Source organism: Arachis ipaensis, chromosome B3, assembly GCF_059453495.1.
Source record: "Arachis ipaensis isolate K30076 ecotype BB chromosome B3, ASM5945349v1, whole genome shotgun sequence".
In the NCBI taxonomy this organism is placed as follows: domain Eukaryota; kingdom Viridiplantae; phylum Streptophyta; class Magnoliopsida; order Fabales; family Fabaceae; genus Arachis; species Arachis ipaensis.
Window position 1 is genome coordinate 146,625,465 of NC_142438.1, and position 72,089 is coordinate 146,697,553.

The 72,089-nt window shown below is 33.8% G+C and overlaps 7 protein-coding genes across 7 annotated transcripts in view; 4 read left to right on the forward strand and 3 right to left on the reverse strand.

The window, feature by feature from the left end:
* Nucleotides 1–6,722: 6,722 nt before the first annotated feature.
* On the forward strand, nucleotides 6,723–8,740 carry LOC107634811 (E3 ubiquitin-protein ligase AIRP2). The gene is made up of 5 exons (XM_016338224.3): nucleotides 6,723–7,482; nucleotides 7,608–7,770; nucleotides 7,874–7,940; nucleotides 8,033–8,258; nucleotides 8,360–8,740. The coding sequence occupies exons 1-5, from the start codon at nucleotides 7,403–7,405 to the stop codon at nucleotides 8,565–8,567; spliced, it is 744 nt and encodes a 247-aa protein (XP_016193710.1). The 5' UTR covers nucleotides 6,723–7,402; the 3' UTR covers nucleotides 8,568–8,740.
* Nucleotides 8,741–12,638: 3,898 nt separating this feature from the next.
* Nucleotides 12,639–15,464, forward strand: LOC107632023 (two-component response regulator ARR11). The gene is made up of 5 exons (XM_016335645.3): nucleotides 12,639–13,291; nucleotides 13,523–13,675; nucleotides 13,757–14,158; nucleotides 14,256–14,332; nucleotides 14,428–15,464. The coding sequence occupies exons 1-5, from the start codon at nucleotides 13,159–13,161 to the stop codon at nucleotides 15,265–15,267; spliced, it is 1,605 nt and encodes a 534-aa protein (XP_016191131.1). The 5' UTR covers nucleotides 12,639–13,158; the 3' UTR covers nucleotides 15,268–15,464.
* LOC107632024 (stemmadenine O-acetyltransferase) lies at nucleotides 15,457–17,338 on the reverse strand. The gene is made up of 2 exons (XM_016335647.3): nucleotides 16,690–17,338; nucleotides 15,457–16,218 (listed from the first exon to the last, which is right to left on the reverse strand). The coding sequence occupies exons 1-2, from the start codon at nucleotides 17,314–17,316 to the stop codon at nucleotides 15,508–15,510; spliced, it is 1,338 nt and encodes a 445-aa protein (XP_016191133.1). The 5' UTR covers nucleotides 17,317–17,338; the 3' UTR covers nucleotides 15,457–15,507.
* Nucleotides 17,339–20,047: 2,709 nt separating this feature from the next.
* LOC107632025 (17,18-epoxy-17-hydroxycur-19-ene N-malonyltransferase) lies at nucleotides 20,048–21,494 on the reverse strand. Its single transcript, XM_016335648.3, has one exon. It carries the CDS (start codon nucleotides 21,452–21,454, stop codon nucleotides 20,156–20,158), a length of 1,299 nt encoding a protein of 432 aa, XP_016191134.1. The 5' UTR covers nucleotides 21,455–21,494; the 3' UTR covers nucleotides 20,048–20,155.
* A 23,338-nt stretch (nucleotides 21,495–44,832) lies between these two features.
* LOC110269550 (akuammiline synthase 1) lies at nucleotides 44,833–46,394 on the forward strand. The gene has a single exon (XM_021117491.2). The coding sequence runs from the start codon at nucleotides 44,911–44,913 to the stop codon at nucleotides 46,234–46,236; it is 1,326 nt and encodes a 441-aa protein (XP_020973150.1). The 5' UTR covers nucleotides 44,833–44,910; the 3' UTR covers nucleotides 46,237–46,394.
* Nucleotides 46,395–55,052: 8,658 nt separating this feature from the next.
* On the forward strand, nucleotides 55,053–56,460 carry LOC107632022 (epi-neemfruitin B synthase L1AT-like). The gene has a single exon (XM_021120000.2). The coding sequence runs from the start codon at nucleotides 55,078–55,080 to the stop codon at nucleotides 56,401–56,403; it is 1,326 nt and encodes a 441-aa protein (XP_020975659.1). The 5' UTR covers nucleotides 55,053–55,077; the 3' UTR covers nucleotides 56,404–56,460.
* Nucleotides 56,461–70,868: 14,408 nt separating this feature from the next.
* The window catches only part of LOC107632021 (serine/threonine protein phosphatase 2A 59 kDa regulatory subunit B' eta isoform), a 3,587-nt gene continuing 2,366 nt past the window's right edge, over nucleotides 70,869–72,089 (reverse strand). Inside the window, exon 3 of the mRNA XM_016335642.3 lies at nucleotides 70,869–71,612. Within this exon, the coding sequence (XP_016191128.1) occupies nucleotides 71,301–71,612 (312 nt within the window). The 3' untranslated portion in view covers nucleotides 70,869–71,300. The remainder of the gene's footprint in view (nucleotides 71,613–72,089) is intronic.

The following is a 72,089-nucleotide window of genomic DNA, read 5'->3' on the forward strand; positions in this document are numbered from 1 at the left end:
TGTTAGATGATGGTGGTGATTGTAGATCAGGGGCGAAGCTAGGTTAAAATTGAGGGAGGGGCCAAAAATTAATATTGTAATAGAAAAAAAAATAAAATAAAATTTTTAAGAGGGGCTAAAATAAAATTTGTACACAATTTATAAAGAAAATTTGAAGTTTGGGAGGGGCCATTGCCCCCCTTTTATTATATGTGGCTCCGCCCCTGTTGTAGATGGTGATAGTGGTGGTGGTAATAGTGTTACTGATGAGGGTAAATTTGGTATGTTGATATGAATGTAAATTAGTGTATTGTTATGTATATTGTTATCAAATATAATAAAAAAATTTGTGTATATTTATGTCTATGTATTGTTATGTCTTTGTGTCTCTGTCCATTACTTTGTGTCTTTGTTACCAAACGGAGCCTTTGTGCACAATTTGATCAACTTATAAATCAAATGCAGGTCCACAAAATACTATATATAAGTGGTTAAGGTATTTGCTAATGTATATCATATTTTGCATAGAATTAGTGAGTGAAACTTAGAGAAAAAAGTAGTAAGGTCTCTCATGTATATAATCTCTTTGCATGAATTTTCATAATATGTAAGAGAGTATTGTAGACTTCTCTATATATTGTGAGAGATTGTAATTTCACCACTTTGTCATATTATTTTCACTATTGTCTATATTCTTATTCAGTTCTATTTCTTGTTCGCACATTTTAGTTGCGTTATTTTGTCCCTATTAACTCTGGTACCTAACAGTGGTATCAGAGTTTTAGGTTCTTAATCTTCCGCTGCAAAAAGACAAGTTAATGTCAAAACCATGGCAACAAAATTTAAGATCGAAAAATTCAGTGTGAATAACTTTTTCCTTTGGAAACTGAAGATTAAGACAATTTTGAAAAAAAAGAATTGCTTAGAAGCAATAGAAGGCAGGCCTACCAGTACTCTTGATGACAAGTGGAAAGAAATGGAGGGAAACGCCGTTGCCAATTTACACTTGGCTATGGCAGAGTCTGTATTGTCAAGCATCTCCGAAAAACAGACAGCAAAGGAGATTTGGGAGGCACTCACTAAGTTGTACGAGGTAAAGTTACTTCACAACAAGATATTCATGAAAAGGAAGCTCTATACTCTTCGTATGAGTGAATCCACATCAGTGACGGATCACATCAACAATATTAATACTATATTTTTACAACTGACATACATGAAGTGTCAAATTGTAGAAAATAAACGTGTTGAACTTCTTCTCCAAAATTTACCAGACTTGTATGGTCAGCATCACAAATAACAACATTGTTGATCAACTTCGATTTGATGATGTTGCTGTCGCTATTCTTGAAAAAGAAAGTAGGCGCAAAAATAAAGATTATCGAACGAAAAGTTCAAAACAAGTAGAAGCTTTGTCGGTGATGAGAGGCGGATCAACGGAACGTGGCTCTAGTAGGAGTCAAAGTCGTGGTAGATTAAGGTCTTGAAAGAAAAACCTTACTTGTTACAATTGTGGCAAGAAAGGACACTTGAAGAAAGATTGTTGAATAAATGACCATTTGTACCCATGAGAGATGAAAACGCTGATATTTGTATCCATGATATCCTGAAACTAAAGTTATACCCATGATAGATGCCCTCCGTGTGACAAAAGTGTCCTGGCCTGGATCTGAGCTTGGTTCGTGGGAATCCGATCCTAAGTGGCACTCCAAACCCCCCAAATCCATATCTTAGTTGTCCATCTTAGGGTATTCCAAACTCCCGTGGCCGCTAGATCCAGAAGACCTTCAACAACATCAAGATCACCATCCTCTGCGGTTTCGTCACCATCCTTGTCCTTCGCGGTACCATCGGTGTCAACCTCTCCTCCTCCGACACTGATGCCGTCAACCAGAGTCTCATCAAGGAGACCAACCGCATTCTCACTGAGATCCACTCTGACTCTGACCCCGACGACAACGACACCCCTTTCAGTCCTAACGCCCTGCCGCCTTCTCCTTAGTCCCCAAGATCTCCGATTGGGATCAACAACACCAACAATGGCTCCAGCAAAACCCTGAATACCCAAATTTTGTGAGAGGTAAAGCTTGAATCTTGCTCCTCATTAGTTCACCACCAAAACCCTGTGACAACCCAATTGGTGATCATTACTTGTTGAAGTCGATTAAGAACAAAATTGGTTACTGTAGATTGCACGGGATTGAGATTGTGTACAATTTGGCGCATTTGGATAAGGAACTTGCTGGGTATTGGGCCAAATTTCCAATGATTAGAAGGTTGATGTTCTCACACCCTGAGGTGGAGTGGATTTGGTGGATGGATAGTGATGCTTTCTTCACTGACATGGTTTTTGAGCTTCCTTTGTCTAAGTATGATGATTACAATTTGGTACTTCATGGATTTGAATACCCTAAGATGGAAAACTACACCAATAATAACTAAGATATGGATTTGGGAGTTTAGAGTGCCACCTAGGATCGGATTCCCACGAACCAAGCTCAGATCCAAGTCAGGGCACTTTTGTCACACGGAGGGCATCTATCATGTGTATAACTTTAGTCTCAGGCTATCATGGGTACAAATGTCAGCATTTTCATCTCTTATGGGTACAAATAGTCATTTATTCAAAGATTGTTGGTTCAACAAGAAGAGCATGGAAATGTCTTGTGCATCAAAGCTGCTATTAGTCATGAAGACAATAAACCACTAGCTGATGTTTGGCTATTGGATTGTGCAGTAACATATCACATAACTCCACATCATGAGTGGTTTAGCACTTATGAACCTATTTCAAAAGTATTTGTACTCATGGGAGATGATCATGCCTTAGAAATTGTGGGAATTGGTACCATCAAAATTAAGATGTTTGATGGTTCCATCCATACAGTTCAAGGTGTAAGACATGTGAATGGCCTGAGAAAAAATTTGTTATCTGTTGGGCTATTAGATTCTCAAGGGTACAAGATTAATATTGAAAGTGGATCGTTGAAGGTGACTAATAGTGCTCCTGTGATCATGAAGATAAAATGGCTAACAACCAATCTCTACATGCTTTCTGGAGATACAATTTGAGATGCAGAAGCATCAGATGTATCTGCAAACCAAGAAGACACAACGATGTTGTGGCATCACAAATTAGGCAATATGTCAGAACGTGATCTACAAGTTCTTGCAGAATGTAATCTCCTTCCAGGGATTAAAATAGTGAATATATCTTTCTGTGAGCACTGTGTGACAAGCAAGCAGTATAAATTAAAGTTTGAAATATCAACTGTTAGAAGTAAGCACATACTAAACTTGATTCATTCTAATTTATGAGAATCACCAGAATGATCACTAGGAGGAGCAAAATATTTTGTCTCCTTCATAGATGATTATTCACGAAGAGTGTGGGTATTCCCCATCAAGAAGAAGTCAGATGTGTTTCCAGTATTCAAGGAGTTTAAAGCGCGAATAGAGCTTGAAATTGGAAAGAAAAATAAAGTGTTTGATGGCAGACAATATAGGAGAATACACTGATGGTGATTTTATTGCATTTTGCAAGCACGAGGGTATTCAGAGACAATTCACAGTTGCATATACACCTCAACAAAATGGTGTTGCCGAGTGGATGAATAGAACTCTTCTAGAAAGAATTCGAGCTATGTTACAAACTGCAGGATTAGCTAAGTCTTTCTGGCCAGAAGCAGTTAAAACAGCCTGCTATAATTGGGTTGAAAACTCCAATGGAGATGTGACAAAGTAAGCCACCTGATTATTCTTCTCTCTATATGTTTGGATGTCCTGTTTATGTGATGTTCAATACCCAAGAAAAAACAAAGCTTGATCCTAAATCAAGAAAGTGTATCTTACTGGGCTATGCTAACAATGTAAAGGTGTATCCTTTGTGGGACCCCAATGTCCACAAAGTTATTATCAGTAGAGATATTATATTTGCTGAAAACGAGTTGTAAAAAGAGCAAGAAAACAACAGTAGCACTGAAGAAACTACTACAATACATGAATGGTAAGTCTAGAGAAAAAGACTCTTCTGAAGCAGAACCTGAGCAAGTTGAATAAGGACCAACTAAAGCTCGCAGAATTGAAAAAAACCATCATTGCATGCCGACTATGTCATGACTTGCCATGATGCATATTTTGTTATTGAAGCTGGAGAACCATCAACCTTTCAAGAGGCTATTGAAAGTCTAGATTCTTTTTTATGGATGACAGCCATGCAAGAAGGAATGGAAGCATTATGCAGAAACAAGACGTGGGAGCTTGTCCTACTCCCGGACAAAAGGAAAGCAATTGGTAACAAATGGATTTACAAAATAAAGTGTGACAATTACAATCAGATAGAACGTTATCGTGCAAGACTAGTGGTGAAGGAATTTGCTCAGAAAGAAGGTATTGATTTCAATGAAATTTTTTCTTCAGTAGTTAAAATTTTTACATTAAGAGTAGTTCTTGCTATATGTGTTGTGTATGACTTACATCTTACATCTAGAACAACTAGATGTAAAGACTGTCTTTCTTCATAGTGAACTTGAAGAAAAAAGTATATATGCTCTAACCAGAAGGCTTTGAAGAATCAGGAAAAGAAAACTTGATTTGCAAGTTAACCAAAATTCTGTACGGCTTAAAGTAGGCGCCGAGATGTTGGTACAAGAGATTTGATTCCTTCATTATTAGCCTTGATTACAATATACTTCAGTCAGACTATTGTACTTATTAGAAGAGGTCTAGTAATGATGATTTCATCATTCTGCTGTTGTACGTGGATGACATATTGGTGATAGACCCCAACAAAGATTATGTCCAGGAATTAAAGGCTCAGTTGGTTAGGGAGTTCGATATGAAGGATATGGGGATGCAGATTTGCCAAGACAGAAAAGATAGGAAGATTTGGCTATCCCAAGAAAATTACTTGATGAAGGTCTTGCGGCGCTTTAACATGCAAGAGTGTAAGCCAATATCAACCCCACTTCTTGTCAATTTTAAATTATCTTCTGAGATATGTCCTAGTAGTGAAGCAGAAAAGATAGAAATGTCTTGAATGTGGGAAGTCTTATGGTCGGCAGATTCATGACAAATCCAGAAAAAGAGCACTAGAGTGCTACGAAGAGGATCCTGAAATATATCAAAGGAACCTTTAATATTACTTTATATTTTGGAGAATCTGAATTTACCATAAAAAATTATGTTGACTCTGATTTCGTAAGAGATCTTAACAAAAGAAAATCCACTACAGGCTATGTGTTCACACTTGCAGGAAGTGCAGTAAGTTAGTTATCAAAATTACAAGTAGTTGTAGCATTATCAACTACAGAAGTTAAATATATGACAACTACGCTATCTTGTAAGGAAGCAATTTGGTTGCAAAGGTTAATGGAGGAACTCGAACGCAATCAGGTTATGATTCTAATATTTTGTGACAGTCAGAGTGCCTTGCACATTGCAAGGAATCCAGTCTTTCACTCAAGAACGAAGTACATAGGCGTTCAATATCATTTTGTTCGTGAAGTAGTGGAGGAAGGAAAAGTGGATATGCAAAAAATCCACATCAATGACAATTTTGCATATATCATGACAAAACTAATCAATACAGATAAATTTAATTGGTGCAGATCTTCTCTTGACTTATTGAAAATATGAGCAGTATGAATACACCAAAAGAATAATTTTGAGTGGGAGATTGTGAAAAAGAAGAAGCAAAATTCTTCTTTTGGTTTAAAGTCAACAAAAATAGCTAGAGGTTATAAGTGATACAAGTCGAGCATGATGAAGTTTCAAGAAAATTAAAGAACATTATAGAACTAAAACTTGGTTTAGAATCTTAGAAAACTCATGAAACTACTTGTAAGTTGTCCAACTTGCATAGTCAAAGTTCTAATAAAAATTTACAACTTGAAGATAAATTAGTTTAGTTACAATTTTTGACTTAGTCTAAGAATGAGTTGTTACATAAGTTAATATTTATCAACTTGTCATACAACTTGATAAAAATAAATGTACAAGAAGACTCTAGTACACACACTTGTGCAATTTGTGCACAACTTGATCAACTTATAAATCAAATACACCTCCACAAAATATTTTATACAGAGAGTTAAGACATTTGCTAATATATGTCATGTTTTGCATAGAACTAGTGAGTAAAATTTATAGAGAAAAGTAATAAGGTCTCTCATATGTATAATTCCTTTGCATGAATTTTCATAATATATAAGAGAATATTATAGACTTCTTTATATATTGTAAGAGATTATAATTTTACCATTTTATCATATTATTTTTATTATTATCTATATTTTTATTCAATTCTATCTATTTCTCATTCACAAATTTTAGTTGCATTATTTTGTCCCTGTTCATATATCATCTATGTTCCTGGTTGCCTACACGGTTATCTGTGGCCCATACTTTTAATATTTGGCAGAATATTTAAAGGGTCAGCCAAACACGCCCCTTCTTGGTCACGCTTTTGGGCCTTAAGACTTGTGGAATAAGGACAGGCCTATAAACTGGACCGACAGTGATATACTGATATGCATTTATGTGACCCAATTTATCTTTTTCTTTATTTATTAAAAAAAAAAATCCTTTCTAACTGCATTGTGCCGAGTCAATAATGCTCTATGATTCTATGTACTTGACTCATTCATGAACAGCCTCCACAGATTAAAGTAGGTAACCAAAATATGAGTAACAAATGTACTTATTAAATTTAAATTAAAGGCTTGATGTATATAGATAAGGTCAAGAGCCAAGACACTTTAAAGTAGAGGATGTAAATAGGTGACAACTGGTTTCAACAAGAAAAAAAATTGTTGCAGCCGCGCATTATTAATGTCCCTTATGCAAGAAAGATGAGAAAAAGAGAGGGAGGGAAAAGTTTTTGAGAGGACTGAAACCGAAAGCACAAAATGTTAGACTTTAGAGTAGGGGAGTAAATAAATATGATACTATACAATGTGTCTTGCTATGAGACTCTAACCAGATTAGACAATTATCAAAGACAAATGGTTAAACACGCTGCATTGCAGTTGACCACAGAGAATTGAATTAATGCGCAAGAAAAATAGGTAACAAAGTGAGAGAAGGCATCCTTTTCTTTCCTTAATAATCCTTATATGGTGGCCAAGTTTGAATATTAAGCTAACTTCTTTTCTATCTATCTATCTATCTATCTATCTACCCTCTCACAACAAGGTCTCTTTCTCTCTTTCATCTTCCTTCTTCATCTGCTTGTCTTCTTCTTTATTTAGAGATACCCCTCCTTCTAATCCATGCAATAATCAATATTCTCTTTGTGGTACAACAAACAAATTAAAATAGCTCCCTTGGAGTAGCAACAACAACATAGCTTTCTTTTACTATATCACCCTTTTCCGTTTTCCCTTCTATTTTTTGTTCTTTTCTTCTTCCTTGTTGGGACTTAATGGTGCAAATACAATCCAATAGTTCTTTCAGAGAATCTCTCAAGGCTCTTGAAGATGATATCCAACATGCCAACACACTGTAAGAAATTTTCTTTCTTCTTCTTAGATATCAGTTTCAAAAACTATCACAAATATCAATTTTTTTAATATACCATTTTGTCCAAATTGACTGCTACATAAATAAAGAAAAATTCAAAATTGCAGGGCATCAGCACTCCCTAGAGATTATAATGGGAGCTATATCCAAATGAAATTATGTTACAGCCCTTTTGCTCCTCTTTTCTTGTCATTGATTGAGTGGTTGGATTTTAGTTGCACAGATGATATTCCCCATTGTTTGGGATTACTCCACATTCTTATATCCAATGTGAGTCATCATATCATCACCATTTTCCCACTTTCATGCCCTTATTTTCCTCTTTTCTACATCTAGTTTCAATGAACTTGCTGCATACTATGTTTTTATATAGGTATACATTGATGGAATGCCATCTATTTCCTCAAAAGAAAGGATAGCCTCTCTAAGAGAATTCTATGGTATGTTATGTCTTCCTTCTTGCCTCTTTAATCAATTTTTTCACTTCAATTATGTGATTGACTTGTTTAAAATGGTGAAAATTCTCCTGCAGCTGTAATATACCCTTCGCTCCGATTACTCGAAGGCGAGTTCAATGTGTCCAGAATCAGAGACCACAGAAGCAATTGCAGCCAAATTGTGAGCAGAAAAAGGCTTGAAAAGTTTCTTGATGAAGACCAAGAGGGAGATGATGAATGTGACATATGCATGGAGAAGAGCAGGAAGATGGTGCTTCCTAATTGTGTGCATTCCTTGTGCATTAGCTGCTTCCATGATTGGTACACTCAAATCAAACACTTTGATACACTTGTTCTGTTCTCAAATTAAGTGTGGCCAATTATTTGATGTTGCTAATAAAGTGTGACATGAAATCTTGTAGGTATTTGAGATCAGAATCATGTCCATTTTGCCGTGGAAGCCTCAAAAGGGTTAGTTCTACAGATTTATGGGAGGTTATTGGAGACAGTGATGTAATTGACCGAGCTACACTTGCAATGGATAATATAAGACGTTTCTACCTTTTCATGGAAACTTTGACACTTAATATCCCTGATGCACATGTCTATGCATTTAACTACATGTTATGAATTGATTTGAATTCAATGTAAATTGGAAGATGATTACTACTTGTAAGAAAATTTTGAAACTTGTGTAATCTGTAATGAACATGTTGAAGTGCCCTTCTCAATTATGAATTGTATATAGATGTAATTAATCAAAACAAATCAAGTGCTGATAAGCCTAAGATTGTTGTTGCCAATTGAAGGTGCAATAAGGTTATGCCAGTTTAGTGTTTTACTCATTTTAAAAAAAAGATTTAATATGAGTTCTCATAAGTTGGCAAAAACTGTAATGCCTTGATCAACTAGGCAAGTGAACAATGTTGATTCTATCAAATTGGAGGACAGAACTAAGACTAATTTTCTTCTAAATGCTTTGCTTGTTGCTCACACTAATTTTAGTTCCTCAAGATAGCGTTTATTTTCATCGACTGAAACTAAGATGGGAGAGTAAGATTTAGTATTGTGTTTGGTGGTCTGGAACTAAAATTTTAGTCCCTTCAATATCTCCAGAAATTGGAAATACAGAGGACTGAAATTTTTTGGGATGGAAATTGAAATTTTAATAATATTTCTTCTCAAAAATATTTTTATTTAACTTTTCAAATTTTAAATCTACCATTCAATCTCTATATTTATCTTAAATTAGACATAATACTGACACATAACTCAATTTAGTATATTTTACACCAAACACAATATAAAGACTCAATTTAATTTCTGTCTTTCAGTCTCCATTTTCCGGTCTCAACTCTCAATCCCTGTCTTTTTTTCAAATGTAGCCTAATAACTTTCATCATAGTAGTCCCATGCCACACTGACATGTTAATTTACCTGTATTTGATTATTCATACTGTCTAGTTCATACTTCGTCCCTATAATTAAAAGGATTGTTTGACAAAAAAGTTAAAATAAAAATTTTATGTTCAAAAAGTAATTTTTTATCCTATGGTCTTATCTATTAAGTCTGGAAAAGATAGATACACACAATTTTGTTAGAAGTTGAACATGCACCTCGAATTACAAGACAACAACTTTAGCATTATTCCAACTTCCAAGACTCACCTTTGTTATAATCTCCATGTTAAAGAGAGAGAGACACAGAACCTAAAGTCCTTAAGATTCTGTTTAAGAGATGAAGTTCTAGAAATGACCCTGTGATATCCCAAATGGAAAGTGACTCAAATGATAAGTAGAATGGATTACAGTGTTTCAGCAATAACAATAGGACCACATATATTATATTACTTTGTTCTCAAAAAAGTATTTGAAAGCAAGTGGTTCAAAATGATTAGTTGCAATCAAGCATACACTCTAATTTCAATTCTTATTGCATTACACAACATATTCTCATATAGTCACAGACAGAATAATGAAAAAAAAAAAAAAACCTTGACAATGAAAAAGTAAATAAATTCCAAAGAGAATAAGCCAGGTAAAAAGAGCTACTGAGGAAAGCATCATAGAGGGAGAACAAGGCAGAAACCATTTTCATTAACTTTGAATTAAATTAATGAAAAGCTATATTCCACTTAGCATAAGTTGCAAGGACTTGATCCTATTAACTATTTTTTATGTTCATTTTTTCCAATCATAAGAAGCCTCACCACCCTCTCTTTTAAGTAAATAATTCTCTCCTTATCATAAAAGAATTTCCTAGTGGGAATTTTTTGTTAGGTTCATTCACTCATTTAATTTATCAGTTTTTTTTTTTTTTTTGGCTTATTACAATTAGTTTCCTTTTTCCTTTTCCTAAAACTTCTTCCGTACCCTCACCCCACTACACAAAATGTATGCCTTTGAATCCAAAACTTACTTTTCTACAAAGACAAAAAGAGAAGAAAGCTAGTTAACTATATGAACAAAAAGGTCTCTATTTATTTAAATATGAATAAAGCTTGTGACTAAGGTTATGGAATGAAATCAATCTCAATCAATAGTATATAGAAAAGGAGTGGGGGAAAACAAGAAGAAATAAAAAGAAGCAAGAAGTGCATATTGCTTTAGCTACTACTGTTGGTAATGGAACTTAATTAAATGATAATTGGTTGGAAATAAATGATTATTTAAAAGAGGTTTATAAAAGATGTCACATTTGAGGGTGTGTGTGAAGTGTGAAGTGTCATGCGGTGCAGATGGAGCTATCTTGGCCTTTCAAATGTTAAGTTGGTTTGGTATCGTGGCCTCTATCAATGTACATGATTAACTACATACCTATCTATTATTCCTGGATCCTAGAATTGTTATCCATTGCATGCTGCTCTTGTAACCTTTTTTTTCTTTTATTTTTTGTATTATTAGTCACATAAAAATAATTTCACGTCTAAATGTATTAAGTAAAAATAATAATTAAAAATTTTAATTTAATTAAATACTTCAAACTATCTAATAATTTTTAATTATTATATTCATATAAAAATCAAATCAGTCAATGAACACTTTAGAATATAAAAAGCAGGATAAATATTCGGTATTAATATAAAAAAATATTGAAGTATTATCAGAATTTATTATTTAATTATTAATATTTAAAAATATAAACTAAAATATGTTGTTAGATTACTAAATTAAAAGAATTGAATTAATAATTAAAAGTGATGACTAAAAATAATAAATTTTGATGACTTTTTAATATTTTTTTGATATAATATTCAAAACATTATGTTGAAGATGATTTGATGAATCAATAAAAGCTTTTCCTTAAAGTAAATTTGGATCAAATGCTTATAGAAATGCAACAACCAATAACTTTTTTTTTTTTTTTTGTGTTAATTATATTCTTTGAATCGTCATTTCGGTCCCCGCAAACTTTTGCCATTGGACATATTCATTGTGGAGCACGTAACGGTCTATTCATCATGGTGGCATAATTGGATCCTTTTAGAAATACTTGAGTATTATATAACCCATTGCTCCTAATTAATTTATAACCACATATGTAATTTCTAATTTTAGTTTACTGCTTGGACTCCCCATTGAAATCTATTTCCACTTGTCTGCTAATTCCTATTTTCATTTACACTTAAGGGTTCATTGTGTTAAGTGTTTATGACACTGATGTTTTGTCCCTCTGCGATTGGAATTGTTTTGTGTTGGTTAGAGTTAGAATTAGGTTGTCTCTTATTTTTTGTTCTTTAGTAATTTGTTTTCAGGTCCGTCGTTACGTGTCGGAAAGCAACATAGTAATTAATGGATTCCAAGACCTAATAAAGGCTCCATTTTACGACATACATAGTAAGTTGAAAACTCGTATGCAGTTGTTTTAAAATTTGGATCTTTTAAATTTTAGATTTTTATTTTAGAGGATAGAGTGAGATCTCTCATTATTGAATATTTTTTTTCTCATATTTTCTCTTGATTCCATGAAATAAATAGTGATAGATCATATCTTACCTTCTAAAATAAAATTTAGAGAATCCAAATTCGATGTTTTATATCTCAAGTTAATATTTAAAAATTATTAAATAATTTGATAAATTTAACTAAATTATTATCTAATAATATTCAAGTATCAATAAAATAACTGCATTTTATTATATAGAAATTGTACTATTTTTTTAATAATAAAAAAAGCTCTAAAATAAGGTTATAAGTACGGAAAAAGTTGCTTTAAAGTTTAAAGGGATAAATACGTTATACGTGACATAAATGGTTTGGTTAGGAACACTACTTATCCAAGTAGATGTGGTTTACCGGGTGTCATACTTTATCACGATGACATTTAAAAAAATAAAAGAAAATAGATTAATCTTCAAATATTGAATTATCTATAGTCACCAAAAAAATATTGAATTATCTATTAATTTAAATTCAATTAAGAAGAGAAACAACAATGCTTGGTAGCAATATTCAATTTAAAGTATATATTTTCCCACTTATTTTCTGAGTCAGTAATCAGAAGTGGGATTGTTGCATACAAAATAGAGACCATGGTGTTTATGTATAATATATTTCATGTCACCTTTCTTTTTTGTTGCTGAATTCCATAAAGAAAACGGTTTTGGATTCTCAGTTGATTCTTACTCAGCTTATATATAGACCGTACATATGTTCAACCTCACAAGCAACATAAATATAAATTTAAAAAAAAAAAAAAAAAAAACCAACCCGCCATTATAATATGTTGTGTATTGTTGGAAATTAAGACTTCCAAAATAATATATATTAAGTATAAACTACACTTAGAAATCAGAATACTTGTTAGCTGCTAAACCAACATTATTAGAAGCATGATGACTCTTTGAAGTTAGAGAGGAGTATCAATCTTCTAATCTTATGTTACTGCTAAACTAACTCAGTGTTTTTCAGCTTCTTGATTAATTAAGTAGTTAATTATATCTCCTGTTGAGTAAATTAATGTTTGCCACTTGTTGCCAACTTAATTTTCATCAATCGTCACATCTCAAACATTTACTATGACTTGAAGTGTTAAACTCAAAGGAGACATAATGCACTAACAAAACATGTGATCCACTTGGACAGTTAATATTCCCTTACTCTTACCCTTACCCTTTCTCTAATCTCTTCCTTTTTTTATTTTCTCCATCAAAAAACCAAACCACCATTGTTCTTTTCTACTGGAACTCCCAAAAGAAGTGATCCTAGCTAAGTAGGAAGCATGGATAATAATGGTTGCTTGCCATGTACACGTCGTGAAGGTTTTCCAGCTGGACTGAGAGTTCTGGTTGTTGATGATGATCCAACATGGCTTAAGATCCTTGAAAAGATGCTCAAGAAGTGCTCTTACCAAGGTAACTACTAACTGTTTCTTTTACTCATCATATCATTGCTATGGTTTGTTGATATTATTAGGGTCCAATTGTTAATATGATAAGGGATGATGTTTCCTTTCCTTTTCTTTTCTGTTTTAGAATAGTTACAATTTCTTCTTGCTGCTGTGTGTTTATACAAGTGACTCTTACTGCAAATAAAACAAGCATATTTTATATATGCTACTCTGAATCCGATCCCTTGTTTTTCAGTGACTACATGTTGTTTGGCAACGGAGGCTCTGAAGAAGCTTCGAGAGAGGAAAGATGCATTCGACATAGTGATCAGCGATGTAAACATGCCTGACATGAATGGATTCAAGCTTCTTGAGCATGTTGGACTTGAGATGGATCTGCCTGTCATTAGTATGTTATCATTCAAGTTTTTAACTTCATATGATATATATGATTATAACAAAACTAAACTTGATAGTTTAAACTGTGCAGTGATGTCTGTTGATGGAGAAACAAGCAGGGTAATGAAAGGTGTTCAACATGGAGCATGTGATTATCTCCTCAAGCCTATAAGGATGAAAGAACTGCGAAACATATGGCAGCATGTCTTGAGAAAAAGGATTCATGAAGGGAGAGAGTTTGAAAGCCTAGAGGGCTTTGATTTTGAGGGCATTCATCACTTGATGAGAAATGGACAAGATCAATGTTGTGATGATGTGAGCCTCTTTGCATTAGAAGATTGTATCAGTTCAACAAGGAAAAGGAAAGATGCAGATAACAAACACGACGAAAGAGAATTCGGAGATTCTTCTTCAACCAAGAAAGCTAGAGTGGTTTGGTCTGTGGATCTTCATCAGAAGTTTGTCCAAGCAGTGAATCAGATTGGATTTGATAGTAAGTCTATCTCTTAATCAAATAATACAAAAATTGTGATTGCTGACCAAATTAAAACTTTTTCACTATGTTAATAAGACTTTTCTTTGTTTCACAGAAGTTGGTCCCAAGAAAATTCTAGATTTGATGAATGTACCATGGCTTACCAGAGAAAATGTTGCTAGTCATTTGCAGGTAGGTATATGATGATGACTTTCTCTTAGGTGGTAGTGATAATAACCATGAAAGTTCTACTTTTTTATACTAATGAGGGAATTTTTGTCCTGCAGAAATACAGGCTCTACTTGAGTAGGTTGCAGAAGCAGAGAGATCAGAAGAAATGCTCCTCAAGTGGAATAAAGAATCCGGATTTGAATCCGAAAGATCCCGGAAGCTCTAGTATTAAGAACTCTATGAACAAGCAACAAAATGTAGTTTCAATTGACGGCTTCAGATGTCCAAATAATGGATTAGTGCAACTTCATGAATCTGATTTCACTGTGTCAGAGCTTAATAAAACAGAACAAAGAAGAGCACTAGCTACTAATAACATTATTCCGGATCCAAACATGACAAAGGTTTCACAGATAGTCCTTAATCAAACCTTTTCACCTCTCAATTCAGAAGGAAACATTGAAGTATTTGATTGCACCATACCAACACAGTACACTTGGAATCAAGTCCCCAAAAGGAAACTCCAAGATGATCCTAAATCACAATCAATTGCTTCAATGGTATCCAGTCCCTCTGCTGCAAGCTCAATAGCTTCTTCTGCAGTTGACAACATTATTCCGGTTCAGTCCAAAAGCCTTATGGTGAATGATCAATCTTCAGTCACTTCAAATCCGGGCTTGAAAACACAGGAATTTGATGCCAGTCTCATTCCTGAACTGGAATTTTACCAGCAAAACCTACTCTGGGGTGGCGAGGCGGCTTTTTCGCCTTTGGAGGAGGACTTGAATTTCTTTTTGCTACAAAGTGAATGCTACAATGACATGAACTTTGGTATGCACAACATAGACACGTCAGACTATTATTACGATCCAGGGCTTATTGCTGATGTTCCAAACCATTTATTATACGATTCAGCAGATTATTCAGTAGTAGATCAAAGTCTATTCATAGCATGATGGTATGAAATTAAAGAACAATTTATTATTGTTACTATACTTTTTTTTTTCCCTTTTTTGTTGAAGAATTTCAAATGTAATTGACTGATTTGGGGTATTCTTTTCCTCCCAGCATGTATAGAAGAATTAGATGATGTGTGATGGAAAGGCATTATTGTTGAACATATCAACTGAATATATTTAGATCAAACTTTGCTTAACTTGTTATTTATTTCTTAATATTAGAGTACACACACTTGTTCAAGAACATGATGAGCATGTCCAACGGTTTGGTTCAAGAGAAGCATAGCGAAGAAGATGAACGTGACGCTCAAACATGGCCATGTCTTTGTCAAGCATGCACACAACCGCTTCAATCCCTTTCCCATCTCTCGTATCCATCAAAACCACGCTGTTCTTCACAGGACACAAAACAGTGGTCACCCACACTGGCCTCCCCCACCCAAAATCCGCTTCATACGCCGAAAACCTACACCACCCAGAGAAAAACATCATATCTTTCTTCTTCTTCTTCTCCCCATCCTCACAACTACTCTTATTATCAGTAGTAACAGCTTGTCCAAATGTTACGAACTCCGACACGAATTTCAAGTCCCCAAAGTTTCTTACATACTTGTCACAAAACAAAGCTAGGCCTTCTCTTGTTTTGGTCACCAACTCGTGCAACTCCACTTCATCATTGTCCATGGAGGAAGCATAGAAGCTCGAAACCAAGTTCCCTAAGGACTTGTCCGGCAGCGGAGGAATCATTCTCTTGCGGAAGTTGATGGCAGCACGCAAGAGCGTGTTGCTAACACTCAATCCCAACGCCGAAACAGCACACTTGTAAATCAGTGCAACCACAACCTCAAACCTAGTAGGGTTCTCCACCTTCTGAGAAGACGACGACGACGAAACCAAGGCCTTAAGGGAATCAATTTTGGAACCTTCGAACACAAGCCTTCTACACACCTATTATAATAATAATAATAATAATAATAATAATAAGGAAAAGTATAAGTAACCAACAAGATTTTTGAACAATGTGAATTAATAGGATTAAAAGAGTAAATTTAATTAACATTAAATTAGAATGTAGTGTATTTTCATTTGATTGGTGATTGTTCATGTTGTTCAAAATTTTCATTGTTCTCCTAGCACTACCCTAATAATAATAATGCATAAATATATCTATAATTTTTGTATAAAGACTATTTTACCTATATTCATGTAAGGTGGATACTACTATGAAGATGTTACAATTGTCTTTATGTGAAGATGTATCTTTTTTACCATTAGATGATGAATTGAAGGGTTTGATTTTGATATGTTACAAAAATATTATCTTTCTCTAAAGTGTGGCCAAACAAATAAAGCACACTTTTAACAGAAGACTCTTTATAAGAAGATGTTTTTGAGTAGGTACCTTCATGTAATACGTACCATGTTGTGGTGAGGGACGAAGGAATATTGGCGGGGAAGTGGGAAGTGGCTTTGTGGGAAAAGCGAAGCTCCAACATGGGGTAAGGCTACTGTGGTGTGAGGTTGTTGGGTGAGCGTTGACCAATCGTTGAAGAAGTTGAACAAAGTGGAAGCGTCACCAACCTTGTGAGACATGCATACGGTTATGGCCATTCCGCCGCACGCGAAACAGTTAATTTGAACTGCCAACAAGCTCGACTCCAAGCCCATATCCTTCCACTGCAGCTCGTCGGGGAACAAGGGGCTCAAGAGGGCGTCCGTTGGGTTGCGGAGAATGTTGGAGAGATTCTTGGTTTTGATTCTGGTGACCACAAGGGAGACGCCTTCATCGTTGCAGTGTACGGAGGTTGGATCTTTGAACCTGCCGGCAAAAGGGTAGTATATGCATAGAGCTTGGGATAGGGATTTCTTGAGAAGCGATATTTTGGCGGCTTCGTCGGGAGATTCTTGAGGGGCATAAAAGTAAATTAATGGGACTGAGTTTGGACAAACGGCATTGTCGAACAAGGAGAGAGGGTAGTTTCTGAGGTGAGTCGGAGTGGGGGAACACGGTTTGATGCTTTCTCTTGATATCACTTCCATTTCCATCCTTCCAAGTTTTTTCAATGGGAGTGAGAGTCACCGCCATCAAATGTCATTTTAAATATAAATAAATTTATATATTCTATATGATAAAAAAATATAAAATAAACTTAATTAATTAAGAGTTGTGGGTAATAAGTATTATAATTTCAAGATATCTAATTTTATTTTCCACAATATGTTCTAAAAGTCTAATTAGTACTCTAATAACATGAAGTACTATATCTAATTAAAATATAAATTAATTTCTATATATAAGTCATTTAATTAAACAAGTCTAACTAAGTCATTTATACTCATGCACACATTTTTTTTTTGCGTCTTTGCTGCATGTTCTCTTTCTCCTGTTCTTCTTTCTTCGCCACCCCTATATACTTCGTCTTCTTCTCCTTCTTTTTTATTATTTGCTGCATGTTCTCTTTCTCCTGTTCTTCTTTCTTCGCCACCCCTATATACTTCGTCTTCTTCTCCTTCTTTTTTATTATTTTTTTCTTTCGTTATCATTGTTACCAACATCACTACCTCCTCCTCCTCCTTCTCTTTCTCTTTTTTTTTTATTGGAATTTCTTCTCTTCCTTCCTTTTCCTCCTTCTCCTCCATCGTCTTCATCATCACGATGATCATCATTATTATAGTCATCGTCTTCTTCTTATACGTATTGTCGTTATCGTTATCGTTGTTATCGTAGAATTTTTGTCATGTTGATGACGTTGCTTGATTCAAAATCGATTTGGATGTGTTTTTGTTTATTCTTTAGTCATTTTTGTGTATTATTTTTAAACTGAGTTTGTGTGTCGCAATTATTAAATAATTTTGGTTAAGATTAAGATTAACTTATTTAATTTGAATTTGTTTGTCAAAAAAACTTATATGTAACAGAGCTGTTAAAGTATGCATGAGATTGAAAAGATATTTTTGCATTTTAATTAAGAGAATGATATTTATTTGTAACATTTTTTGCAAATAATTATTGTATATTTTTTATGGTATGAAAAATAACTTGTTTTCTTTTATTTCTTATTATCAATCATTTAATTAAACTCACCCTAGCCAAAGAATAAAATATAGTAGTGTGTACTTCATATCTCCAATATTTTATGAAAGTAGCTAGTCCAAGTCCATCCCTTTCCTATCTATATATCATTTCAGAAGCAATCACTTCCAAATAATTGTCCGATCCCACGATTACATTATTAACTTTTGTATTTATGTTATATACTTGGGCAAATAATTCCAGGACCACTTCAATAGCTTGTATATATGTTAATGTATACGTTCATATATACAACAAGGACTGATGACCAACTAATTATGGCAACAACAACATGGCCTATATAATATCTTTTGATGCATGCAGCACAACCTTCCTGACTATATATATATATATGCCTTAAATATATATTTTTTAAAAGGACGAAATGTTGTCAAATATTGTCATGATTGAATTACCATAGAAACCAGATTTAATATCAGTTTTTTTTTTCCTTTTCACTGAATATTTGGATTGGAATGTCAGATTTATGATTTGAATTCGGTGGAGGATAATTTTACTTGCCACAACTGTTCTCATTTTGCTTATTAATTTAACTCGCTCGTTTGGAAGAAGTGATGAATAGCTTGTTTGGGAATAGTTAGTTGGTCATAGGATTATTGTTATGTTACAACAGTTAATTAACGTTCTAATATTCGGTTATTATTTGTAATATATAAAACTCATATATAATTATTTTTATCTAAATTTTATAGTTAAAAATTATTAGATAATATAATTTAGTTAAGTATATTAAATTATTTAATAATTATCATCTATTAATTTTACACAAAAATAATTATATATAAATTTTTATTTTTCTAATATATATATATATATGGAAGTTTTATAAATTATTAATCAATTTATTTAAAAAAAAAGTCATTTACTGGCAGTAGTTGGTGAAAAATGGTCACTGCCAGACAAAAACCTTTTGAAAAGGAAGAAATGATGTCGGACAAATAAAAATCAGATAATGAAATGGTGATACTTTTTCTTAGAGGGTGTGAGAAGAAAAAAGACCGGGAAAAAGGAAAGGTATGATAATAAGACAACGAAAGTAATAGACATAGAAGTTAGGGCGATATATGAAGGAGACGGTAGTAGTTGTAAACTTGTAATTGGTTATTTTGTTACCTATGTGAATAATTTTTTAATTAATTTAATTAAATTTTTATTCTTTATATTTTTTAATTAATTTTTATTATACTAATAAATTATTAAACCAATCTAATTATCAAAATGACCGAATAATTTTGAATTCTTTTACATATAATATAGTTGGCACACAGAATTAGATCGGTCCATTATTTATCCAGCATAATAAGATATTACTGCACTTTTATATAGTACCACGCATGCTCACCATAATGGTAAAATTAAACCCCAAAGAGTGTTAGGGCCAATAAATTTTGTAATGGACCCTAGATTTTTTCATTAAACTGTAGTGACCTTGATAACAATAATAATAAGCATTCTTCATTATAAATCGAGTATTTAGATGGTAAAAATTTATGTACAATTATTTTTATATAAAAATTAATAATAATAAAATATAAAATAATAATTTAATTAAAAAAATATAAATAAATATTTTTTAATTAATTAATTTTAAATAATTAAATAATTATTAATTATATATAAATATAATTTAAAAATATTTATTAATTTATTATTAATTAAATTTTTATTAATAATCTAATAAGATTGATTAATTAAATTTATTAAATTATTTAAGGATTTTCAACCACTAATCTTATAGGACTGAATTTTCATAAAAATAAACACCACACTTAAACACATAATAACGATGGTTCATGCATGAACCTTTGGATTAATAGAAGCATATTGAAGGAGCTCGAAATCACGCTGAAAGACCACCAAATCTTGCTCCTCCATGCTGACAAGAGCTTCAACACCATTCCCATCTCTGGCATCCATCAAAACCACACTGTTCTTGACCGGAGACCCAACACTCGTCACCCACGCCGCCTTCCCCCATCCAAAATCCACCTCATACGTCGGAACCCTACACCAGCTCGCAAAGAAGAACACTCTCTTCTCCGATCCAATCGGACTACTTCTCCTCGCCGTAGTAGCCTTCCTTAGGAACTCAATCACAAATTCCTTATCCCCAAACTTCTTCACACTCTTCTCGCACAACTCAGATAAACCTTCCCTCGTTTCTTCCACCAACTCGTGCAACCCTGCACCTTCCTCCTTTTTCTTTGACACTACGGGGAACGACCAGACCCAGTTCCCTATGGACTTCTCCGGAAGCGGAGGAACCATTCTCCTTCGGAGATTCGCGGCAACAAGCAAAAGAGGCGCGTTAACGTTGCCGCCAAGCCCCAAAGCAGAAACGGCGCGCTTGTAGATCATTCCAATCACAACTTCAACCCGCGACGGGTTCTCAACGCCGTTGGATTTCACCGTTTCCTTCAGGGACTCGATCTTGGAACCCTCGAACACGAGTCTTGCACACACAGTGTTTTGCTTCGTGAACGAGATTTCAGGAAAGACCGGCAAGTCCTCTTGCGGGAATAGAGAAGATCCCGCAACAAGATCCGGCGGGAAAGGTAGTTGATTATTGGTTCGGTTGATAGTAGCCCAGTCATTGACGAAGTTGAAGAGAGTGGAACCGTCGCCGAGTTTGTGAGACAAGCAGACGGCAATGGCGATTCCGCCGCAAGAGAATTGGTTGATTTGGATGGCTAATATGGTGGCATCTGAACCCATGTCCTTCCACTGAAGGCCATCGGGGAAGAGAGGGTTCAGAAGCGATTCGGAGGGGTTGTTGAGAATATATGAGAGGTTGGTTTTGACGTTTGAAACGAGCAATGTGACGCCTCGGTCGTTGCAATGGATGGATCGCTGGTCCCTGTAGGTACCTGCAAAAGGGTAGTATATGGTTAGAACTTTGGATAACGATTTTTTGAGCCTTGATATTCTGGTTGTTACGTCTTCTTCGTTGTTGTTCGGGTAAAAGTAAATTGCCGGGACGTAGTTTCGTGCAACGATGTGGTCTATGAAGGAGAGGTGATGGACTCTGTGGTGCCAAGGTGTAGGTTTAGAGGGTTTGATGCTTTCTCTTGATATTAATTCTCTCTCCATTCTTATTCCCCTGCAATTTAATCGCTCTAATAATTCGATGATGGATGATCACCAATGCGTGCACCAAACTTGATATATATATACAAGCTAAACAGTTATGAATATAAAATATATGTTAAAACATAAATACAAAAATAAATTAAATTATACATGTATTTATATATATAAATATATTAATAATTAATTTTAATGGTTAATTTTAGTGTATATAAATAACATTTTTATATATTACAAAAATACATCTCTTATGTTCACATGCTTACTCCTTGGCAGATCATAACTCAATTCTTTTATAATTTAACCTTTACCATTTATAATTATTCAATTATTTCAACCATAATAAAATAAAATAGTTGTATTATTTTCTAAACATTTTTTGTTGTGACATAAATTTAATCAAAGTAAGAATCAATTACTTTTGAATTAACACATCAACTGATTTTTTTTTTTTTTTTAAGTTATTCTTTCACACATTTTCATTATTTTCTCCTTCTTATATATGTCATATTCACATTAGCTCATGTATTTATGATAAAGGCTGACTAATCCAAGGAATAACCAAATTATTAATTAAACACATATGTCAGTGTATATATATAGAGTAAACCAAGTGATTATTGATTAAAATTATTTCCGTACAAGATTACTTTTTATATTTAGATATATTAAATTATTAATGGATAGAACAAAATCAATATGACTGGCTATGAATTGAATATAGAAAGAGATGTTTATATTGAGGAGTGTTAGGGCCAGCAATTTTTGTGTTTTGTAACCATTAATTGACTACCAATAATGGTTTTAATGGTGTGAGATTAAATTCAATGGCGTGGGATCGTTCAATTTTTTTTTATGGTTAAATGCTGGCCAACTTTTTAAAAAATTGCTGGCTCGCTAAACTTTCCCTGTATATAATAAATAAGTACAGTGGGGAGAACTTGATAAATGAATTGTAGCGTTAAAATAACACACCAAAATTGAACTACTTTTGTTGGACCACATAACAATTAACAAATTGAAATTTTGCGAAAAACAACAATAGCTGATGATAATGATAAGTGATTTGCAGTAATAGTAATCATTTAAATTGTTAGATTCCTAAAAATAAAGAAAAAAGAAACTTAATTAGTTCAATTATTTCGGAGAAAAATAGTCTGGTGATAGCTCTCCTCTATAATAATAAGAACATAATCTTGATGACACATTGAAAATTAGTCGGACATGGTTACTTCACAAATTCTTTTCATATAGATTTCATGGACCACATACATAAGCGAATTGAGATTTATATTAAGGAAATATAAAGTTGCTGATCATTGTAAATTTGGATTGGTCGCTGGTCTCGATCTTTGTTATCTTAATAACAATAATGCATCAACAACAACAAAATGTTATTCTATTAGCTAGATGAGATTAACTACATACACCAAACAAATAACATTGTTATGTCCTATCATGTATTATATTTGTCTTAAAATCGTTTATAGATAGATTTTATTTTGACCACTTCATTCAAAAAAAATTTACGTCTTTCTCTTCTATTTTATTCAAAATCGTTTATTATTTTTGTTCGGTTGTTCGTTAGATCACTTGAGGAAATGATAATTGGAAGTGAGGGTTAGGACCCTAATACGAGAGCTGAGATAAGAAATTGAGCATGTAAATCCTCAATTGATCGGTGGGTGCGGTCACCTATAAGGACAATTTGATGCTAAAATAAGTGTTTATACGATAAAACGGTTAGATTAGGGTTATGGTGACGTACTTGTAAAAAAGGGTAGGTTCCTCTCTTTTATTTCTCTTTTTTTGGTGGACCCTCCTGTTTGAGCCTAGTTGTCTGGAAATTTCTATCAGTTATCCAGACTTCTACTGACAAGATCATGTAATGTGATGGACACATTGTTGCTCGGATGGGTTGTGGACCTGTCGGGTCGTCGCAGGTTCGTTTATTTGGTGGACCTTCGACTCTTGTTAGGTTGGGCCAGAATATTGCCCCTAATGTGTGAAGTCGTAGAACTTACGATTGTTGCATTAGTTTAGTCCGTGTTCTCGTGTGATATAGTCTTTATCTAATCGCGACTTCGCCAATGGGACTCACGCTTTTAGCGCTTTCTTTGTGTGCGTGAGTTGCCCCAATCGTACTAAGACATCGCTTCGATTTCTGTACCCGACGAAACATTAAATGCCTTTTAAGAGTGATTTGAAAGCGCGTAAAAAAGTCAATTCTACCCTTGACCTTTCGCGCTTCTCCTCCTTCAGTTACAATTACTTCCCCCACTTCATTCTATCATTTCTTTTCCTCTTTCTCTTTCTTTCACACAAATGCCATCACCACTCTTGCCGTTCCTCATTTTCTCTGCCGCGACACCGCGACAACTACCGTTGATATTACTTAAGGATTTTGCTTTTCTCTTTTAATTGTTAATATTTTCAATAATTAACGTAGAGAAAAATAGTACTAGAAATGTTTTTGTTTTTCTCTTTTAATTGTTAATATTTTCAATAAATTTTAATGATCATTATAATATATGTGTAAAACTAAAAAAACACACTTAATACAAAAAGTGAGAGTATTTATTTATCTTTTTTTAACTAAAGGTAAGTTATTTCATTTTATAAAAGTGAAATATAGAGTCCACAATTGGAGAACTTGATACGGCAAAAGATTAGAGTTCTTCCAACACAAAAAGTGCATCTAAGATTGGAATTTTCAAAGCAAGCAATATAATAAAAAACTCAAACAACTTATGACTAAGAAAAGAGAAGAGAAGAGAAGTATATTTTAAACAGAAAATTTATTTTGAAGAAGAAGGTTGAGAGGAGACAATGGTGAACTCGTGTACAAGGGTTCCTGCCTGAGCCAGAATTTTCTCAGGAGTCAGACATTTGCCTTAAAAAATTTACAAATTCCGAGCCAGCCACAATTTTCAGAGAGTGAATGCAAACTGGGTTTTCATTTTGGTGAAGTGAGATCTTAAATTGATTGCTTGAAAGCTTGAATCTAACCATATTTATAGTGGTTGTGCATGTATAGGGAGGAGGGAACGAGGTGTTGGCCCAATTTTGCCTACACTGTTGTCGCTGTTGGACAAGAAAATAGACAACGGTAGATCGATTGTGGTGCTTGCTGACATTATTGACATTGGCTTGAGATGTGATTCATCCTTGAGTGGAGTTTCTTTATGGTAGATAAGACATTGTGACTCAATCTCCATAGAAAAACTTTTATTTTTAGATTGTACTGAATATTTCAAATTGAGGTCCATAGTTTTCTGTTTCTGATTCTGTCATCAAGTTGTTGTTCATGAACTTAAAAAAATAGTAGGTTAGCTCATATCCTGATATTACTGAATAGTTCCCATCTTTTTCCTTACTCCAAGTCCAACAATCTTTACCCTGCCCTATAATTGTGTTGCATATTATTCTGGCTCTATGATGTACGGACACTGACTCGGATATGGGACATGCCAACACACAAATTTTAAAATCTTATAAAATACGGGGACACACACACACACATATATATATATATATATATGTAATTTTTTTTAAAATAGTAATAATACTTTGATATTTTATTGATATTAAAACATAAATTAATTTTTTAATTATTTTTAGTATCTTATTTTAATTATATAAAGTATTTAAAATATTTTTTATTTTAATAAATAATATATACTATTTTTAAATTTATTTCAAGAATACATGTTCAGAATAAAGTTGGACATGCTAACACGTGATAGTATTTAGGTGTGTCGAAGCATATCCAAAGAATTTTTTTATTGAGAATCGGTTGGACACAACAGACACGCGTGTCAAACGAGTGTCGATGAATATCGTGGCCAAAATATATCTGACACACGGACACGATAATTCATCAGGGAACTTGACTATTCCACAAGGCTCTCAAATGTGGTGCCTGTGAAGAAGGCAAATGGGAAATGGAGGATGTTTGTCGATTACTCAGATCTCAACAAGGCGTGTCCCACAGACTCGTTCCTTCTTCTCAACATTGATGCCCTAGTAGATGCGGCGGCAGGATACAAATTTTTTAGCTTTAGGGATGCAAATTCGGGATACAATTAGATTCCAATGCACTGACCTAACGAAGATAAAACGGCATTTATAACGCCAGTAGGGACCTACTATTATAAGGTCATGCCGTTTGGATTGAAGAACGTGGGGGCAACTTACTAAATACTAATGAATAAAGTTTTGAAAGACTACATCGGTAAGTCGGTAGAGGTTTACGTGGACGACATACTGGATGGTGAAGACGACCGAACTGAATAGCTTGGTAGCTGACCTGAGCATCATCTTTGACCCACTCCGAAAGCGCAATATAAGGTTGAACCACCTAAAGTGCGTGTTTGCCATGGAGGCAGAGAAGTTTCTTGGATTCATGATCACACAAAGAGGGATAGAGGCCAATCGGATAAGTGTGAAGCCGTTCTGTGAATGATAAGTCCTGGTTGTGTGAAGGATGTGCAAAGGCTGGCAAGGAGACTGACGGCCTTGTCACGTTTCCTCGGTGCATTGGCAGCCAAGGCGCTGCCTTTCTTCAACCTGATGAAGAAAGCGACGGCCTTCGAGTGAACCCCGGCGTGTGAAAAAGCTTTTAATCACTTTAACAAAATCTTTTCAGAGCCACTGGTTCTCGGTAATCCAAAAGAAGGAGAGACCTTGTATTTGTACCTTGCGCTGACGGAAGAGGTTCTGGCAGCTGCCCTGGTCCGGGAGGAGGACAGGATGCAACAGCCTGTGTACTTCATAAGCAAAGTGCTCCAAGGAGCGGAGCTGAGATACACTAGGCTAGAGAAATTAGCCTACGCCTTGTTAATATCCTCTCGAAGGTTACGACAATACTTTCAAGGACACCTGATCACGCTAAGAACCGACCAAGCAATCTGACAAATTCTACAGAAGTCTGACCTGGTGGGGCGAATGGTGACTTGGGCAATAGAGCTGTCCCAGTTTGATATTCGGCATGAGCCCCTGCACGCAATTAAAGAATAAGCCATGATTGATTTTTTTGTTAAAGTGACCGAAGATGTTCTTGAGGATCCGAGCGTGCGGTGAAAATTTCATGTTGACGAGGCTTCCAACCAAGCGTTCAGAGGAGCCGAGATCATTTTAGAAAGCTCAAAAGGAGTAACTTATGAGCAATCTATCAAATTTGAATTCCCGGTCTTAAATAACCAAGCCGAATATGAAGCAATAATTGGCGGCTTAATTTTAGCCAAAGAGGTTAGAGTAACAAAGCTTGAAGACACAACAGCGACTCACAGGTCGTAACCTCACAAGTCAACGGGACATTCCAAGCTTGGGACCTATTATTGCGAAAATATTTGAAAAAAACTAAACAGTTGTGCAAGGATTTTGAGGAGGTAGCGGTTCAACATGTTTCCAGGGAAAGAAATGCTAGAGCGGACCTTTTATCAAAATTGGCGAGCACCAAACCCGGAACAGAAAACCGATCTCTCATCTAAGGCTTGGTGAAGGAGCCGTTGGTAACCCTCTGTTTGATTCAAGCTCAAGAGCCCCTTTCTTGGATCAGCTTGATCCAAAGTTTTCTAGAAGGAGGACTGTTGCCAGAAGACGACAAAGAAGCTAAAGCAGTAAGAAGAGAAGCCGCTAAGTACGCAGTACTACAGGGACATATATACAAGAGAGGGCTCAACCAACCCTTACTAAAATGCTTACGGCGCAACCTGACGGAGTATGTCCTAAGAGAAGTGCATGAAGGATGTTGTGGGCACCACATTAGGGAAAAGGCTTTGGCTCAGAAGCTCATTAGAGCTTGTTACTATTGGCCTTTCATGATGACAGATGCTCACAAGTTCGTGAAGAAGTGCAAGAAATGCCAAGAAAACATGAATTTTCACAAAGCACCAGCAGAAGAGCTAAGCTCCATCCTGGCCTCCCGACCTTTCTCCCAATGGGGAGTTGACCTCTTGGGTCCTTTCTGGGTGGCTGCCCCAAGACTGGTCAAATACCTCATTATAGCCATTGATTATTACACTAAGTGGGTGGAGGCTGAACTATTGGCAAGTATATCATCTGTGAAATGCTAAAAATTCCTATAGAGACAAGTGATCGCTAGGTTTGGGATCTTGGAGATCGTTGTATCGGATAATGGAACACGATTTTTCGATAAGAAATTTGGGGAGTTCATAGCAAGACTTGGAATCAAGCAAAAATTTTCCTCTGTGGAGCATCCCCAGAGCAACAGGTAAGCCGAGGCGGTGAACAAGATTATCCTCAAAGGACAAAAGAAGCACCTGGATCAGAGAAAGGGCTCCTGGACAGACGAGTTAGTCTCTATCTTATGGTCTTACAGGATAACACCACAATCCTCTATCAGGGAGACGTTATTTCATCTTACATATGGCATCAATGCGCTGATTCCCGTGGAGATCGGGGAACCGATCCTAAGGTTGCTCCTTGGCGAAAGCGATGAAGCGAATGAAAATAATTTGATAGATGAAACCAGAAAGATAGCCCACTTGTCGGAAGCAACGCTGAAGCAGAGGTTAGCGTTGTGTTACATCGTAAGGTGCAAAACAAGAGAAGGCAATATCGGTCCGCAACCCCCGGAGAAGGCAAGCCTCGCCTAATTGGGAAGGACCTTACAGGGTAAAAGAAGTGCACGAAAAGGGCACCTACAAGTTGGAACGGCTAGACGAAAAGGAAGTTCCGAGGACTTGGAATGCAATGAACCTCTGAAAGTTTTTCTCCTGAAGGCTTGACGACCTCTCGACCAACCGATTATCCTTTTCCTTTGTTTACTTTAACTTTCATTTACTTTGTTCGTTCTTTCTTTAATTTACTTTGTTTAACCAAAACACTTGTTTTATTATACATTGTTAAAGAGGGGGTACTCTTTTCCCATGCCCTCAGAGCGAGACAACGGCAAGGAGTTTTAACGAGGCCCATTGTTGAAAAGCGATTACGTGTTGATTTTAAAACTTATTTTTTGCTTTGATTTGTTTATTCATGTGTTATCAAGTTATAAAGACGGGTTCCCGGGACTGATCACCCTGGGAACTATAATGCCACGACATACGGATATCCATCGAATTATAACTTGCCGACCAAATGGAAAAAAAAAACAAGAAAAGCAACTAAAATAATGTAAAGATTCTAAGAGTCTCAATCGTTAAAATGGTAGCATAAAAGAGCATCACACATGCCCAATCATGACAAAGTATTTTTCACAATTACATACCAAAGGCATCACATCAGTCCGATAACAAAAACAGTTCGAGACGAAAATTCAAAAAATTACAAGTGACAAACCACATCACTTCCTTGGGATGTTGATCACCTTCCCATACTGGATCATCTTAAAGGCATCGATCGCCGAATTGTCGAAGTCAGGAACGAGGAGGGAAACTTGAGTTTTCATCGTCTCCTCGGTAACAGTAATTGTGTCCCGGGCGTCCTTCAGGATTTTCTTATTTTTCTTCTTCATGGTCAGGGCCTCCTGGCGAGCGGAGTCTGCCGACTTCATGGCCTCAACTAGTTTCTCCTCCAACTCTTTCACTTTACCCTCTGATGCAAGAGCCCAACCCCGAGTTTCATTGAGCTGTTTGGAGAAAGAGAGGTCCCGTTCCACAAGGCAGTTGATCTCATCGGTAGTCTCTTTCAACTTATCCTCCTCTTCGGCAAGCTAGGTCTTCAAGGACTCCTCTTGGGCCTTGTGGTTGGTGATGTCTCTCTGAGCAGCCCTAAATTTTCCTTCTAAAACCTATCCCTGTGCCAACATGGGCTCCACCTTTCTGGCAATGGCGGCTGCCTAGAGGAGACTCCCGTACATCCACCTCGCCTGGGTGACCAGTTCTTCTTCATAACAGAGGGAATTTTTTTCATGTTGGAGTTTGTTTTTCTCTTCTTGGGGTTAGAAATAATGATCACCTCACCTTCGGGTTCAATCATTACTCCCTTACTCCGCTCCGCTTTGTCAGTAAAAATGTTCTCGGTGGGTACCTCGGGAGGAGAGCGTGATTGAGCTTCACCCTCGCCGGCTGTAGGACCTCAGGCTCAACGGTGGGGTCGTCGAGTTGTCATCATCACTGTCATTCCCCAGGAAGAGATGAGTGATCAAGCGGGTCAAATTTGTGTGCCTGGGAGCCATCCCAACAACAAAAGAAGCAAAAAGCAAAATAAAAGCAAACTTAGAAAATCAGAAGATAAACAGTATATGAAGTCGGAAGCAAAACAATAATGTGCAAGTCGGAAGAGCGGGAAATCGTCGAGGAGAGAATCTTACCTACACATTCACGACTGGATTCTCGGTCGCCCATTAACATATGGGGGCTAAGATTTTTAGAATTAAAAATCGCTAGTAAAACATCGGCGATCTTTTGGTTCTCCTGACCTAGTCCATCATTGGTCATCTTTATCAAATAGTTGGAGCCAGCTTCGAAACTCCAATAGGTCGGTATCCGCCTTTATCCTTCAAGGGTGAGTCAAAAAGGGCGGCAGCCCTGAGCCGGTCTCACCTTAAATAAGGTTTCTTTGAAACCATGGAATGAATCCTCGAAGAGACTGAAGATCCGACGATTCTGTACAGCCCGGAAGAAAAGGTACCCTTTCTTATGCTTTCCTTTTCGGGAAGGGTTGTAAGCAAGAAGAAGTAGAGAAAAACGTTGACGGAAGCTGGGAGCTCCAGGTATTCGCATACCTTCTCGAAACATCGGATGGCAACCCAACTGTTGGGGTGAAGCTGTGATGGGACAACATCACACCGATTTAAGAGGGCCATGATAAAAGGTAAGAAGGGGAGGCAAACGCTCAATGTGGTGAACATGGGCTTATACACCCAGAGCCAGTCGAAAATCCGAGGAGACAATAAATTTAGTTGGCAGATATGCTGCTGGGCTCCCGGAACAAATACATCATAGTTTGCTTCCTTCGGACCACCCCCGCACAATGTCCCGAATTTTGAAATTCTTGTAGATCCTCCTGAATTATCCTGGAGGATGTGCTCGTTACGTCGAAAGTAACCCAAGCATAACAATTTATAAGATTTTGCACCATAGACTGCTGTGTCATACCTACAGTGGGGGCACCACTTAAGTAAAAAAGAAAAGTGAAAAACTCGGAGAAAGTCAAAATTGAACTACGTTTTACTACATCACTATCCTATGCTATTCCACATAATTTCACGCCTAAATCAGGAAGGAAACCACCTATGGTACCCTCCCTAAGAGCTAACTAACAATGGCGAGTTCAATTCAAGCAAGTAGTAACCAAACGCAACGAATAACAACAAAAGAAGCATTAAAATGAACAAAATAAGCACAAAGATTCACTTACTAGTAGGTAAAGCAAAAGGAAGCGATGGAGTGGGGCAGATGTAGTGAAATACACAGCAGGCAGAAGGTGAAGTAATAGTTGAGAAGTAGCAGTTATGGAAGAAATAAAAAAGGAGAATGAGAAATGAGAGAGATGTGAAAAAGATATGAATGTTGGGATGGTAACCGTCAAAGGGGAGCGCGAAAAGATAAGGATAAAATGGACTTTTTCCTTTGCTTTCAAATCAGTCATAAAGAACATTTAATGTCTCAGGAATGGAAATCGAAACGACACCCCAAACAATAGTTAGGGGCAATTCACGTGCACTCAAGACATGTCCCACGGGTGGGGTCACGAGTAGAGGGAGACTGTTACACGAAAAGATCCTTGCAGGTGGTCCCACCGTCGATCCACCGACGATTGTGACAGCACCTTTTCTCGCAAAGCTCACACCCAGGTTCAGATACTTTTCTCTCTCTAGTAGTTGCTCTCAATCCAACACTCAACCAACCTCTCATTTTATTGAGCAATCCTCTCATTTTATTGAGCAATCGAATAATGTATAATATTTTTATTTAATTTATTCACATTTTTTGTCATAATTTCTTCAATTTTTTTTGGCTCTTTCTTTTAAGTGAGTCATTATGTGTGACTATGTTATCACGTGGGCTCTTATCAAGAATGGGCTTATAATCCATGGACCCTAATATTTTTGCGCCCGTACATTTGTCAACGTCGCCTTTCAATGGAAAACAAAAGTGAACATTCATATTGGTTCTTAAAATTTCGCTCACGTCTCAAAGTAATCTTCAAATTTTAATTTTCTTCACGGTCTCTACTCTTCTAAATCCCTATTCATGTATTTTAACTGGGTTGATGATGGATAGGGTAATATTGGATTTAGAGTCTATTTTTAGATTTAAATTTTTTTTAATTTAATTTTATTTTTTTATAAATTGAAAATTTTTTAATTTTAATTCTATTCATATTCTAAAATTAATTATCCGATCCAACTTACAACAAATTAAATTTTTTAGTCAAATATAATATTCAATCATTTTATAATTTATAAATATACTAATCAAATAAAAAATATAAAATTAAGTCAATATTAAAAATAAAAACAGTAAAATTATGATAAAAATTATTTTTAAATCACAAAAAAGATACGTGAATTCAATTTCTATGGATTTTATTATAGATGTATAATAATTTTTACTTACATATTATAATATATCACATAAATTAGATTAGGCATAAATCCACACCTGATCCTACTCATAACTCAACTTGCTTCATTCTCAATCCGATTAGTTGCGAATTAGGTTATTAACCCTACCCAAATAAATCAAATCCAATTAAATTATGTAGATAACATTAGTATTGCCAACCCCAATTTTATCCTTATCCGCAATCTAGTTATGTTTCGACGCAATCTTACTTTCAACTCCTATGTTTTATTTTTCATTCCTTCTAATAAAATTTTTCCCTTCAACTCTACTCCTCCACACCCAAGTCTTTCATTTTCCTTCAGCATCCCAAAAATTAACATACTAAGTAATATATCGCTTTTAGCTCTTTTTCCTAATTTATAAAACTTTAATTAATTGGATTCAAGTTTTAAAGTTATAATACTTTAATTAATTAGATTCAGAATTTTTAATTAAATTAACAAATAATGCTGAATAAAAACAAAAAAAATCTCAATTATAGTAGTTCATCATAATAACCCAACTTAATAATGTTAGAGGCCTTCTCCTAATATAAACTAAAGATAGGCCCATTCCTCTTGCTAAAGAAGAAAGATCGGATATCTTTAACGGATCGAATTTTGAAGTAATAATTTTAAAACATAAAAAGAATTCTCAAAAATGGGGAAAAAAAAAATTCTTTTGAATAACTCAGGAAGAAAGCCAATGTTATTTTTTAGAACTAAAAAGTTTGATAAATTAAAAAAATAAAAAAAAATTAGATAAAAAAGAGAAGATCAAACTTTCAAATTATCAATTGATAAATCTTCATAAAATCCCATGAATTCGGGTGAAGCTTAGAAGATACAACCTTATTGATAGAAAAAACTTCAGTCTCAAAATTAGAAAAAGAAAGTGATACCCCCAATCTAGTAAACAAGCAGTCATACATAAAAAGAAAATAACTTTTCAAGTTACTAAATTAGAGAAAACAATTTCTATCTTTTGGGTCAGAGGCTACTATTTTATACTTTCTCTCGTCCTCTTGGATCCTATAAATCCTATGTTGTAAACGAAATTTTTCTACATATTCATTATCAACTATGAGAATGGCAGAAAGGATAGTAGTATCTACTCAGTCTAAATAAGGAGAAATCTTAAAAGACATGTTGAGAACAACTAAATTAGACATAAAGGGCCTACAAAGTAAAATAAAGTTATGTCACCACAAAAGCTAACGAGTTACAATTCAAGCACAAAAAAATAACACCAAAATATTTAAAGAAGTCAGAATCTACTGAAAACAAAAATGGGTCCAAATTTTCAAGACAAAATAGAAATAAAGAATTCAATCTACTCTACCAAAATACAAAATCACGCAATTACTTAAGAGAAAAATGGCATCATTTGGAGACAAGATAACAGTCCCAGAATTCAACACAAACTCAGAATTTACAAAAATTCTCAAATTTCACCAACAACACTAAAGTGACCAAAAGATTATTACGGTAGTAAGCAAGAAAAATTTCTAACAAGAAGTGACATCCGTACAAGAAACCGTAGTTTCGGAAAGACTATTTCTTAATATCAAAGCAACATTTTCGAAAAGACCCAATATTTTTTCCATCAACAAGCATTATCCAGCCATAAAAGGAAGAAAATCCAACCTTAATAAAGAGCAGGAAGAAAAAACATATGCGACAATAAAATAAATAGACGATTGATAAACCACTATTTTATGGTTTATCTTGTACTCAATTGAGTGGTTTCATCAAGTCTTTGCACACATATTCATACGAATTGCATGGTTTTACAATTCCTTCCTAGTTTTGTTCTATGGTTGAAAACTTGCTTCCTAAGCCTTTAATTTGTGTATTTTAATTTCCCTTTATACCATTCGATGCCGTGATTTGTGTGTTCAGTGTTTCAGGCTTTGTAAGGCAGGAATAGCTTAGAGGATGGAGAGGAAGCTTGCAGAAATAGAAGGAGCACAAGAAATAAAGGAGACAACCAGCGAGCATCGACGCGCACGCATGGCTCACGCGTGCGCGCAATCTGGAGATTTTTACAGTGATGCGTGCGCGTACCTGACGCGCACGCGTGGATTGGAATTCTGCTAGACGACGCGTGGCGTGCTTGACGCGTACGCGTGACACGTGAAGATGACCAGCGACGCGTACACGTGCTTGACGCGTACGCGTGACATGCGCGATCTGCAGAAATCGCAGAAAATGCTGGGGGCAATTTTGGGCCGAGTTTGGACCCAGTTTCCGGCCCAGAAACACAGACTAGAGCCAGGGAACGAGCAGAAACTCAAGACAGATTCTCATTAGCGTAGTTTTAGTTTTAGTTTTGAAATCAAAGAGAAAAAAATTACTCTCTAGGTTTTCTACACATTCATATTTTTAGTTTTATGCTTTTGCTTTGGATATTGAGAAGAGTCATTACCTCTGTTGAAGTTGCTATTATTCTAGTTTGTTTTCTTATTCCCTTACTCTTCCATATCCTTAATCTTTATTCAGAGTTACAATTGGATTGTTTTTAGAATTTATTAATGCAAATGATTACTTTTACTTTAAATTAATTTTCAATTATTGTTTATCATGTCTTCCTTTTATTCCTTTTTTAATTCTGTGCAAGTTATATTCATGTCAATGGAGTAGACTCTCAACTTGACTTGGGAGTTGATTAAATGGAGACCCTAGAGTTGGAATGCTCAAGTGATTAGTTAAATTGGAAGTTGTTGGCTAATTCTCTATTTACTAACGCTAGACCTTCCCAAGGGAGAGGACTAGGATTTGCGAATAAGAGTTAGCTCAATCACTTGACTTTCGTTTATTTAGTAAGGGTTAACTAAGTGAAAATAACAACCTCTTTATACTACACTTGAGAGAATTTCAACAAGGACAGAACTTCCAATTAATCATTCCCCCAGTCAAGGATTTTATTTTGAATATATAAATCTCTTTTAATTTTCATTGCGTTAATTTATAATTATTTATTTCCTGTTATTCAACTCTCAAAAATCTTTGGAAAAACTTCTGATTAATAAGATAGCACCCCTTTGTCAACTCGTTGGGAGACGACCTGGAATTCATACTCCCAATATTTTTATTCTAATTTTGTGACAACCCTTCTAAATTGATAAGCGAATTTTTGCTGGTTAAAAACTATACTCGCAACATATTTCTTATATTAATTTCTTAATTGGCTGATTCCCGCCTGCATCAACGATCCCAAAACATTTCTCGCAACACAAACAAAATCTCAAAGAAAAATTTTAAGGTAGAGAAACCTTGAAGAAAATGAGTAATGACGAGGGAGAAGAAGAGAGTATATATGGAGAAAGGTGAAGTAGAAGTGCAGAAAATGAAACGAAAAAGAGGAAAGAGAAAGTGATTATGCTTATATATAGTCATTAGGGACAAAATGGTACATTTATCCCTTAATGACAGACACAGTTGTCAAAGCAATTGAAAAGACGTATGAACGGTTACGAAAAGACGCAACATTCAGATTTAAAAGCACGTCGAGTACCCGACCTGACTCTAAGAAAGATGGTATACCTGACATAATGGAATGAAAATCACAAGAAATCAAGACCGACTTGAAAAATGTCTGAGCCCGAACCAATGAAGCTCGACCTCAAACAAGGGCACTGTTTATACTTTGACTCACGACTTAACCAAGCCCAAAATGAATAAGACTCAATCAACAGATGTTAACTGATCGACACCTATCCGACCTCATAGAGGTCGAACGCAAGAACATGAGTTCAGCTTTACTTATCTAAATAAGTAAGCAACTCTTACTATTTCTCCTACTCATCTAAAAATGAAATTTTAACAACCTCTCTAACAAAAAGGAGTAACGAACCCATCATCAAAGGTGAGACTCCTCAAAAAATAGTTATTAACTTTACATCTATACTTATAAATATCCTGACACTCTCAGGTATTATTCGAACTCCAATCTACTAAAAATCTGCCTAAAATCCTTGCTAACTTAAGTATTAAAGTGCCTTACAGGTACCACACCCGCACCCCCTCACGAGGAACTTGGACGACTTCATTCCTGCAGAAAAAGACAAAAGATATTTCACCTAAAGGTGTCTGGACCACATGTTCAGACCCAAATCTTCTTAGTTCTAGATAACTCTGGGAACATTAGCAAATAATACTCAATAAAAAAAGACAAAAAGACAAATTGATCATTGACTTTTTAGTTCGCAGATATTTAAGTTCCTAAGGATTTAAAAATACATTTAAATTTCTAACCTTTTTAAAATTTGGACATATCGATCCTTGAGTCTAATTTGTCCAATTTTAAAAACTCTCTCACGTGTGTGATACGAGTATAGCTAAATGCAAGGAAGGAAGTGAGAGGCTTGCAACGTCAGCAAAAGAGGTTGCAACTAACTCGGGACAGATGGCAGCAGATCCTCAAATTCAAGGCCTCAGAAGAAGCGTGAGAAAGAGGTCAAATAGCAGGCTGTTGAGGGATTTCAAGCACTAGGCGTATTGTGGTATTTTCTTCTTTCTTCTCTCTCAACCCTCTTTCTTTGGTCACTCTCATTCAGCTGCTACATATAATTTTCCCTTCTATTTTCCTATTCTGTTATCTTCCCTTCCCTGTGCTGATTCCCACTTCCATATCTCAGGTTATGGATTCTCCCTACTGCTGCAATCTGATTCGGCGAATTCTGATTTTTCTATTTCCTTCAATTTTGACATAGTTACTGTTACACTGAAGAACTCTATCTTTTTTTGTTCTTAGAACTCAATCACTGATGAGCTTGATTTCTTTCTGATTGTTCTTAGTTATTTTTGAACTCTAAACTTGTACTTCTGGCGTAATTACTCTATTCAATATACATACCATTTTCCTGTTTTTTGTTTAGAGCATCTATCACTCTATCAGTGTGCATTCGTATCAACCAGGTCAGTATAACGGGAGTCACGTTTGATTTTTTCGTTGAGTCTGACAGACCCAAGTGAACATAAAGGATCGATATGTCTAAATTTTAAAAATGTCAGAAACTTAAACATATTTTTAAATCTTCGAAAACTTAAATATCTATAGAAGTCAAAAATCTATTTATCTTTTTTCAAAAAAAAAAAAATCAAAATCACAGTAGTTCACTATAATAACCCAACATATGTTATTTTCTAAATTTCTTTTCCAAAACAATTCACATCCCATCATTATTTTTGTCCGAAAACGTGGTTAGACTGTTTGCAACAAAATCGAACGGCTGTTCTCATAAGTTTGATTAGTTTAATCAATAAGAAGCAAAATTAAACAGGTATAATTAGATTACTGAACAGATAATATGGTCCTTTGAAAAGATGTTTCCAACATCCGCATGTGAGTGGAGTGTGGAGTCCATTTCGGTGGACGGGTAACTACTGACTAGTAATAAAATAATACTTTACTCCGACTGCATGCATAGCGAGGAACCTTTTTTTTTCCGAATTAAGATCTGATACACAGTTGTTTATTAGATAAAATTCATGGAGCATACAATTAGGGGTGTTCGCGTGCAATTTAGATCGGTTTTAAGTAAAAAATTCATCTGATCCAAACGCTAAATTTACTTGCGGTACGGTTTAGATTGGATGATTTAAAAAAAAAATCGATACGATCCGATCCAATTTCGAACGGTTTGGATTGCATTAAATTTGCGATTTCGTAAATTAAAAAAATTAAATATATATAACAAATCTCAACATTAAATTTTAAATAACCAACAATAGCATAGCAAGTTTTAACAATATCTAAAAAAATCGATAATATAACAATAAAAATAAAATTATAGGTTAGTTAAAATAAATAAATAAATAAATTACATTTTGAACATAAAATATTTATTAAATAATAATAATAATACATGAAAAATATAAAAATGTATAATAAATTGAATATGTTATAAGTATAATTGTAAATATAATAATAAAATTTTGGATTGGATTGGATCGGTTGTCAAAAGTAGATCCGAAATTCGATCCGATTCAACGGTTTGTAAAAAATTAAATCCAATCAAATCTAAATTAATGCAGTTTTAATCAATTTTTGATTTAAATTAGATTAGATAAACGGTTTAATTTGAATCGGTTTGGATTTAAACACTCCTACACACAACTATGCAAGCATACAAGTGATACAACACATGGATTGAGAAGAACTCAATGATTGATAATTCTAAATTCATTTTAATTATTTTCTTAATGTCTAAATGAATAAAAAATTTAAAATTTTTTAAAATTTTTAATAAAAACAAATTTATTTATTAAAAAATTTAAATATAATTAATAACAATAAAAATTCATAATATATATTTTTATTTTAATGTCGTTTGATCCCTTTTTTTTCTCTCTCTCTCAAACGTATAGGGCGTGGCTTATATTAGGGGTGTTCATGGTCCGACTCGATTTGAAGATCTGGTCTGATCTCAAATTCTTTAGATACTAATTTTGTGTGATTTTACCGGGTCTAATGTCGGGTAAGAGTCTCAAAAATAGATCCGATCATTATTTTAGATCGGGTCTGAGTCATAGCCCGGGTCACCTGAACTCGGCCCGGTGGCTTGGTCATTATACACAATTAATATTTTGTGTTGTTAGTAATGGATGATGACTATTCTTATGTGGAATTTAAGTATTGTAAACCTTAATTTTTTGTGTTATTAATCATTATAAGACTATAAGTTAATGTTTTATGTTTAAAATGGATAAGACTTTAAACTAATGCATAATATTGTGTTATTTGTATTAATTTAAATATTTGGTGTTATTAGACAATATTAGTATTGATTGTGGTTATGCTTTAATTTTAGAGAAGGGTTGGTTCTTGTTATATTTTTTTAAGTGAATTTTACCATGTCAAATAATGGTTGGAGTATTGGAAAATTGGATATTTTCACATGCTAGTTTACAAGAAAGTAATGTTAATGGCCCGATTTTTACCCGATATAATCGTGGCCCGAAAGTGTGCATGTTTCATCGGATTTAGGGCCGGATTCATGTCTAACAAATATGCCCAGTATATATTTCGGGTCAGATCATGATCACATTAAACCTGATTTCACCCGACTCCTGAACACCCCTAACTTATATTATATGAATATGTTATTTCTATTTGTATGTGGGCATTTTTGTAAATGAAATAGTTAAATTATAGTAATACTTCAAATTAGCTTTTTTTAGTTGAAATACTTTATTTCTGAAATTTTAATTATCAAGTAATTATATTGTATACACTACTTTTTTATACATTTTTATCATAGTCAAAATCCAATCCCTTAATGCGTTTCCACAACAATATAATAATACTTTTCGATTAAAATAATAAATAACATTATGTACACTATTTTTATTATATTTTTTTTATATAATTTTACTTTTCATATTATAAATGACTAACAAAAGGTTAAGAGAATGGAATATATATCTTTTATACCATAAAAAAAAATAAAATTTAATTTTGATATACTATCATTGTAAAATAATTTTATACATGTATTTAATTATGTAATGTCACATTATTAAAAATAACTATTTTTTATATTGATAGCACAAATAATCACAAAAAAAAATGAATATAATTTTATAACTGTATAAAATATTTTACACTGTCAATACATCAAAATTAATCTCTAAATAAATAAATAAATAAATAAATATATATATATATATATATATATATATATATATATATATATTAAGAACTTGTATATATAAAATTAGAAGTGACAAAACAGACTACTCTTTAATAGTAAAATTAATTAAAATTAATCTCATAAAAAATAAATAAAAATTTAATAATAATTCAAATACATTTAAAGTTCAAAATACAATATAATTTTTTTATAAGTTTAAATTCTCAATGCCATTAGAATTGTTCATCACAATATATATTTTTAAATTAATATAAAAAATAAAAAATAGAATAAATATTCAGTTCGGTCATTGTTCATTTTTACGAAGGATAAAGTTATTCTTGCTTTAAAAAATGGACACTTCGACTTTTAATTTTTTTGTTTTGGGACAATATGATTCCTCTAATACAAAAAATCCATTAAATAGTAACGACAATTACTTTTGTGAATATTTTATTTACATTTTGTGAGAGTTTTAGACTTCCACAAAATTTTTTCAATAATAGGACTAATTATTACCACTACTACCAATACTTTTTTTATCATCATTATTATCATTTCTACCTCTACTATTTTTATTGTGTAATCATATATACTTTATCAATATCGTTATCTCCTCTATCATTATCATCACCAATACCAATACCATCAATATTAATGTTTTCTTATCTCATTTTTTGTTCGATGTTATTTGATGAGCAAAAATTAAAGCTTACGAATGTCGCAAGTACACAGGATCACTCAAGTAACACCACGGTAAGTGGATATCATTTTCACGATAATTAAAGGATTGATCAAGCAAATATCATATTAAATACCTAATTAGATTAAAATAACCTAAATTGATGAGGAAAAATTTTATATCTTGCTTGGAATCTTAAGTGCTTGAGAGACAGTGAATTTGGATGTTGATTGAGAGAAGACAATGATGGTGTGAGTCAAGGCCTTTAAAGATGTTTATACTCTTAGGAAAACCAAACCTGTTTACTTATTTTGAAGTATGCAAAAATCTTTCACGACAAATCTTTAGTAACTAATTTCCAATTCCTTGGTTTCTCAGTTTCTCTTTAATCAACTAATTGGCAGTTAATTAATTAAAGAGTTTAACACAAAAACTTATTTAGTTTCTAATAAGATTTAAAAGTAGTCTTAGGTCAAATTACATGTCACTTATTTAAACTAGTCCTGTATATCCAGTTAAACTTTAGAAGAAAACACAATTTTCAAAAGTTGTTCTAATCTGAATTATATGTTACTTGTTCAAAATTAGAGTGATTGAAAATCATGCATGTGTCGCATACTAATTGAATCACTATTCCTAACTGAATTCAAAGAGTCATGTGAAAGAATTTTCAAGTTTTAATTCAAATATTAAATTTTTTAATTATAATAAACGAATTCAAAAGAGATTAGCATACTTTTTGATGCTACTAATCCGGATGAAGAACGAATAACTCAATTATGAAATAAATCAATGCAAGACTTCAAAATAATATAAACTTAGATTAATAATCCATAGAAAACATACACAGAGCTCCTATGCCTTTGACAGAAGATTAATTACCCATAAAATGAAAGAAAAACAAAAAGAAAATTGTGCCGACGAATGGAATGGAATTTAGACCCAAAGATCATGCTTCTGGATGCCTCTTCTTGTAAACCTTGTTCACTTATTTATATCCTAAGTCTACTTAAAATTTAAATTCAAAACTATCCTAATCTTATCTTCCGGAAAGAAAGATAAGGTAACTAACTACTTACTCCAAATTCAAATCAAAACAATAATTTAAATATAACAAATCATAACAACCAAATCTTTTATGTTTTTAAAAGGAATTAATAACTAATCTTTTAGAGTCTTAAATATTTTGGATGTGATTAATACTTCTAATAATGTGAATAATTAAGCTTGGACCTTAATTGTTGCATCCTGAAAAATGTAATTGTCTTTATGTCCGCCTTGCATTAGAGAAATTTGGGGCGTAAGCCCAAATTCACTTCCAGGGAACACACACGTTGGCCGTGTGACTAGGAGGCTTGAAAGACGCCCGGTGGATGGAGGCAAGGAAGGAGGGCTGTCGGGCGTGTAATTTGGCCGCCAGGTGTGTGGCATGACCGCCAGACATGCATTTGAAGAAGTCTAAGGCACTATTTTTTTGTGTCCCAAAAATGATGGTGGCGTGCGGCACAAACTAAACGTCCACTATAGACATCTGCATATTATTCTAAAACTTTGGATGTTAGTTTTTTAACGCAACTGGAATCGCTTCATTTGGATTTCTATAGCTCAGGTTATGATCGTTTGATTATAAAGATGTCAGGGTTGGGACGGCGTGCATGTAATCTGGAGGTTTTGGTGTTTTTAAGGTATGATTTTGATTTTTTAGGCTACGCTTTTGCTACTTGTTTTTTTCTTGTGAAAAAAATTTGATTCTTACTTGTTTTTTAGTCAAATACTCCTAAAAATACAGAAACATTATTCCAACTTTAAATATTCGAGTATTTATGAAATTCTATTAAAAAAATATAAAAAATTGGATTAAAACCTAAGAAAATGAATGAAAAAACTTTAAAAATCGCTTAAGATGACGTGTTATCATTATTTTTTATTTTTAAAAGATATTTGTATTGTAATTACTTTTTTTTCGCTCAATATCAATTTCAGTTATGATCTTTCTCCACTTAACTACCGCGGTGAAAAAATTTTTCAAAAATAAATTTATTAATAAAGTGGTCATATTGTCCCAAAATAAAATAGTTAAAGGTCGCAGTGTATTTTTTTTATTGTAAGAGATCGACTTATCTTTCGTAAAAATAAATAAGGATTGAATTAGATATTTACTTTAAATAATATAATAATTTTAATTTAATTCTAAATCTAACAAACAATTTTAAAACCACAATAAAATTTCAATACAATACAAACAAAAATAAAAATAGAATTTTTGATAAATAACAAAATAATAATTTTAGTTAAAAAAAAAAACAAGTTAAATTACGGCACATTTTAAAGAGAGCGCGCGCACGTACTCACACATATATATTGACTATGTTACGTGTACATTAAAATCAGTTATTAGTATAAAATATATGTTAAAATATAAATACACATTAAAAATAAATTAAACTACACATATAATTATACACAAATATATTAATAACTGATTTTATATATTGGCTGATTTTAGTATATATATACACACGAATATATATAATGACAAAATAAACTAAATAAAAAATAAAATAAATAAAGAAAACAATAAAAAGGTGTAAAAATGAAAATAAAAAAGCTCTGTTCCAAAATATTAATTTTTAACTTATTTGCGTACTCTCATCCTCTTTTGTTATAAAAAAAATGTTACATATATTATAATATATTAAGATCAATTAGTATTTATTAGAGTTATTAAGTATATATTATGTTTTTATTTTCTTAACACTTATAAATATTTTTTTATATTGCATCATTTCACATAATCTAAATAGACACAAATTCTTTTTCTATTGTTCTCTCTTATCTTTTTAACCTGGTATTAGAGTCATAATATTCTCCTTGAAGATGATAAATTATTTTTTTTGTGAAATCACCATTTTTTGTTTACACTTTTTCTCTATGTCGTTTTTCCTTATCTTGTCACTTCTTTGATGCTTTTTCATCTCATCGATTAGCCTATTCTCTTTGTCTTGTGTCTTTTCAACTTTAATAAATCAAACACCATTGTCATTTGTTGTTTACCTATTCCCATGAAAAAACTATATATTTTTCGTCACCTTTCGACAATTCGTCATCTTCTGACATTTTACCATCTCTTCACACTTTGCCACCTTTTTGGCACTTTTCGGGTAGTTCGCCATCTTTTTGGCAGCTTTGTCTGCGCTCCTCATGCGGCAGCATCGTCTACGCTTTCCTTGTGGCAATTCCATCTACAATTCCTCGTGGCAGTTCCGTCAGCGTTTTCTTGTGATAGTTTCGTCTACGCTTCTTTTCGATAGTTTCGTCTGCGTTTGCTTTCGACGGTTCCATCTGTGCTTCCTTTCGTCAATTCCATCTGCATCCGTTCCATCCGTTTCAAACTCAAGTTGTCACTTGAGTTTGAAGGGATATTAGAATATATTAGGATCAATTAGCATTCATTAGAATTATTTAGCATATATTATGTCTTTATTATATCGATTCTCTTAGCACCTATAAATACCTTTCTATATTGTATCATTTCACACAATCTAAATAGACACAAATCCTTTCTCTACTGTTCTCTCTTATCTTTCTAACAACATATATCTTTTTTAGGAGTGTTAGGGAGCCAGCAACTTTTGTGATTTGTAGCCATCAAGAGCCATCAATGATTTTTTTTAATGGTGTGAGATTTCATCCAATTGTGTGCAATTACTCACTTTTCTTTTGCTAGTTATATGTTGGCCAGAATTTAATAAAGTTATTGACCCCTAGACTTTTCCATCATTTTTTATACATGTTCAAAAGCATTTTTCCTCTTTCGAGTTTTGAAGTTACCTTAACAAAATTGTAGAGAGTAAGTTAGAGACACGATGTTGTCGTCATCCTCCTATTCCGAGTTCCTAATATCTCGAGTTTGTCATTCTCAATGATGGGGGTATTTTTGCAAGGACTCCGACACTCAAATTAGCATAGGTCGCAAAAAGAACTAAGTTAGATATCATACTTGAGTGTACGTATTTAGGATAACGCATATATTATGAGGTTATGATGTTACAAGTTTCTCTTATGTGGATTGTTCTTTAATTTCATGAGTTATTCTCATCATAATAAGATGCTTGATGTCTTATTATAATCTTTTTCATAAGATATTCTTAGACCTATATATAGTCAATGTTATAACATTCTCTTTTAATAGTAGAATGATAGTTACAGTGTAACAATTAACCTCATAAAATTGAGTTATTAAGTATTAGAATAAGATATGAAGAGTTAATGTCCTCTTTAAAACACAAGAGAATACTTAATTATCAAATTAGTTTTTTAGAAATTCTTATACTCTTGAATCTAATTCTTTAATATTGGACTTATAGAAATATTCTAGAGCAAAATATTTTTCACTTTTATGTTAAAAATGATCCGTAAGAAGTAAAAATTCATAAAATATAAAATTAAAGATGTACAAGAGAAATTAAAAAATAAATAAATAATGCAAATATGATTTCTTATTAAAAAAGAAAAAGGGGTACTAACCCTCTTAATGACCCGCTATATATAAAACCATGTAATATGAGAAGCAGGTTGGTTGTGAGTAAACAGAGAAGCAATCACCCTTTCTTTAATAGTAGAAGCCATGGAAATGGAGTTAATATACAAAGAAACCATGAAACCAAGTTCAGGCACTCCTCCACACCTCAAAACTTACCCTCTCTCCTTCTTGGATGTGACCACTCCTCCCCAATACATGCCGATGATTTACTTTTACCATCCAAAACAAATTGAAAACCAAGAATCCAAGTTAGCCCTCCTCAAGAAATCCTTACCCGAAGCTCTCTCAATGTACTACCCAATTGCAGGCAGGTTCAAAGGTAGACTCGCCATTGACTGCAACGACCAAGGAGTGCCATTGCTCGTCACAAAACTCAAATGCCATCTCTCTCACTTTCTCAACAACCCAATCCAGCCTAATCTGCTTCCTCTGTTTCCAGACAATTTGGCCTGGACAAATATGAACAATCCAGACCACGATCCCATCATGGCCATTCAAATCAACTGCTTCCATTGCGGAGGAATTGCAATTGCAGTCTGCGTCTCTCACAAGCTCGGCGACATTTCCACTCTCATCAACTTCGTCAACGACTGGGCCGCCATCACCAACCACTACCAACATCAGAACCACACACTACCCTCTCCGCCCTTACTGGACGCCGGAGTGTCCGTTTTTCCTCAAGGAGACCTGCCGGTTTACCAAGAAAAACCCTACTTCGGTCTCCCGAAATCGGTCTGCAAGAGGTTCGTGTTCGAAGCTTCGAAGATCGAAGCCCTTAAAGCCACGGCTGCACCGATTCATCCGACAAGGTTTGAAGCGGTGGCAGCACTGATTTGCAAGTGTGCGGCTTCTGCACTGGGGTTAAGCCCTAACTCGCCGTTGTTAAGCACCGTTACGGTGAATCTCCGCAAGAGGATCGATCCTCCTGTCCCCAGCAAAACCTTAGGGAACATGATAACGTTCTTCTTGTTTTGCGCCTCTCAGACGGATCAGCTACCGGAGTTGGTAAGCAAGATGAAACAGGGGATGGTTGGTAGTGAGATGCAGTTGAAGAAGTATGGAGGAAAGTACAGGGACTTGGATTTCATCGGCGAGACACTCAAACGAGACTCGGAGGCTCCCAGGGATTTGAAGTTTGCATTGATGACACTTTCTAGTTGGTGCAGGTTTTCAACGTATGAGGCGGATTTTGGGTGGGGGAAACCGGTGTGGATAGCGTCCGTTTCGAATTTCAAGAACGGTGTGGTTTTTATGGATGCGAGAGATGGGAAAGGGATGGAAGTGCTTGTGAACATGGAAGAGCAGCACATGGCAAGGTTTGAGTGTAACCAAGACCTGCTTCAATATGCTTCTGTTGAACCTTCCGTTCAGCTCTACCACCAAGATGATCTTTCAACTTTCAACCTCTAAAATCTGAAATATTTGTCTCTTTTATGTCTTCTTCTTTGAGTTTTTCTTTAGAAATTCTACTCTGTTTTTCATTTTAGAATGGTGCGTGCTATTATTGTATCATTAATACCATATGACAAGCGTAATTTATTGTTTTTATTCATGATTAAGAGTTAAATCTCAAAGTAATCCCTAAATTTGCACTCGAATTTTAGAATGATTCCTGAATTTAATAATTATTCAAATTCATCTTTGAAATTGCCATTTGAGACTCATAGTAGTCCCTCAAATAATTTCTGTCCATCCTTATCATTGGAGAGGACTGAAACGACGTTATTTTGTATAAAAAAAAAAACCTTTTGAGTCCCCTTCCCCAATCCTACTCTCACACACTCAGCACTCAACACTACTCTAGCTTTCCTCAACCCTCTCTATCGCTACCTCTCACAGGTCTCCATCTCGAAAACACACCCAACCAGATGGAACTTTAGTTGCAACTCAGTATCACATTCCTCCGCTTCAGATGAACTTAGGCACTGCTCCTTGATTGATGGTGAGGCGTTGCGATGACGTTTAAAGCTCCGCCAGCCGCCACTGTTATCTCCTCCTCCACTTTGACCTCACAATTTGACCGTTGTCCTGGGTCTCACCATGTTTCTTTTGCATTGCCCTCCTCCCCTCTACTACATCAATCTCCGCCTGAAGCTCTGTCGCATTCTGTTTCTGTGACCTCCACGACTCCTACCGAATAGAGATGATGCTATCTCGAGGAGCTTTTTTGCCCGATTTCGTCCATGGCGTCGCACGATCTGCTCACCGTCTACGTTCTTCTCTTGTCTCCTCTCTGTTTTCTTGTGAGCCCCTCTTCTCTCTCTCTCTTTCTCTCTCTCTCTCTCATGATTGTTGTTGTTTAGGTTGATGTTTGCTAGTTAGGACAGGGAAGAGGCGTAATCATGGAAATGAGGGATAGTGGTGACAGAGAAAGGTAGATCAACAGATCGTAAGTTGCAGAGACAGAAAAGAGAGAGAGAGAGAGAGAGAGAGAGAGAGAGAGAGAGAGAGAGAGAGAAATGTTAGAGGAAGAAGAGGAAAAGAGAGTCGATGGTAGGGTGAAGTGTGGTTTCTTGATGTGGTGATAATGATGACGTCGGGAGTGGTGGCTGTTGGAAAGAGATGAAAGTGGTGGTGCTGTGATGAATGATGGTGTGAGTGGTAAAGAAAGAAAGGAAACGACGCCGTTTTAAGTCCAGTCCAATGGCAAGGATGGACGAAAATTATTTTAGAAACTACTATGAGTCTCAAAGGACAATTTCGGGGACGAATTTGAATAATTATTAACTTCAGGAATCACTTTGAGACTTGAGTGCAAGTTCAAGGACTATTTTAAGATTTAACCCCACAATTAATCATTAGTATTTAAAAGTGTATACTAAAAATATAATAGTAAATTATTGAACTCAAAATATTAAATTAAATTAAAATTTTCGACCCTTAAATTTTTTTTGTAAATATGTTGTAATTGCATTTGGAAAATTTAATAGAATAATCAATTTCACTACATATTTAAGTTTTTTTTTTTTTGGTAATTAAATCTAATCAAATTAGTTAAAATTTAACAAAAACTAGTTTTATTAGTGAAAGCATATTAGGTACGCTCCAACTCCCCACTTATGTGAACGTTTGTATTCTGCAATTTTTTTCTGTTTGCGTGTTTCTTTCTCATCGTTGTTCTTTTATTATTATTACTGTATATTTTTTCTTTTTTTCCTCTTCTTGGTAATTTTGCAACATCATATATTTTTCTTCTTTATTTGATTTTTCTTTTTTTTTCTTATTTTTATTCATGTTAATAGATAAAATAAGATGAATTATGAGAAGGTGAAACAAGAAAAGAAGAAGATGATGATGACAAAGAAGAAGAGGAGGGGGAGTTTTGAGTTATGCAAAATTTATTAAAAAATAATACCGAAACTTTTAACTATGACACAAGAAGTTTCTTAATTTTGACACCTAATTATGACACAAATTTTTGTTAAGAGGGTGAAATGAGAATTGTGAGAATGTGAAACAACAAGAAAAAGAAGAGGAGTAGAAGGAGAAAAAAGAGGAAGGGGAGTTTTGAATTGTACATAATTCATCACAAAAATAGCACCAATATTTTTTAATCGTGACTAAGAAAATTTTTTATTTTGAAACTGAAATTTCTCAACTATGTCATTTCTAATTAAATGATGCATTTTTCTTTTCATTGAAATAGATATGGTATTGAATTCACATATAAGAGTCTAGCCATTTATGTGTCATTTACAATAAATTGATATAGTGTTTTGTTATAAAACATATTCAAATGTATTTTGTTGGTTGAGTGAGTTAAGGTTTTGGACTTGTGATTTTTTAAAGATTTCTTCTGTTATTTACCAAAAATTTTTATGTCATTTTTAACAACAACAACAACAACAACAACAACAACAACAACAACTATAAGATGATGATGATGAGAAAAAGGCAAAACAATTTTGAATTGTGCAAAATTTTTCAAAAAAATAATACTAAAATTTTTTAACTTCTTAACCGTGACATAGAAATACGATGTATTTTTCTTATTGTTAACCTAATTGTGTGATATTTAACTAAGAAGAAGAAGGTGGTGGTGGTGGTAGTGGTGATGATGATGATAATGAAGGAACAGAAGAAAAAAAGAAAAAGAATAAATCAAATGAGAAAAGAATGAGGTAACAAGGAGGATGATAATGAAAGAGAAAGATGAGAAAAAAGAATGAGAAGAAGAAGAAATAGCAGCATCAATAATGTGCACTACAAGAAAATGCTGAGTACCGTCGGCTTTTCTGTCGGATTTAGAGGTGCATGTTAGCTGGGGGATTACCTGCGGATTTACTAGCATATTTGATAATAAATTCGTCGAAAAAAAAGTTACCGAAGGATTTTGTTTTCCGATGGTAACTTCGACAGTAATAATTAGAGGAAAAAGCGAAAAATTTGGCGCCACGATTATTGTCAGATTTACAGGCGAATAAATCTGACAGTAACCTTGATTAGTAAAACGTTGTATTTTGGACACATGCAAAGATATACCATCGGATAAATTTGCCGGTAAAATTTGACAGTAAGCATGCCCTAAATTTGAACCAGGAACCCTCTTCCCCCTCTCTTTGAACTTCTCTCTCTCTCTCTCTACTCACCCTCTCGCCTCCCACTCTCTCTCTCTCTCTAACCCTCTCATATCTCTTTCAACATTCTCTCCGGCTGCCCCCTCCGACAGCCCCTTCTCGTCGTTCGGCTCTCCATCTTCGTCTCTCTGCGTCATTTCCGTCAAACTGCCATTGCTGGTGCCGCTTCTGCCGCTGCTCCTTCCAAGTAGCACCCCTTTCTCCCACTTCTTAAATTTGGTTCTGACTTGGTATTATGAATTTCTAGTGACCATTGATATTAGATAGTGTTGGAAGTTGAGAATATATTCTAAATTGATTTGTTTATTTTGTTGTTTGAATTCTATGTTTAGTAAGTACTGGTAATAAGAGCTAAAATGATAATTTAGGATGAGTTAGAGAACTTATAAAAATTAGTTTGATGATGAATAAATTAAAACACTTAATTAGTCAGGTACTTAATTAATTAGTTAACAAAGTAAATCATATAAGTCTGAATAGAACTTAAATTTAGAGACAGCTACATATTTTTAACCTTAAGCTTAGATGATATCTAATCTCATCAATCTAAGAGTGAAGTTAGAAAGAGAACATCCTTGATATTAGACTAAAATGATTGGTAATTTGGTATCTTTAAGGTTAAGTAACTAAAGATTGAAAAGATAAATGTTCTAAATTAAAATCTTTATTGAATTCTCAATGTTTGATGATATGCATGCTTTCGAAGTTCTAAAGTTTGAGAATATATTCTCTAATGGATTAGTTAGGTTTAGATTCAAGGGTTCTAACTTTTTAAAGTTTCGTGTTTTGTTGTTGTTTGTTAGGTTGTTTTTAATGTGTTATGACTGTTTTTGAGTTTCAATTTACGATTGATTTTTTCTAGAGTTTGTTTTGATTGTTGTGCAGTTTATCACAGTGAAGGTTAGCACTTTTTTAAGGGAGGTTATGTTAAAATTTTTTTTAAATAATATAAATGTGGGAGAATTTGTATTAATTGGTATGCTCTTTTTAGACATGATGATAGGAAGAGGTGTCACGGATCGGCCTCATGGTAGTGGTAAAGGAAAAATTTTTATTGCCATCCGCGTCTATGTCATCGCTGTGCGTCGCCGTCTAGGGAGAAGAGAGAAGACGTGCGAATCAGGGACGCACAAAGGAAGAAAAGCGCCGCCGTTCGCCACTGCCGCTGCTGGAGGCTGCACCGTCGCACCTCTGGCTACCGAGAAACGGTGCTATTGCTGCAGGAGGTCGCCGTTGGAGCTGCTGCTCCATTCCATCGTTCTTCTTCAGAACAGTAAGTTGCTCTTACTCCGAAGCTCTTGTTGTTATTGTTATGGTAATTTGTTGTTGAGGAATTTAAGTTATGGGTATCGTAGGGTTAATTTACTGGGATTGCATGCAGTGGAAGTTGTTGGAGCTGCTGCCGGGCCGATTCGAAGTGGCTGCTGCTTCGTTCTTTTGTTGCAGTAAGCTGAACCTATTCTAAAACTATCACTATTAGCGTTCTGGTTAATAGTTACTGGAAAAATTGAAATTCTGATGTCTCAGGGTCAAATTGCTATAACCGCAAATAATGAATGTTGTTGTCGCTACCGCGGATTGATAGAAATGGGTTTTATCGCCTTTTAATTGCTATGAGCTTGGTCAGACAAGGTAGGGGTTTATTTTAATAAGAAAATATTTTGGGTTTTGAATACCTGATAAGTTTAGTAGATTAATGCAAATGGATAAATGCCTGTGATGTAAATGATTCTCTGTTGAAATTGATATGTTGTGTTTGTTATTGAATTGGTGGATTATTTTGGATTTCTTGTGAAATGGATTGAATCTTTGGATTTTGGTTTTCTTTGATTTTAATCGATAATTATTGGTCTTAAATGATGGTATTCCCATTCCTACTGAGAACTTGTGGTTTGTTCTCACCCCAAAATCTTCCACCCTTTTAGTGACACAGGTTCGAAGACTCAGTTTGAAACTGCGGACGATTATTTGACTTTATTTATGAGTTAAGTTACTTTCATAGAATTTTCTCGCTTATTGCTTAAGATTTTTATTTTATACAGAGGGATAATTGTTGTATCTGAGATTTATTTTGATTTACTTGTATAAGATGTAATATTATTAGTAATTATGTGATTATCATTACTTGGTGATCTTTGATATACGATTTTTAATGAACTGAAAACAAAATTTTCTAGCATTTTCTTAAAAATTGAAACCTGATATCGAACTAAAGGCTCAGTATTAAATAGTTAATAAAAAAATAAGTTAGTAACACCTTACTTTTGGTACGATCATGACGTACTGGAAGTTGGGTCGTTACATACGACCACCTATGACTGAGCTACAAAAAGATCCCTGCTGAGACCAGAGAGCAATTTTTTCAGAAGTGGGTGATAAAAATTTAACATCTTCAAACTTTTGTTTATATCTTCTATTTTGTTTAATTATGTATTTAATTTTGATTAACTAGTGCTAAATGCCCTTTCTATAGGAGAAATTTACATGGAACAAGACTCATGATACCATGATTAGGAGATCTTCGACCATCGGATGCTAGGCAGCTTCAGTAGATGGTAGAGGACATACGTGAAAGGCGTAACCATCTCACTATTTGGCTTCGTCCGGACATTAAGAAGTAAATGTATGTCCATCGGGAGACTAATAAGGGGTACATGCATCACCGTCTCATAAACAGAGCTAATAGGGCCTCGGCCAGGTCGTCGAACCATACCGGTATGTCAACAACTTTCATGAAGACAAATGTTAGGCTGGTATATAACTTGTTTCATTTTGTTATTAAGTTCGTTTTATCTTTAAAATATAATGTCATTATTTCTTGATTTAACATATTGTTTTAACATGTGTAGTCTAAGTCGTTGGATTGTGATGTGATGATGGCGAAGATCTTCAAGTATACTCACCTTTAAGGAGAACAAGGAGAGAATTTCTTATCATCGGACTGCGGATCATTATGTGAGTAAACATCATCTGATATAAAGTTTTCAATTAACTGTAGTCGTAATCATGACATGTGTTACACAGGAGTCCCACACGTAGAGATTGGAGACCGCAACCTAACAATCTCAGCATACTGGAGATGACGACAACAATTCTGCTGCATCAGAAATCGATATTGACACGATTTGGCGCGAGACTGTATCTGAGCCGTACAAGAATTGCATCTACAAACTGGGATTATTTTTCGCCGACAACCTTTCCATCTCCACATTGAGACCTTCATCCGCCTCTACCACCAGCCGACCCGTCGATCTCGAGGACGGCATCGATTTGAGGGAGCAGGTGCTAGAGCTCACCTGGAGCCTTCAGCCCTTCACCGTCAGGATTGCTCAACAGCTACAGCAGTCTGAAGAGAGGTATCAAGAAATCCTCACGCATATGTCAGACACAGATTTCCTCAAGCTGGAGTGGAGGCGAAAGCTGGAGCGGCTTCATCAGATGGAGCAATAGATGGCGGTGTACCAAGATTAGATGTGCGCTGGAGATGCACCGACATCACCGCCTAGTATATATGCCGTCTCAACAGGACTAGCTGGGGCCACGACGACGACGACTATCAAGATCTTTAGTGATTAGAGTTTTGTTCTAGACTGTTTCATTGTATTTTATTTATTTGACTTTTTATTTTATTTGTATACTTGATATTTAATTTACCATATTTGGTTCCTATTATTTAGAATTTGACTATTAATTGTGCAAAAAAAAATTTGACAAGTAATTGTGCAATTTTTTAAAAAAAATTGAATTTACCGTCGAAAATTAAATAGATTTTAGGTAAAGAATCCGTTGCAGAATCTGACGATAACTACCGGCGAATTGAAAAATTCAACGATAAGTTATTATCGTCGAAGATTATACCGTCGAATTTGTTCTGACAAAAAATATATTACGGGCAAATTATTTTTATTATTCCACCAATAAATTTGACAGCACGTACTTTTTATAGTAATATAAATAAGAAGAATAATAAAAAAAAAAAAGCGTTTGAAGAAGACAAAAAAAATTGCGTGCACAATTAGATTGGACTTAATTGGTTAAACAATTCATTTAATTGTAGAGTTTTTAGTAAAATAAGGGTGCTGTTGCTATTATGATAATATTGACTACTTATTAATTTCTTAATCAACATTTGAGAAATTTTAATTACTTTGACTTTAAATATGAAAAACACTCTTGTCAACTATTTGTTTTTAAGTGAATGATATGCAGCAAAGATCGGACAGTAGATAATGTTAAATATAAGATGTTTATTTTAGAAAAATAAATATGTTAACTTTTAAAATATTTATTCTAGAAATGTTACGTAAATTAGGAAAAATATAAAATAAATAATTTTTCAATTAATATTTTAAAATTTTTATTAGCAAAATTTTTAAAATATATTACTTTTATATTTTTGAATATATGTTAAATACATTAATAATGTTAAATATATGTTAAATATATTCTTATAGCAACAAAGAAATATTTGAGCATTCGTATCTTTTAAGACAGTTTTAACAAATTATCAATTGTATCAATTTTCTTATATTATCATATAATATTGAATTATTAATATTTTAATCTTAAAGAAAAGAATTGATTTTTTTATTAAATAATAATAATAATAATAATTCATTTAAAAAAAATATTTTGCAGAGTAGGGTGTGACAACTTTTCTAAATTAAAAAACGATATCAACGGTATAACTTTCCTTTAAGTTTTTAATACATTGTGTTGCGTTCAAAAATGCTATTTATCCTTTAGAAAAAAGAATAAATCAATTTCTAATTTTTTGATTTACGGACATTTAAATCTTTGAGAATTTAAAAATACATTTAAATTCATGACCTTTTTAAAATCTAAACAAATCGATTACTGGATCTAATTTGTCCTATTTTAAAAACTTTTTCACATGTGTATCTGTATCAACCAAGTTAATGTAACGGGTGTCACATTTGATAGATCGATAAATCCAAATTTTAAAAAAATAAAAAATTTAAATGTATTTTTAAATTCTCAAAAACTTAAATGTTCATAAATCAAAAAGATCAATATCCTATTTGTCATTTTCTCCATCCTTTAATTTTTAGCCCATCACATTTTGAGAACCTAATTTATTATAGTATCTCATATTTGAAATTTCGTTTTCCTTTTAAAATATTGATGAAAATTTCTGCAGATATTGATTCCTCTATTTATAATATGCCAGAAAGCACCATTAACTAAATCCTTATCCTTTCTTGCATTGAGTGAATATTTTTTTTTTAGCAAAGATACCTCTTAATTGATTATGGACTCTTAATTGATTATGGAGAGTCTATACCATTTGAGCTATTAACAAGAATAACAGGAATAAGATAGTAAAAGCGTATTAAGTTATTAACTACTGCGTATCCAAATTGGACTTTACTCTCTAAATTACATTAAAAGAATAATTTAATCACTGCTCATAATAAAATATAAATAGAAAAGTATCTAGCAATTAATTTGAGTCTAATCTTTTGAATGTATATCCTTTCTTCTTTAGTCACCAAAAACAAATATCCTTTCTTCTTTAATGTGGTCTAGGTGCGACGAATCCTCAGTGGAAAGCAAACAAATAAAATGTACGAAATATGTTAACCGTTAACGCCGCTTCCTATATATAATTAGATGAATCTAATTTGAGATAACTGTATGTGGCCCAGCAACCATGGAAATGGAGTTAATATACAAAGAAACGGTGAAACCAAGTTCACCCACGCCTCCTCATCTCAAAACTTATCCCCTCTCCTTCATGGACGTTAAAACAACTCCCAATTACGTCCCTCTACTCTACTTTTACCGTTCCAACCACCAGCTTCTAGAATCTACCGTAGCCATGCTCAAGAAATCGTTATCTGAAGCTCTCTCACTGTACTACCCAATTGCAGGCAGGTTCAGAGATCAAGTCGCCATTCACTGCAACGACCAGGGAGTCCCACTGCTCATCGCAACAATCAAAAGGAATCTCTCTCACATTCTCAACAACCCAACCCACGCAAATCTTCTCTCTCTCTTCCCTCAGAATCTGCCATGGAGCGCTATGCAAAATCCAAGAGATGACGCCATACTCGCCATTCAAATCAACTTCTTCTCCTGCGGCGGAATCGCAATAGCCCTCTGCATGTCTCACAAGTTCAGCGACATCTCCGCTCTCTTCAACTTCGTCAACGACTGGGCTTCCATCACCAAGAATCTGAATCAGAATCAGAATCAGAATCACTCACTGCTGCCCTCTCCGCCCTTGCTCCACGCCGGAGTTTCTCTTTTCCCTCAAGGAGACTTTCCGGTTTACCCGGAACCACCGTACCCTGAGATCCATAACTCGGTGTGCAAGAGGTTTGTGTTCCAAGGTTCCAAGATCGATTCCCTGAAAGCCATGGCTGCACCAGTTCACGCTACAAGGATTCAAGTGGTGACTGCACTGTTATGCAAGTGTGCGGTTTCTGCGCTAGGGTTAAGCCCTAACACCCAGTTGTTAAGCTCCGTTGCCGTCAATCTCCGAAACAGAATCGATCCTCCCATTCCAAACAAGACCATAGGGAATATGGTTTCGTTCTTCGTGTTTAGTTCCTCTCAGACGGATCAGCTGCCAGAGTTGGTAAGCAAGATGAAGAAAGGGATGGAAGGTAGTGAGGCGCAGATGAAGAAGTATGGAGGGAAGGATAGGGACTTGGACTTCATTGCTGAGTTCGTCAAAGGAGACGCGGGAGAGGTTCCGGAGGCGGAGGATTTGAAGATTCCGGTGATGATAATGTCAAGCTGGTGTAGGTTTTCAATGTACGAAGCCGATTTTGGATGGGGGAAACCGGTGTGGATAGCATCTGTGAGTAATGTGCCGAACTTGGTGGTTTTTATGGATGCGAGAGATGGGAAAGGGATGGAAGTGATTGTGACCATGGAAGAGCAGCACATGGCCAGGTTCGAGTGTGACCACCACCTGCTCCAATACGCCTCCGTTGATCCGCCTGTTCAATTCCAACAAAATGACTTTTGAACATCTAAACTATCCCTCTAAATATGAATCTAAAAATAATTAATACTATGTTAGCTATACACCAAAATTAAGAATTAAAATTCATTATTAGTATAAAATATATAATAAAATATAAATATATTAATAATTAATTTTGATGATTAATTTTAATATACAAATAATAATTTTATTTTAAAAATGAAACCTTATTAATGAAATCAGGACTTCCTGCAAGGGAAACACTCACGTACTACTCATACAGATTAAAGCTGTTCATAGAGTCCCGGTAAAAAAGAAAAAAGAAAAGAAAGAGACTTATATAATTTTGAGTTAACCATAAATTTGGTATCCGAAAGCTTTGCCTGCTTGAAAGATGTTATTGATAAAATATTATTGATTTGAAAATGTAATAAAAATAAATAATAATTATTATATCTTTTGTAAATGATAAAAAAAATTTATATTTAATAAATAACTTATTTATTTGATCTGAATTTTTATAATAAAATTTGAATAAATATTTAAAAATTGTAAAAAAAAATTCGAAATAAAATTTAATCTCTGAATTTTTTTTTTATTTTTCAAAAAATATGATAATTCACAATTATTTTTTAATAATAATTAAAAAATATTTGCATCAAAATGTAATCTCTAATTTTTTTTTAAAATATATATTTAATATTTAGTTCTTTTTATTTTGCGCTTTTAAATCTTTCAAAAATTTATTTATCATTAGTATTTTTTGAAATTCTTTTTGTCAGTGATATAAACGTTTGTTACTATTTTAGTAATTTACTTTATAATTTTTTCTTTTTTATTTTATATCTCTGCACACTTATAATATATATGAGAACAAATACCTTATAACTTCCTTCCATACTTGTCGTCCTCCATCTGCAATTTATTTGGATTTATATAATAAATAACATTGCTTAAACACAATCTAAATACAAGTAGTGTTATTTTTAAACAGTTATGCTATACATATAAATTTTCTTGGCTTATAATAAATCTTACAAGTTGGATCAAACTAACAAAAACTATTCTCACCCAACTCAAGCGTGTTAAACACGTGCATTACTGAACCGTTTTCAAAACACGTTACTCACGATTATAAACAACTCTTCTTTTTCTTCCTCAATCAAAACCACAACCGTCGAGATTTAAGGCACATTCGAAAACTCTGAAGAAACTTTTAAACTCCTCACCAACAGTCGACGAAATCAACAAGTAAACATCAAAATCTCCATAAAAAAACACCAAAAAAAAGAAGAAACATTATTTAAGGTACTGTTTCACTAATGTTCTAGGTTTTTCAGATTTCTCTTTCTAATTTCGAAGGCGAAGCATTATATCGTCGTGTTTCTCTTTTATTAAGTAGATTCATTATATGTTATTGGTTTAAAGTGGATATTACGGTTCTGGTGAAACTGTTCAAGTCGGTTATACTGTTTTTAGTGTTTTACGTATTTTTAGTGAATGGTTTAACGTATTTTTCATCTATTTTTGTGCATGTTTGCATGTTTTGAAGTGAGTTTGTATACATATAAACTTTGTACTGTATTTCAAGTGAACTCATATTTGGGTGTATATGGTCGATTTTTGGATGTATATCAATCGAATTCGAATGTAACTAGTAGTTCTAGTGACATTTTGAACTTAAATATCATGTTGAACTCATATAATGTCATGTAATCTAAAAAAAATACAGGTGTATCTGTCTGGTATATATATCAAGAGTATTCAAGTGTAACTCGTGCTATTGTAATTGTGCTTGAGCTTGTAGTATCATTGTATGCATGTTTGGTCAACTTAAAATATTATTTTGAACTCATATAATGTCGTGTACTCGAAAAAATAATAAATGTATATGTGACTGGATTTGGATGTATAGGACTGGTATTTGGGTGCATCTGACAGTTATTTAGGTGTATGTTAGACCAAGTCAATTTTTTCTAGTATAAATATAGCTCGTTTAAATGATTCTCATTTTTCTTTGTTTACAGCAAACTGAGGATTTGAGATGCTCCGCGCGACTATTGAATGAAAAGTTTGAAAAAATGAGCGAGACAAAGAAGGCCATCATTCGGGAATTGGAATTTGGTGGTCTGATGCACATCATGCTGATGAATATGCCACACAAACTGTTGAAGGAGTTGGCTAATTCCTTTAATTTGGACAAAAACAAATCGGACACAAGGCATGGTTCGTTGAAAATTAAACCCAAAAAGATAGGAGCTGTCGTTGGCATCAATGCATCACGTAATTGATTACAAAAAATCTCTATACTTGCATTCTCTGTAATCTATTCTTTCTAATATATTATTCTGATCTCATGTAATTAAGAAATAAATTTAGGTGTATATGGCTGGTATTTGGGTGTATTTCAAGTGATTTGGAGTGTAATTGGTTTTCTTTTTTATAGGAAACAAATTTTCCGAAAAAGTGAGTTTTAAGGAACTTTCTGAGGAGAACAAAGAGATTTTTAGAAGGTTCGAGGGAAAAACATTAAAGAATCTGACCAATCAGATAATGGATATCGGTGTTGACAATTATCAAGATCGCCTAAGGTTCAAGAGGATTTTCATCCTCTATATTCAAATGGCGTTCTTGTTGCCAACTACGATAAACAAAGTATCTCCTGTACACTTGGCTCCAATTTTTCGAATGGACAACATAATGGAGTGCAACTGGGACAACCATGTCCTCAATTTCATCATCAAAGGCATAACCAATTACCGTTTGAAAAAGAAAAAATCGATTGATGCCTGCCTCTATGCCTTGATGATAGTCTATTTTCATCTAACAAAACACAAAGACAAGAAAGAAGAAGTAATCCCTGGACTACCCTGGGTTAGCGATTGGAATAGGGAGCTACTGATTGTGAGGATCAGAGCAGAAATTGATGGTCATATGATAACGGATGAACAAAATACCTTCTCTAATTTGGGTGTATTTTATTTATGTAGATGGTGTAAACTAACGTTTCGACTGTTTCAGGGCATCATCAAGAGGACAAAAGTAAAAAAGAAATTGAAGGAAATGAAAGAGACAGAAAAGAAAGAAAAAAAGAAAAAGACAAAAAAAGAAGAAGGTAAGTTCATCCGAGAGTGATTCATCGGAGAGTGAATTTGCTTTTTCCTCTGAGTCTGAGTCTGAACAAGACTCAGAGGAAGCAACAAAAAGAAGGAAACAACCCACCAAGACAACTAAAAAGTAAGTAATATTTTTGGATGTATTTTGTCATTTTTAGGGTGTTTTTTGCTAATGATTGTTTGCTCTCCAAAATGGTGTCTAGAAAAAGGAAACAGATTTTGGAGGATTCTACTTTAGAAAGTGAAAGTGAATCCGATGATGAGTAAGATTATGAAATTTTCATTGCATTGCTTTCTTTTCTATTTATTATTATCAAAATTTGATGTATTAACAATGTGTTTCTCATTTAATTTCAGAAGTGAAGAATCGTCACCAATAATAAAACAAAAATCAAAGAAAAAAATTCAGACTCCACCCAAAAAGTATGCTGCGGACAAAAACAGGATTAGAAAATTCATATTATACAGAAGAAGAGACAAAAGAAAGTAAGGAGGAGGACAAAAGAACAAAAAAAGAACAAGAGAAAAAAAGACGTATAGCAGTAGGAGAGGCCACCCATATCAAAATTCCACTCATTTTAGATCCCCTCTTTGGTGTCAGTGAGATAAGAGATGTCGTTTCTAGTCTATCTCTTTCTATTTCTATATGCTTGATCATTGAGATTCGTTGTCAATACAAATTAATTAATATTTAGTTTAAGTATAAAGGATATATATTACGTCCACTTTTCCTTTCCTTTCAAACAAAAAGAATGATTGAAGTTTTTCTATTTGGAATTGTGTTAGAAGTAATCCCTATTACTTTGGCTGAATTATTCCTAACTGCATATTTACAATACCGACGTGGTGATCAATTGGACCTTTGATTAATTAACATCTCTTTTTTTTAGTGATGTTTACTGCTTTTGAGAGTATTTTATCATCAATTTTATTGTGTTTGTCTGATTCATAATTTAGGATGCAATCCAAAAAAAGAAAGCAAATTGTTGAGGATTCGTCTTCTGAAGAACAAATTGAATCCTATGATTTGTAAGATACTTTGTAAAGCTATCTTACCCTTTATCATCAAAATTTTATTTGTTAACATATTTTTTTGCATGTACTGTCAGAACTGATGTAAGAACTCAAGAAATAGAAGAATTCTTCAGAGAATCAAAAAAAAAAAAAAAAACAATGAAAAGGCTGCAAAGGGGTATGTTGAATTTGGGAGTATATTGCCGATTTTAAGGTGTTTTTGTTGCTGATAATTATTTTTGCTTTCCCAGGATGAAGGAAGCTAGGCTTCCATCGACGGAAAGTCACTATGACTCGTTCAAAATATAAGATCCTTTATTTGATAGAATTTCAAGATCCTGATTTAATTAAACAGTAATTTTACTGAATGATGTTTATTCTATGCTTAGAATGCCAGAGGTGAACTTAGAAAGCGAAAACGATCCTGTGTTTCAATTACAAACGGATCAAAGCCGCGTAAACAAACCCACAGATAGCATGTAATTTCTGTTTCTAATACCATTTGTTTAATTCTTTTGTTACCATTTGTGTCTAATTCTGTATATATTTTTTTAGAAAAAAAAGCCCTTTAATATTTTAGGTTTAATTACTCTGTTGGTCCCTATAATTTCGTAAAATTTTCAATTAGGTCCCTATACTTTTTTCTTTTTAATTGGATCCCTGCACTAATTTTTTTTTCAATTAAGTTCCTCTTAGTAGTAATTGGCTTAATTTTATAGGGACCCAACTAAAAAAATAAGAATTGGTACAGGGACCTAAATAAAAGGAAAAAAAAGTGTAGGGACCTAATTAAAAAAAATTTGGTGCAAAGACTCAATTAAAAGAAAAAAAGTATAGGGACCTAATTGAAAATTTTGTGAAACTATAGGGACCACCAGAGTAATTAAACCAATATTTTATTCAAGAAAAAAAAAGACATGAAAAAAAGAGAAAAATCTGCAACTACGTAATTCTCAAAAAATAGAGCTTGTATTTCTTTTCAATGTTTCAGGTGTATTTTGACATTATTTTGGTGGATTTCAGGTTCGGTCTGGAAGAAGAATCGGTCAGTGACCCAGCTCAACAGAAGATGATCATTGTTCGGATGGAGACACAATCATAATTTGCACCGATTGATATGTAAGTTTTACAACTAAATTTTGACATTCTAATCATCTATTTTAAGGGAGTTTTTTAACTTTTTATTTTTGTCTTGTTTAGAGTTCCAATTCAAGTATGCATGCCTCCATCGCAGACAACAGCAGCAAGCCCTAAGCAAATTGAACCATCCCCATAAAGTCTCCAAGCAAGAAAATTAGCGAAGAAACAATTAAGGGGTAAGGAATAATATTTGGGTGTATTTGGTTATTATTTGGGTGTATTTTTTTCTTATTTGGGTGTATCTCATCTGAATTGAGGTGAAATTCGTTATTTTATAATTTAAATCCTTTTCTCTAACCCTGTAGCACTCCACAATCCCAGCAACCTATTGAAAGCACACCCACATACAGTGCCACCAGCTCTTTCTAAAATGTAAGTTCTACACAATATAACTCTCTTTCGATATCATTCGTCTATTCTTATTCTTATAGTATCTTATATGTCAACACGCAGTAATCCACCCTCTGAAGCCACTACTGCATTGATGATGATCGCCAACACAGCATCCTATATACCAAAATAATTTCCGGCACCATCATTCATCCTTGGCTTTACTGATTCAAGTCAGGAAGAAACACTGACTCAAGAGAGACGACTAGGATCTAAGAAGGGAAAAAGTCTTGTGACACCAATACTAATTGAAGAATTAGAGGAGCTGGTAGAGCAAATTACAAACACTGAGGTTAAGGCAGCATTGAATTTTGCAGAGGATAAAAGTCCCTCAGTCGAAAAGTAGCCTGCCGACCAAATTTTCGAAACTCCTGCAAGGAGGAAGGAATGTCGGCCGACATGAAAGAAAAGTGCTACCTTTGGGCCACACATGTAAAGTCCTACGGGGATGGAGGTACTAATGAGTATGAGCCAGTGTGCATCCTCAATGCCCAACAACTCTTGCAATTGTCAAAAATTCACTTCGCGTCTCTAAAAGCTAGTTCATATATCGAAGCTGAGGTAATATTAGAATAAGATTAATGATTTTATTATGAGATGTGACTGCAATGTTGCTTGATGTAATTACTTTGGGTCTTTTGTTTTTCTAGATTGTCACTGCTATGTGTCTGATTCTGAACAAACAAAATATTAGAAGATTTGAAGAATAAATTTACTGTCTCCCCCTACTATTGTGGTAAGGTGTATTGAACTCAATTTTGGGTGTATTTATGTAATATTTTGGGTGTATTAAATATTTCTTTTGGTGTTTCACAAATGCTGCAGAACATGGCTATTGGGAATCATGAGGGCGGCGAGTTCTTACTGCAAAAATAAAAAAAGCTGTTTAACATTGAAGACTACAAAATGTTCATACCTTTTTTAACCTGAAAAAATTGGCATCCCATCCACATGTAAGTTTTCATTTCTAAAACTTCTTATCACAGTTCTTTGGTTATGTGCCAATTAAACTAAAACACTGTTTAATGTGGTCATACTTTAGATATTTGCACCTGTTTGCTACACGGAGCATTGGTGGATATGGGTGGCTAATGTTAGAAAGAAAAAAGTTTGTATCCTTGACCCGTATCATAACTTCATAAGATGTGTCCCTTCGAACCCAGAATGAAGCTTAATAAATTTGTTGTAAGTTGATTCTGATGTTTGTATTTTAAGATTTGGGTGTAATTTTGTTCACAATAAGGTGTAGTATGGGACCCTTTGGGTGTAATTAGGTATTAAATTTATTCTTTCTTATATTTTGCTTTATTTTTTATTTTTAGGAGTATGTGATTTTCAAAATGAGGGTATATGCCAGGGGCACCTCTCAAGAAAGACGATATGAAAATTGAACCGCCATACATCAACATTGTAGGCCAAAAAACGGAGTATAAATCTTTCTCTCTGAAAATTGTGTTTTCTCTTGCTGTTCTATTTTAATTTGTTAATTTATTTTTTATTTTCAGCTATGATTGTGCAATTTATGTAATGAAATGGCTTGAAATAATCAAGCCTCAAAAAATTAAAAAGGGAAAATATAACTAGGAGAATTAGACACAGGTAATTGTGTTTAAAACTACATAACTCTCTATTATTTTACTAAATTAACGGAGTTCAGTAAAAGAATATTGTTTTAAACTGTAGGCGGAGGTGGACCACTTTAGAGTTGAATATGCTTTGCAGATTCTGTTTCATGAGATGAATCGAGACAGAGATACAGCTATTAGAGAAAGTGAAGCAATAAAATTGTCCAAACCATCTATAGTGTTGTTAAGTCCATATTGTCAAATAGATTCAGATAATATTGATAGTGATTAGTTTGAATGTTGTGTAGTTTTAGAATAGTTTAAACAATTTTTGTAAAGTTTGTGAATATTTAATCCAATCTTATTATAAATTATTTTTGCATAAATAAACTGTTTATGCTGTTTTCAAAAGCTGCCAATTACAAGTTCAAAAAAATCAAGGAAAACAACACCAAAACGTGTTAATACGCCGAATTACTTTCATAATACACCCAAAATAACCGGTATATATACACCCAAATTATGTGCTCACATATTTCCATGGAAAAACCAACCAAGAATTATGGGAATTCAGAAATTTGAATTGTTAACCTCTTTAGGAATTGAATTGTATATGTATTGTAAATTTAAAACAAACAAATATAAACAAGACACTAATTTTTAACACAAACAGCAACATCTGAAAAATATATAAAAAAAAAAAGAAAAATATCAAAAACAAAAGAATGCAGAAATACACTAAAAAAATTGATCGTTACACCAAAATATTGTCATTATACACCCAAAAATCTATCTTCTGTTGTTGCTGGATATCTGAACTGATAATTCATAATATGTCCATGATATTGGCTGGAATTTGGTTGCACCACTAATGCGCTATCAAAAAGATTCAACTAGAAAAAATAAACTCACATATTCGCAAAACTATTAACAAAAAAATAAACTCAATTACCCCATGTTTAAAGAACATCACTTTTACCTCACTTAGAGCTTTCGTTTTCTTTTTCTTTAAGGCATTTGCAATCTGTTTGTCCAACTTTGGACCTAGTCTATTTTTGAACATCCTCTTGTTCTCACCCTTGGAGGGCTTTGAAGCTCGTTAACGGATTCTAAATTAGCATCTTCGTGAGATAACAAACATGTCCCCTTCCTTTTGGCTTTTAGTTCTTGCATCTCAACCATGACGTTATCATAGACGTGGTGCAAAATGGCAGTGAGCTTGATGCGATGAGGATTTGTGCCGGTTTAGAATTTCTCAGAAACAAGAATCACTTCGTCGGTAGCATGGTTTAGAATTTCTCAAAACAAGAATCACTTCGTCGGTAGCATAGTCCAAACTGGCAATTAAATCCCACCAATCAAAGTTTAAACAACTAAAAAAATCGAGAGTAGTTAAACCTCGGGTTGTTCTCCCTAGGAACTAGTGACAACGAGTGTACAATTTTAGTTGTGAAAAGCAAGGGGGTTTTCAATGGTTGAAGCAAACAATTAAGAGATAAAAGAACAATCAAAATTGCAATTAATAAACTAATAAAGGAATTAAAGAACTATCTATGTAATATGGATAAGTAAAGCATCAAGATGATTGAATTATGGTTTAAAACATAAATGGAACCTTGACTTGGGATGAGTTATGGAATCCCTTCCTTGCCATAACCACAACTATGATAATTATAATGGATTAATCTCACCTAGTCAAGCCTTAACATCGAAGAGTAAGTTAAATGAGCATAATTGTTATTAATCCACAAATCCTAGCTAACTTACTAATTACCTTAGTAAAAAGCTAGCGTTAATGGAAACAATAACAACTAACAACCCAAGAATTATCACTAAATGTCAAACATTATGACTCTAGTATTCCATATACTCATTTTCCCAAGTCAATGGGTAAAAATCTACCTCATAATCAAAACTGGTATTTCATCAAACACATGGTAGGCATATTCACAAAACATGACAAAATTGTAAAAATACTCAAAACTATGAACAACCAATGATCAAAATCAACAAAGGCAACTCAAACAAACATATAATAACCATCAAACATCAATTTTATTAACTCAAACTCAAAATTACAAAAGTATGTATATATTGACAAAGGAAATTAAAGTGTAAGAAAATGTAGAATAAGTAGTGCAATAAAAGAGAAAATTAAGAAATACTTACAATGAAAATAAGCAAGGATCCAAAATCAAAATTGGAGAGATGCAAAATTGTAGATACTCGGGTGAGATGCACAACTTTCAACGATGTTCTGAACAAGATTCGAGAAAGGCTAGTCAGCTTGAAAGGGAGATTGCTTAATAAGGCGGAAAAAACTTTTTTGCTCAATTCGGTAGTGACTGCGATTCCTACTTACCACATGCAGGTATCTCTCTTTGCTAAAGGGGTAACTAATAAGATAGAATTCATGATGCGAAACTTTTCATGGAAGGTTCAAGCTAATGGTAGAGGCCTGAATCTAGTTAATTGAAAGGTGTTGGTCACCCCTAAGAAGTTTGGGGGTCTGGAAATTAGAGATCCTTTTTGTGCTAATATTGCTCTTCTTAGAAAGCTAGTTTGGCAACTTTTTCACCATCCTGACAAGCTATGGGTTCAACTGTTGACGAAAAAATATCATTTCTCTAAGGATGATTGCTTCAGTCGGTCTCGAGGTAGGGGATCTTATATTTGGAAGAGTATATGTCGAGTTTGGGATATCTTAAAGGAAGGTTTTATTTGGTGCATTGGAGATTTGGAACAGAACTTTTGGTTTTCTAAATGGAGAAGAGAGGGACGACTGTGTCATGAGATGGATTATGTTCACATTTCTAATTCGGATCTCTAGATCTTAGACCTTTGGTCATTTGGACAGTGGAACCTTGAGAATATCTATTCTCCTCTGAATCAGCCTCTGCAGAGCAACATTAACTCTTACAACCCGAATGTTCAAACTAGTTCAGAGGTCGGTTGGTGTTGGACTGGTGCGGCTTCAAAGGTTTATGACGCTCATAGTGGTTATTTGTGGCTCAGTAAGAAGATGTTTAATTGGGAGGACAGGGGGAATTGGCTTTGGCTTTGGCTTTAGCGTCAACATGTTCTGAAAAAGCACAAATTCTTGGACTGGCTATGTCTTCGGGAGGTTCTTCCTGTTGCTGTATTTCATTTTAGGAGGGGCATTTCGCACACGGATAGCTGTCCACGATGTTTCTCAGGTCAGGAATCGGTTTTACATTACATACGAGATTGTCCAAAAGTCCAACTAGTTTGGCAAGGTTTGGGAATCTCTGGTCAACCACTGGATTTGATGAGTTGGTTCTTACATAATAGCAAACAACGCCCCTTTAGATTCTTTTCTGGTCTTTGGTGGATTTGGCATTCGAGGAATAACGAGATCTTTCGTCCCACGAGCCTTGGACCATGGACAAGGTGACTGGTATCGCTTTGTCCTTGGGAAAAGGAGCTCCGAAATATTTTTGAGTTGCAACGAGTGTCTATCCCCTCCACCATTAGTGGCTCTTGGATTTTTCCCTCGGTGGGTACCTTTAAGATTAATTGTGATGCTAGCTATCCTGGCAATGGTACTCGAGTTGGTTTTGCCTGTGTTAGCAAAGATTGGAAGGGAATGTGACAACGAGACTGTTTAGGAACAATTGAGAGTCATAGTATTCTGCAAGGAGAGTTGTTTACTATTTGGAGAGGCTTTTTTTTAGCCTGGGACTCGAGGCAAAGAGATATTATATGTGAGATAGACTGTGTGGAAGCTTTTACTATTGTCAATAATTTACATGATTGCTCTGGTTTTATTGATCTTTTGGTGTTGAAAATCTGAGATATCATATCTTGGAAATGGTGTGCTGATCTCTGGTTGATCTTGAGAGATGCAAACACAGTAGCAGACATCATGGCAAAGACTGCAATGAGAACCTTTTCTCCTCAAGTGGAGCTTCCGTTGCCTTGGAAGGAGTTTGATAATAGTATTCAGCGAGACTGCTTTTCTTAAGCAGTTTCTTGTTTGTTTTTTCTTTCTTGTTTGTTGTTTGTTTTCTTTTCAGTCACAAAAAAAATTGAGTCCGGTAAGATTGACTTATAAATTATTGTAGTTACAATCTGTTTTGGACTCAATCTCCAGGTCTCTCTTCGAAACAATCACCAAATCTGGTTATCCCAAGTTAGACCATCCTCACGGCCCAAAGCAAATTAATAACCACCGATATCCTAAACCAACATTCAAATTCAATTCCCTTCCTTATCTTAGCTGAACAAGATAAGATAAGATAACTACCTCAAGTTATATAAAAGGAGGCTAGAGGCCCCAGATACATGACATAATCCTAATCCATACTCATATCTCTCAGATCCATTTTGACTTGGGTATTGGAATGTCTTTACAGATACCCCTCTCCCCGCCACTCCAAGAGTTTAACCCGTCGCTATTAAGATCGGCCAATCCTCAACTCTTCTTACCATCTGTGCAAGTGACTTCTTGTACACAATCTATTTAAAAGTAATTGGATTTTATTTCGCGTAGTACTTAAATTTTGTGTCATTTACCTCAAGTAATAATACAATATAAAAATAAATCACAAAATTTTATTATTGTAAGGTTAAAATTAATTTCTTGTTCTATTAATAATATTAATATAAATGTAATTAATAATAATAAATTTATGATTAGTGAAGATACTATATATGTTACACTAAAATAAAAAGGTATAAAATTTAACTAACATGTATCTTAAAAATAAATACTAGACTTATCATTAATAAAAATTTTTAAATATTTTTATTTAATAAATACAAAATAAATACATTAAAAATTTAAATATTTTATATTTTCAATAAAAAATTTTAATTTGTAAACTTAACATATACTCTTAAAGTACAAGATAGATAAACCTAAATATAAATTCAACTCTTAGAATATATATATATATATATATATATATATATATATATATATATATATATATATTTTATAATTTATCCATAAAGGATATATTGGTAAAGAACATTTATATATCATTCTTGCCATATATGGTAGATAATGCCAGTGAATAATATATTACAAATTCAAATTATTTTATAAAATTAATTAAAATAAATAAAATTTTAATAAAATATTGTTCATAACTATAAAATTTTTTCAAATTAATTAATACTGTTCATAACTATAAAATTTTTTCTCTTGTAAATAAAATAAATGTTTCGTTTGAGTGAAGCCTTAAAATTTTTTAAAAAGATTCAATAATAATAATAATAATAATAATAATAATAATAATAATAATAATAATAATAATTTTTGAGACCCAATTCGTCTATTCCAACCTAAAAAAAAATCAAAATATTATTATTATTATTTTCTGGTCTAAATACATTGTTACCAACTAATATATTTTAGGATAAAATACGTGTATAAATCAAACACATACTAAATTATAAAAGTTGAATTTCTATTTTTATCTATTTTGATTTTTTTGATATTTTATTTGAATTTAGATGAGAGTATTTTTTTATTAATATTTATATTTTAAAATTAATATAGAATAAATAAACAATTAACTTAAAAGTAATAAATATCAATAATTTATACATAATAAATCGAATTAAACTGATTTAATTTGTATATATTTAGTGTATTAGTAGTAAATCGAATTAACTAGATTCAATTTAATATTATAATAACTAATTCGAATTCAATTAATTCAATTTATGTAAATATATAAAACACTACTAATTCGAATACGTTTAATTCGATTTAGTACTAAAAGACCTAAATGGAATTTATTGAATTTAATTTATATAAATATATAAATAAAAATATACATATAACGTTTTTTGTTTTAAGACTTTCGGATAATATTAGGATGTATTTAGTTTATGCACCTATTTTACCCTATTTTTTAACCCAATCAATTCGTTTCAACTTCTAATAAAAAAAGTCCTCAAATTAAATTTAATTAATTCAGCCAAAAGAGAAACAAATACTGACACGTCTGTACCAGAAAGACAGAATCAGAAACCTGTTACCTCTATCTAACCTTTTAAAAAACACGCGTCAAACTAAAAAATTTGACACAAGTTCTTTTACCTATAGAAAAAATTTGACTTCTCAAATTACCCATAAAGTCATAAACTTAGACTCAACTCCGCCAGACTTCTATTACATGGTGTCACTGTCACATGACGTGTATAATGATTAATTATCTTCTTGTTTGGGTAATGCTTCCTCTGGCGGTCTGGCCTTACCTGTATCACATAAGGTGGTTGCCTAGGTGGTAAGTTGCTAGATACCCTGTGATTATAATATAGGAAACATTTCAAGTGCACCGGGAATTGTTTTAACCGTTGATCTGAATTATAAAAAATATATATAATATATATTAATTAAAATCAACGGTTAAAACAATCCGGTGCACTTGAAATGTTTCCTATGATATATACGCAATAGTACATTTTGCTAAAAGTCTATTTTATAGAAACTAAATACGGCTAGAGAATATAAGTAAAATTGTTGAAAGGTGATTATTATCATAAAAACATTTTCCCTGAAAATGATATTGTAGATTATTACATAATTTAATCATATATATTAACTTAAACATATCAAACATCTAATGCTTCATAATATCATGTGTAAATGAAAATGTGTTCATATGATGATATGAAATACCGACCCATTTGCAGAGAGAAAAAGGACTTTATTTTCATTTCTTTTCGAAAATTGTTATTTTGTTTTTTTCCCCCCGAAATGCAGGCTTTTCCGGTTGTCCTTTCGGATTTTTCTTTGGCCTTCACAATTCACACACACTCCAATAATCAATACACTGATTACACTCCACAGTAGAAAAAGAGAATGCGAGAACTTCCATGGTCTTCCTCTTATTCCCCTCCCTTTTAATTTAAAAAACACACTAATCCCTCTCTTCTACACACACTATTTTGGTAGATTACCCCCCATTTAACCCCATCTCAAAATTAAATACTGACCAAATACTTGTTTTTTTTTTTTATCTGAGTTCTCTTAAAAGAAAAGTTGGAAATTTTAATTAAAGGTTGGAGATGTGTCGCATACACGAGATAACATATCATTATAGATGAAAACTCACATACAGTTGTCTTCATGTGAAGTTAATAGTTGAAAACCGTTAAATGACAATTTAGTCAAACACATTAAATCATCTATCATTCTCAACTATTTTCACATAAGACAACTGCATGTGAGCTTTTACAATTATTATAACGATATAATATATGCACATTGAACACGTGGCTCATCATTCATTATGGTGGATTCTCCTTGGTGACTAGCCCCTTCAGGTAGAGCCATTTATGCATGGAAGGAAAAATACAAATTCCAGTGACAAACAAGTAATAGGTCTGTTGTATGTAATACATACATATGTAACCAGACTGAATAATGCAAATATATGTCTGAGCATGTAAGAATACCTGAGTCGGAGAACTATAGCTGAATCTACAAAGTACATTAATAATATCAGGAATGTGGTGTTCAAAACAAGTAACCACCAGTGACCCTTCCTCCATCACATAATGTTGGGCTCAGTTGCAGCATCCTTTCTAAAATTGAACAATTCAAATACAGGCAAGAACAGCAAGCAAATGAAATTTAACCTTGTGTAGAACATGAACCATTAATGCCAGCAAGCCAATGAAAAATTGAGTCCTAGACATGCTTGGGCGGATACAGTGATAGAGACAGAGAATTGTCTCATTGCTTTTCGAGCTTTGCTGCAGCAACCTCTTCTATGAGCTTCCACGTGGCTTCGTGTTTTAGTTTCCCCTCTTCCAGAATCGCTTCGTCCTCTCGGAACTTATTCAAGCACTCCTCAAAGAACTCGGGGTCAGCGTCCAACAGGATTTTACGAACATTAAGGGATAAGTTCTTGACTAGTTGATTCCAATGGGAAGTGCTACTTTTCTCCAATGCAGGGAATACAATAGGCAGTATTACTTTCCGGTTTTGTCTGATTAAACTCTCAATATGTTCATTGTTCCACAAGTATAGAGCCCTCTCTGCCACCTGCAAAAGAATACACACTCCTTTTGAATAACTTTTCTATTGCCATTAGGTATTATAGACCTGTGTCTCCCTTTAATGAAAAAAACCAGAAAGTGCCTATGAAGAGAAAAAAACACCATATTGAGACACTTCTGGTGTAAATGCTTCCTCAAACCAAATATTATTCCTTTTTCCACTAGCAGGTTAAAAAGTGACTATTGCCCAATCGATCATTAAAGGTGAAGACCATTTACTAAAAATGAGATAACTAAAGCTAGAATTTGGCAAATTTCAACATCTCATATTTTGCCATTTGTAACAAGCTACATGTCAATGGATCCAAATGAATTAGGAAATTACAACCAGATCAAGTTATTTTGCATGAGGTTAACTCAGGAAGAAAGGTGATAAAACCATAAGAAGTTGGACCTACTTTTTCAAGCAATTGCCCCCTCCATTGACTTAAAAAGAAAATGTCTAAAATAATATCAGGCATGC

Bases quoted from the DNA above. Each gene is read 5' to 3' on its own strand.
- LOC107634811 (XM_016338224.3), top strand. From the start codon at position 7,403: ATGGTGCAAATACAATCCAATAGTTCTTTCAGAGAATCTCTCAAGGCT. The intron at 7,771-7,873 runs GTGAGTCATCAT...GTTTTTATATAG, and splicing joins TCCACATTCTTATATCCAAT to GTATACATTGATGGAATGCC. The intron at 7,941-8,032 runs GTATGTTATGTC...ATTCTCCTGCAG, and splicing joins CTCTCTAAGAGAATTCTATG to CTGTAATATACCCTTCGCTC.
- LOC107632023 (XM_016335645.3), top strand. From the start codon at position 13,159: ATGGATAATAATGGTTGCTTGCCATGTACACGTCGTGAAGGTTTTCCA. The intron at 13,676-13,756 runs GTATGTTATCAT...TAAACTGTGCAG, and splicing joins GATGGATCTGCCTGTCATTA to TGATGTCTGTTGATGGAGAA. The intron at 14,333-14,427 runs GTAGGTATATGA...TTTGTCCTGCAG, and splicing joins ATGTTGCTAGTCATTTGCAG to AAATACAGGCTCTACTTGAG.
- LOC107632024 (XM_016335647.3), bottom strand. From the start codon at position 17,316: ATGGAAATGGAAGTGATATCAAGAGAAAGCATCAAACCGTGTTCCCCC. The intron at 16,219-16,689 runs GTACGTATTACA...TTATTATAATAG, and splicing joins TCGTCCCTCACCACAACATG to GTGTGTAGAAGGCTTGTGTT.
- LOC107632025 (XM_016335648.3), bottom strand. From the start codon at position 21,454: ATGGAGAGAGAATTAATATCAAGAGAAAGCATCAAACCCTCTAAACCT.
- LOC110269550 (XM_021117491.2), top strand. From the start codon at position 44,911: ATGGAAATGGAGTTAATATACAAAGAAACCATGAAACCAAGTTCAGGC.
- LOC107632022 (XM_021120000.2), top strand. From the start codon at position 55,078: ATGGAAATGGAGTTAATATACAAAGAAACGGTGAAACCAAGTTCACCC.